Source organism: Lepidochelys kempii, chromosome 20, assembly GCF_965140265.1.
Source record: "Lepidochelys kempii isolate rLepKem1 chromosome 20, rLepKem1.hap2, whole genome shotgun sequence".
Lineage (NCBI taxonomy): Eukaryota > Metazoa > Chordata > Testudines > Cheloniidae > Lepidochelys > Lepidochelys kempii.
In genome coordinates, this window is record NC_133275.1 from 17300501 (window position 1) to 17371518 (window position 71018).

General features: G+C 49.6%; 1 protein-coding gene across 11 annotated transcripts; it reads left to right on the forward strand.

The window, feature by feature from the left end:
• Positions 1–25691: 25691 nt before the first annotated feature.
• On the forward strand, positions 25692–54706 carry LOC140900828 (gametocyte-specific factor 1-like). Of its 11 annotated transcripts, none has more exons than XM_073318700.1 (9): positions 25692–25862; positions 26236–26270; positions 27085–27193; positions 33225–33325; positions 36468–36594; positions 38197–38283; positions 38744–38804; positions 44100–44194; positions 50326–54706. In XM_073318700.1, exons 3-9 carry the CDS (start codon positions 27172–27174, stop codon positions 50337–50339), a joined length of 507 nt encoding a protein of 168 aa, XP_073174801.1. In that variant the 5' UTR covers positions 25692–25862; positions 26236–26270; positions 27085–27171; the 3' UTR covers positions 50340–54706. The 11 variants fall into 11 exon arrangements, 10 of the variants coding, with proteins under 10 accessions (XP_073174801.1, XP_073174797.1, XP_073174795.1 ...); XM_073318699.1 differs by having other exon boundaries at positions 25797–25845; XM_073318696.1 differs by lacking the exon at positions 27085–27193.
• The last annotated feature ends 16312 nt before the right edge of the window (positions 54707–71018 follow it).

Here is a 71018-nt window from a genome sequence, read left to right on the forward strand (position 1 = left end):
ATCCTGCAGAGACCTGCATGCAGACCCTGCTTGTTTGGGGAGATTGTTTGGGACAGAGCGGGGTGACTTGGGGGGCTTACAGCAGGGCGGGGGGAAGGCAGGGGGGTAGCAGGGAGGGGGAGAGGTTTACAGTAACTGCAAGCTGTATACACTGCATGGGTGGGGGGGTCAGGAGTGATTTGGGGTGGGACAGTGGGAGGCAGGAGGTGCGGGTGGGTGATACCCCCATGCAGTGGCAGTGCCCCCTGTAGGCAGTACGGGTGCATCCAATGGGCCCTAGAGGAAATATTGTCCAAAGATCGGAGTTCACCAAACCCAGGCTGAGCTAGCCCTGTCCCAAACTGCCCATCCCTTGTGGGTGTGGACTGCAGCCTGGTGCCCCCTGCCCTGGGCCTGGCCATGCTGGGGGCTGAGTGATCCCAGAATGATGCCCAGTGCACACCCCTTCTCCCGGGCAGGGACCCAGCATCTCGTCCCCCAGCCCTCCCCAGAGTCGTCCCCCAACCTCCAGGGCTGGGCGGGGGGTGGGAAAGGCGACCGGCCTGAGCCAAGTTCACAATTATGCAACCAGCCCGTGTGATGCTGCTTATCATCTTACCGCGCAGCCCAAACCCGGCTCACCCGCCACTTTCGTGGCATTTTGTTGCCTGAAATTAAATCTCATTTCCTAATTACTGGGTGGACTCAGGCTGCTGGGCAGGGCTGGGCTGGGCTGGGCTTTAAGAAGAGGGCAGCGTAGTGTGATCAGCATCAGTCGCAGAGACAGCCTGTTGGAGAAACCCCCCCCCCCCCCAAAGCCCGAGACCCCCCTCACCACAGCCAGCCCCCCAGGCTGCATCTAACGAGACCCACTCACCTCCCTCTGCCCTGCAGGAAACTCAGCCTGGCTGGTTCCTACAGGGCCCATCCAGCCCAGTATCCCCTCTCCCTGCTGTGAGGAAACGTCAGGCCCTGCCCACTTGCACGTTCCCAGAATCTGGCCAGCCCAGCGCTGATCGTGCAGAAACGCGCAGTCCTGGACAGTGGTCGCCACAAAGGACTCACACAAACACATTCCAGAAGCGTGGTACAAAAACCACAACATCAAGAATGGCACAAAAACATTCCCCAAGGATAACAAGAACACACTGAGCCCTCCTAAAAGATAAGGTCAAATAGCAACGTAATAAATACAAATGTTTTAATCAAACCAACATGTACAAAAACGTGGGCAATAACTAGCCAGGTCAGAGGGCAGTATCTAAGTCAGAGGGGCAGCTTGTTTGTATCAGGGTATCTCTGAGAGAATGTGTTGGTCCAGCCAAGGGGGAAATGGAAAGTCCTGCCATTCACTGAGCTGTGTCCATTGTCACAGGCATACATGTCTTAGTATCCTCGTAGAGTCTGCCAGGTGCTATTAGCATGCCTTGTCAACAATAAACCTGGCCAGGTGCCTTCGTCCCTTAATGGATCTTGTGGTCATTGGGCGGTTCACTCAAGGTCTGCTGTGCTGGCTGTCTGCACAGAGCTGGGGCAGCACACAGGGAGAACACACACATGCAGTGAAATATCTAACAACAGAGGCAATCAGTAAGGACGTTTTGCAATGGCTCATTTGGTTTCAATGGGCAGGCCCAGCACTTTACACTAATTCATGCTTCTCCCCTGTTGGGGGAGTTACACAGGCCATGGCTACACTACAAAATCAAATCGCCCTGCGTGCAGCCGCCACAGTAGTTACAGCACTTGTGTGTGTGTACACCTGGCTCCTTGTGTCTGTGGTGTGTGGTATCGATTGTACTGTCAGTGTGGGGCATTGTGGGACAGTCGATGTAAGCAATGCAGTATGTACACTGACACTGCATTGACCTAACTACGCTGACTGGGGGAAGTGGCATGATTAAGTCGGCAAAGCAGGTGAGTTACATCAGCGGGAGCCAAATTTTAGTGTAGACGCAGTGTTAGGTGGACGTAAGCTGCCTTGCAAACTCAGTGGTGTAGAGCAGTTACAGAGGTTTACGATGCAAACGTTCATTTTAACTTTATACCACAGGCTACAGAGGTTATGGGAGAGATCAATCCGGCAAGCAATTCCACAAGTCGAAACACTCCACACACGCTGATCAGCAGCTGTTGTCACACGGCTAACACACAGGCTGGGTCAAGCTCTGCATTTGTCAGTGTTCAGTGAGGCCTAAGGGCCTGGGCATGAGCTGGCACCTGGTCTGCTAGCGTCACAGGACCCATCTAGCCCAGTACCCTGCCCTCTCCCTGCTGCCTCCTTCCCCAAATCAGATCAATGGGGCCAGCCACCCCAGCACCAGCTACTTCAGAGGAAGGTGAAAGAACCCCCTCCTAGTGGCTAATGAGGACATAACCATTCTGGGGAAGGGAGGAAGGGGGGCATATCCCCCTCATCCTGACAGTCAGCAGTGGCCTTGTGCCTTGTTTTCTAAATTCTGTCCTGACACCCTTGCTCCCCCCGCCGCCTGCCATCCTTGTCTGAATCCTGCCAGGCTTGCAATGTCAGTGACATCTAGTGGCAGTGAGTTCCCCTGGCTAATTATGTAACTTCCCTTGACATTTGCTTTCACAGAGTGTCCCATTGCTCTTGCAACACTGGGGCAGGTGAAGGGGGGGGGCAAATAGGAGCACCCCCCTCCTTTCATTATATTCTGTACCTATTTCAGCCCTGCTTCTTTCGCTCCTCTTTTAACTAAAGCCTGAGCTTTTTTGTTGGTAAATTGGCCTTTTTCTTGACAGTGTTGAAGAAAAAATTTGCTTCTTTCTAAACATTTCAGGTTTTTGATGAGCAATTTAAAAAAAGCCTTTGAAAAATTACCCCTCCCTCCCCCATTTCTCTGCCCTTTGTCCTTTTCTCATTTGCCACTGGAAAGTGGATGGGAGGGGATGAAAAAAACCACACACACACACACACACACACATATACATTTTTGGCTTTTGAAAATTTTTTGCAAGGGGTGAAAACATAAGGGTTCCACACACCCCCCCAAATTTCCAAGGCAGCTCAATTGTGGGGCTGCTGCTCTTCCTGCTGCCCTTCTAGTGCCAGGGTAGACCAACACCCTGTCACACTTTAACCCTTAAATGGCCAGCATTGCCAACGCCCATCATTGCATGGTGAGCCCAGCAGTGGGTGGGTGGGTGAGTTGGAATGGGGTCAGTAATGAAGAATCTTCGCTTTCGTGAGATAAAGTGCCCACCCTCGGCATGGAGGAGAAGCCCCAGACCTCGCACCTCCCAAACACAGCCATGCCAGAATGCAAACAAATATTAAAATCTTGTGATTTTTAAAGCAAATCTCATGATTTTGAGGCCTGACTAGTGACTTCTGAATGTTGGGGCTCAAGAGGGGCACCAAAGCTGATGGGACTGCTCAGCCTTTGTGCCGTCTGGTCAGAGGCACCTGTGTGGGACCCGGGGTGGCTTGTGCCTCCCCACACTTGGGACAGACAATACTAAACATCTCCTGGCTCCCCCTGGCAGTGCGTGGAGGGAAAGCCGCTCCCGAGCTATGGCCACAGAGTCAAGAGAGGCAGTGTGGCCTAGTGGGTAAAGCACTGAACTGGGATGCAGCAGACTGGAAGTCTATGTCTGGCTCTGCCACTGGGTGACCTTGAGCAAATCCCTTCCCTGCCCTCTGCCTCAGTTTCCCCATGTGTACAGTGGGGATGATGACACTGACCTCCTTTGGGAAGTGTTTTGCTGGACAGTGCTGTGTAAGATGAATAATAATATTCTGGGCTGGCAGGGGTCAGGGGCGTCTCTCCTCTCTGGGGCACGGGTTCGAATCTGTCGCAGGGGAGCAGTGCCTGACAGTGGGGCGGGGGGGCTGTGGAGAGGGGCTCAGTCCAGTTCCTGTTGGGACAGCACCCGCGTTGCCTGCCGGCTGTGGGACCGGCATGCTGGGGCTACAGAGCCTGAGCTCTGCTCTGCCCCTAGATGGGTCCGTTCAGGGCAGGGCCGTTGGCGTGGGGGATGGGGGTGTGACGCAAGCCTTGGGCTCTGGGGCAGTGGAGCTGGCCCTTTCCCCAATGCTGGAGTCCCTTCCACAAGGCCTAAAGCTCTCCAGGCCTGAATCCCGGCCCCACGGAGCCTGACTCAGGGGGAGGGGGGGTTTCCTGCAGCTGCCCTGTCTCTCCGGTACAGCCAGTGGCCTTGGCACTCTGGGGCAAGGCAAGTCGCTTTCCAGCCCCCACCCCTGGGGCCAGGGGGCACAGGCCAGCCCAGGGCTCTGAGGAAGATGGTGCGCGCCCTCCGCCCCTCTGGTTTAAACGTCGCTCTGTCCCATCCCCCCGCTCCACGGCCCCGGGCACAGCTCTCCTCTTTCTGCATCTTTCCCTCCTGCTCTTTGGGATCTCGCCCCCTGGGGTACCCAGGTGCCAAGGAAACCCGCTCCCGGCTGGGGAGCCATGGTTGGCCTTTGGGCCCCAGGCTTCTGCATGGCCCTGGCTAACGAGCCCCCTGGGAGGGCAGCGCTGCCTGGCCTGGGCCCTGGGGCCTCGGCAGGAGCTGCCACAGAGCGCCAGCGGCAAAGCTGCCAGTGGAGGCTTCTCCAGAGCCCTGCAGAGTGGGGGAACGGGGCTGAACTGGGGCCAGCGTCAAGGCCATGGGAGGGACCAGCCAGGTAAGGGGCTGGGTTCCCCACTGTTGGGCCCTATGGGGGGGCTGGCTGAGGGTCCCTGTGCCCATGGCGGTAGAGGGATCGCAGGGACGAGGCCCTGGGGGCTGCTGGGAGTTTGGAGTGGGGTCCATGTTCAGCTCCCATCTCCCCACACACGCTTCTGATCCAGAATGGCCTGGGTGCGAGACCTTCCTCTGGCTGGTTTCAAATGGCCAGTGTTTGCTGGGATGCTTTGGACCCGGCAGCTGCTCCCTGCCCCTGGGGGAGGTTCATCGCTGGGGCAGTGCTGCCAGCCCCAGAGACTGAGGGCCTGGGCCCCACAGCAGATCACTCTGTACTCCACCCCTTGCCCTGCCCGAGAAGGCCGGGAGGGCACTCTTGGCCAGTCCTTGGCTGTCAGCTAATGCCCATCAGAGCATGGACCCATCCCCCTAGGGTCGGGGTTGAGACCCCCAAACTCATGTCACACATAGGCCTGCTGGGCACTGGCAGTGGGGCAATCCGTTCTCTGCCAGGGACTGCGGGGGGAGGCTCTTGGGGCAGAGATGGGACCAGCGGGGCATCCCTGGCACAGCCGGGGAGCAGGTCTGTAGTCCTGGCCTGGAGAATCAGTTATCCACCGCTCATTACCCGCTGCCCAGTCGAGGCAGCGAAAAGAAACCGTGTGATTGTAGGTGACCTATCGAGTGGCACCTAGTGCAACTCAGAGCGACATGGCTGGCACGAAGGGCTTTGTGAATGGGGAGGGCTGGCTGGGAGCAGGGCACTGACTGAGTCACTGGGCTCCCACTGCCAGAAGAATCTCGGCCCCGGCCTTGCACCACCTCAGGGCCCCAATCTCTGCTGAGGCCTTGCCCACCTCCCTGGCAAGAGGCCCAGCAGCCCTGGTCACTCCCAGGACTAGAGTCACTTGTATTCCAGTCACTCAGTTCATCCCTGGGGTTGAGATGTAGCCACCTCTGGGGTGGGGTGCAGGGACTATTTATACAGGGATCCTTTGCCCAGGACTGAGATGCAGCCACCTCTGGGGTGGGACAGAGCAGCTGTTTAACAGCCACACAGCACAGTAGATTAGGACAAGTGAAGAATCCACATCTAGTTGCACTGCGCTGCACAGAGCGTGGGGAGCTGGGCCAGGGAGCCGAGGGGAGGGATAGCTCAGTGGTTTGAGCATTGGCCTGCTAAATCCAGGGTTGTGAGTTCAATCCTTGAGGGGGCCATTTAGGAATCTGGGGCAAAAATTGGGGATTGGCCCTGCTTTGAGCAGTGGGTTGGACTAGATGACTGTGATGATGTGACGCAGCAGGGAGGGGGGAGTGTTGACCTGGGAATGTGCCCTGGGGATGGGAGACCTGACAGCCTGTAACCTGAGCCAGGAGGGGGAGGTAACACCTCTGCCCAGGAATGTGGAGGGAGGCTGCAGCAGGGAACCTGTTGGGTGGGTTTAGTTTCAGTTTGGGGCTGGGTGGAGGAAGGCAGGGAACCCCAGGGCTGGGGTCTAAGCTCCTTGCTCCCCCAGGGGGACTTGACTGAGGGGCCCTGGATGCACCCACAAGCTCTGTTTTGGACTGTGTTCCTGTTGTCGAATAAACCTTCTGTTTTACTGGCTGGCTGAGAGTCTCAGTGAATCCCAGGAAGAGGGGTGCAGGGCCTGGACTCCCCCACACTCCGTGACAATGACCTCCTGAGCTCCCTTCCAACCCTGATATTCTATGATTCTATGACCAGGCTGCACTGCACATGGGCTCCTTAGTGACAAGCGCTCAGGAGCTTAGATTTACAACCCCCAAAATAGCACAAATTGAGCACTATGCTGGGGCCAGCACAGACTAGAAGGGGCAAGTGCCCCCTACTGGGTCCTCCCACCCCACTCACTGCAGCCCCTAGCACCCCATAAGCTCCATCCATGCAGAGTAAGGGGACTGGCACATGGAATTGCAAGCCCAATAGCAAGGATTTCTGATGACTCTGTAAACTCGGGGCGGGGGAATGGAGAATTGCTAATATAGTTCCTATTTTTAAGAAATGGAAAAAAATGTGGTCCAGGTATCTACAGGCCTTTTAATTTGACCTCAACTGTCTGCCAGGTCTTGGGACAAATTTTGAGAGAGAAAGTAATGAAGGACATAGAGGTGAACAGTAACTGGGATAAAATACCACCTGGTTTTACAATCGGTAGGTCCTGCCAGGCCAACCTGATCTGTTTCTCTGCGAAGATAACTGAGGTTTTAGACAAAGGAAATGCAGTAGATCTAATCCAGTGGTTCTCAAACTTTTTGTATTGGTGACCCCTTTCGAACACCAAGCCTCTGAGTGCGACCCCCCCTTAAAAATTAAAAACACATTTTTGATATTTAACACTATGTTAAATACTAAATTTAAACCCTATGGCTTAAAATGAATTTACCTTTACTCACTGCTTTTAAATTAAGACTAAAACACAGAGGGTGGCGGGGCTCGGGGCTGACAACCCTGTGTGTGCTCTCGGCTGATAACCCTCAGCATGGCCGGGCTCCGCCTGAAACCCCATTACAGTGGTCGGGGCTCACAGCATCCTGGATGCCCCAGCTCAGGGCTCACAGCCCCACTCCTGGTTGGGGTCAGGACTTGCAACCCCATGTGGCAGTCGGACTCAGGGATCACAGTCCCGCTCCTGGCCAGGGTTGGGGTCTGGGCTTGCAGCCCTGTGTGGGGGTTGGAGTCGGGGCTCGCAACCATGATTCCCTGTCGGGGTCGGGATTCACAGCTGCACACCGGGGTCATGGCTCACAGCCCGGCGCAGGGGTCGGGGTCGGGACTCACAGTCGCACACCAGGGTCAGGGCTCACAGCCTAGCACAGGGGTCAGGACCCACAGCCGTGTGCCTGGGATGGGGCTCGTAGCCCCGCAGCTCCACACAGGGGTCGGGGCTCGCAACTTACAGCCGTGCGCTGGGGTCGGGGCTTGTGACCCCCCCACTTAACCGGGTTGTGACCCCCAGTTTGAGAACCAATGATCTAATCTACCTGGATGTCAGTGATGCATTTGATACAATTGGGAAAATATTAGTTCAGTTGGAGAAGATGGGGTTTAATATGAGATTTGAAAGGTGGATAAAGAACTGGTGAAAAGGACCTGCAGAAAAGGACCTGGGGTTACAGCAGATGAGAAGCTGGATATGAGTCAGCAGTGTGCCCGTGTTGCCAAGAAGGCTAACAGCATATTGGGCTGCATTAGTAGGAGCATTGCCCACAGATCGAGTGAAGTGATTATTCCCCTCTATTCAGCACTGGTGAGGGCCTCATCTGGAGTATTGCGTCCAGTTTTGGGCCCCCACTACAGAAAGGATGTGGACAAATTGGAGAGAGTCCAGCGGAGGGCAATGAAAATGAGTAGGGAGCTGAGGCACGTGACTTATGGGGAGAGGCTGAGGGAACTGTGGTTATTTTGTCTGCAGAAGAGAAGAGTGAGGGGGGATTTGATAGCTGTCATGGAGTCCCTGGGCAATGCTCTGGAACTGCTCCCCATGAAGCCAGTCAGGACTCTGGGGAAGTCTCCTGTCTGTGAGCAGACTGTCTGCAGGCTGACACAGCTTCCTGGGTCTGACCTCAGAGCATTCAGCATCCTCTGCCCCTCCGTGCGCTTCCCACAGCGAGTCCGCTCAGGCGGGGCTCCTGGGGAAGCCAGAGGGTCCTGCACCCCAACTTCGCAGTCAGATGTGACTCTCAGCCAGGCAGTAAAACAGAGGTTTATGAAACGACAGGAACATGGTCTAAAACAGAGCTTGCAGGTGCAGAGAACAGGACCCCTCAGCTGGGTCCATTTTGGGGGGCCGTGAGCCAGACAACCATGTCTGCCCTTCACTCCATGTCCCAGCCAGCCCAAAACTGAAACTCCCTCCAGCCTCTCCTCCTCTGGGTTTTGTTCCTTTCCCCGTGCCAAGAGGTCACCTGATTCCCTTGTTCTCCAATCCTTTAGCTCTCACCTTGCGGGGGGAAGGGCCCAGGCCATCAGTGGCCAGGAAACAGGGTGTTGGCGATTCTCTGTGTCCAGATTCCTGCACACACCTGCCCTCTAGGGCTCTGCAGTGATCATACAGCCTTATCCCACCACCTAGATCCTTAAGAACTGCATAGGGAAACTGAGGCACACCCACACTATTCAGAGGAAACATTAAGAACAGTCCCACATTGTCACATCAGCGCCCGCCCCCCCCAACTTGTCTAGAGATTTTATCGGTGGTAGGCATCGGACATGGTGATGGCACTGAACTTCCGATATCCACACAGAACCGGATCGACCCGTCCTTCTTGGGGACCAGCACCATGGGAGAGGCCCAGGGGCTGGAGGATGGCTGGATCACCCCTAAAGCCAGCATGTCTCCAACCTCTCTCTCCAGATCCTGGGCTGTTTTCCTAGTGACCCTGAATGGGGATACCTGATGGGAAGATTGGCTCCTGTTTCCACCCAGTGAACAGCCAGGTTAGTGAGCCCAGGCCGGCTGGAGAACAGCTGCCGGTGTGAAGGCAGCACCTCTCTGATCTCTGCCTGCTGGGCAGGGGTTAGCTGGTCTGAGAGGAGAATTGATTCCAGCGAGGGGTCAGCCCCCACCTCAGGGAGGAGTCCCACCAGGGGATCTTCTCCCTTCTCCTCCCACTGCCCACACCCAGCCAGCCCCAACTTCTCCCTGTCCCAGTATGGCTTCATCATGTTGACATGGTGCACCCGGTGGCGGTGTGCCCGGATGGACAGTTCCACTACATATTTCACTTCATTTACATGTCTGATGACCTTGAAGGGGCCGTTCCAGGCAGCTTGCAGCTTGTGCTTCCTCATGGGGATGAGAAGCATCCCCTGGTCCCCGGTAGCCTAGAAGCAGGCACGTGCTGAGCGGTTGTACCAGACCTGCTTCCTGTGCCCTGGCTAGGTTTCCCCTGGCCAAGCCCATGAGCTCCGCGAACTTTTCCAGAAAGGTCAGTACATACTCCATCGGGGGAGGCCTTCCCCCCGCACTCGTCCCTCATCAAGTCGAAGGGTCTCCTCACCCTCCTCCTATACAACAACTCGAAAGGGGAAAACCCTGTGGATTCCTGGGGCACTTCCCTGTATGTGAGCAGCAGGTGGGTTAAATACTTCTCCCAGTCCTGTGGGTGCTGGTCCATAAAGGTTTTCAGCATCATCTTTAGGGTCCCGTTGAACCTCTCCCCCAGCCTGTTGGACTGAGGGTGACACGCCGAGGCCCAGGTGTGTCGGACCCCACACTTCTCCCACAAGCACTGGAGCAGGGTTGACTGACATGAAGTTGGACCTCTGGTCTGTAAGGACCTCCTGGGGGAACCCCACTCTGCTGAAAATGGTGAGCAGCGCGTCTGCCACGGTGTCTGCCTCCATAGACGACATGGCCACTGCCTCGGGGTAGCGCATAGCGAAATCTACCACCACCAGAATGTATTTCTTCCCCGACCGGGTTGCCCTGCTGAGGGGCCCCACTATGTCCATGGCCACCCTCTGGAAAGGCTCCTCTATGATGGGCAGAGGTCTCAGAGCTGCTTTACACTTATCCTGGCCCTTCCCCACCCTCTGGCAGGAGTCCCAGGCCCTGCAATACTGTTGGACGGCATCAAAGGCCCCGGGCCACTAAAATCTCTGCAGCAGCCTCTGCCTGGTGCGCCAGATGCCCTGAAAGGGGAATATTGTGGGCCAAGTACAACAGTCTGTGGTGGTACCTCTGGGGGAAGACCACCAATTGCCTCTTGGCTTTCCAAGGTTCAGTTGGCCCTGAATCATAGAATCATAGAATATCAGGGTTGGAAGGGACCTCAGGAGGTCATCTAGTCCAACCCCCTGCTCAAAAGCAGGACCCATACCCAATTAAATCATCCCAGCCAGGGCTTTGTCAAGCCTGACCTTAAAAACTTCTAAGGAAGGAGATTCCACCACCAGCCCATTCCCGGTACAGGAATCCCTTCTCCCACAGGAATCTCTCCCGGCAGTCCTCCCCCTGGGATCCTGCACCATTGTGGCCAGCAAGGGCCCTCAGCTTCTCTAAGGAGGGATCCTCCTGCAGCTCCATCTGGAATTCGGCTGCTGGGTTGAGGGGACAGCCCTGGTTGGCTGTGCCTCAGTTTCCCCACCTTGGGACAGAGGCTCTGGCCCAGCAGTGTCAAGCCCTACCCTTGTGCTTCGGTGTGTCCCCCGACCCCAGCATAGCCCTATCGACTGCGGCCCCCTGGACCCGCGGTGCCCCCTCTCGGTGGGCTTCCACCCAGTTGACACCCCGCGGGTTCTGCTCGGCTGCCATTTCCTCCATCTTCAGGCATTGAGCCACCTTGTGTCCTTTTTGGCCACAGTAATTACATTTCAGGTCCCTCAAGTCCCACGGGGGGTCAGCCTGCCCCGGCCTTCAGGGGCACCTGTGAGTTGGGCTTCCTGGAGTCCCACCCTGGAGAGGTTTCTGTGTGACTCCCCTTCTGAGTCCCTGATGTGGGTCTCCCTCCTGCGCCCTATCTGCTGTTCACAAACTCATCCACTAGTGCCCCTGCACTGCGCAGATCTTTAGCCTTCCGGTCCACTAACCACATCTTCAGGTCTGGAGGGCAGATGTCATACAGCTGCCCCAACCTCACCAGGTTACACACCTCTTCTGCGGTAGTGGCCCCTGTGCCCTTCCCCCATCTACGGAGATATTCCCCCAGCAGATTGGTGACCTCCTTGTAACTGACACCTGGGGTCTTGCGTACACCCCGGAATCGTTTCCTGTATGCCTCAGGGGTCAGTTCAAACTTCAGCAGCAAAGCCTGTTTGAACAGGTCATAGTCCCCCATCTCAATACCATCCATTTGGCTGAATGGCTCTGTGGCCTTGGGATCCAGCAGGGGGGTCAGATAGTGTCATAACCATACAGCTCAGGGTAGCCTAGAATTCTTCCTTAACTAGTGTTGGCCCATTCCCAGCTTCTGGCAAACAGAGCCTAGGTACACTTCAGAGCTTGGTTTTGCATCCCTGCTCATCCTGACTAATTCATGAACTTATCTAGTTCTTTTTTAAACCCTGTTATAGTCTTGGCTTTCACAACTTCCTCTGGCAAGGAGTTCCACAGGTTGACTGTGCATTGTGTGAAGAAATACTTCCTTTTGTTTGTTTTAAACCTGTTGCCTATTAATTTCATTTGATGACCTCTAGTTCTTGTGTTAGGAGAAGCAGAAATAACACTTCCTTAGTTACTTTCACCCCCTTAGTCATCTCTTTTCCAAGCTGAAAAGTCCCAGTCTTCTCTCTTCTTATAAGGAAGCTGTTCCATACCCCTAATCATTTTTGATGCCCCTTTCTGTATCTTTTCCATTTCCAAGATATCTTTTTGAGATGGGGCGACCACATCTGCACACAGTATTCAAGATATGGATGTAGTGTGGATTTATATAGAGGCAATATGATATTAATTCTGCTTATGCTCAAATAAATTGGTTAGTCTCTAAGGTGCCACAAGTACTCCTTTTCTTTCTGTTAATGTTGCATTTGTTTAATCACTGTACAGTGCCTAGCACAACAGATCTTTGTCCATGACTAGGGCTCCTGGGCACTATGCTAATACAAACAAATAATAACAATGATGATGCAGAATAGACCTGAGCTCTCCCTCCTGTAGCTGGGCTGGCTCTGCAGAGTTAAGATGAGCAAAATGCAACAAATCCTCCCCCTTCTCATTTTTGTCACGACCGTCACAGCTCTGATTCCAATACACACACACAGAGCAGGCCAACTAAGGAGATGCCATTTTTAGCCAGTCACGTTTCAGAGCAAAAGGACATCATGGTACTGAAGTGACAACTTGCCGGCGGGGTAGCAAACATATTTTCTGATGGGCAGCCAAATCTGAGATCTGAACGGTGGAATTGAACGCGGCCATAGTGAAGTGGCTAAAATATATGAAATCTGGCATTTTAATGAAAAATCTGATTAACTCTTTTCAGAGTATATCAAATGATACCTCCGCCAGAAACAAGAGGCTTCCGGGTATCCCAGCTGGTGCACAGACGAAGAAAAACAAAATAAGTACATGAACGATTTCTACCAGAAAGAAGGCATGTGTTTGTGCCAACACGAAATCAGGTTTAACCCTGCTAAACGCCAAATCGCTAAACTGTTTTTAAATTCCCTCACAAGCGAGATCCTGCCAGATCAACACATCACCAAGTTTGTGTCGGCAGACCCGAAAACATACAGGTATAAGCTGTCAGGAGGAAAGGCCTGTATGAAAGTCAAAGGTATTACCCTGAACTTGGCAAACTGTCAAAAGATCAACTTTGACAGTTTGAAAGATCTAGTCCTGGACTATTACACGGGCCTGCGAGAAAACACCTCAAAAAAGAGAGAGGTGCAGCAGCCCTCTATCGTAAGGAACAAAAATCAGTGGTAAATGGAGACAAAAACCCTTAAGAAAAGACAGAAAGTCATTTACAACAAGAGGGTCCTAGGAGAAGGGTTTAAAACCCTGCCCTACGGCTTGTAAAATGGATACGAGGTGGAAACACCCCTTTTCTGCAATTCTCGCGGGGCCTAGCAACAGTGGGAAAAGTTACTTTATAAAAAATGTGTTGGATAATGCCAAACAAAACATTGGTTTCAGAGTAACAGCCGTGTTAGTCTGTATTCGCAAAAAGAAAAGGAGTACTTGTGGCACCTTAGAGACTAACCAATTTATTTGAGCATGAGCTTGCGTGAGCTAGAGCAGGAGAGTGAGTTTGTGTGTGTGTGTGTGTCCCCGGGGAAAAAAAAGAAAAAGGGGGGGTGGGGTGAGAAAGCCTGGATTTGTGCTGGACATGGCCCACTTTGATTACCATGCACATTGTAGGGAGAGTGGTCACTTTGGATGAGCTATTACCAGCAGGAGAGTGAGTTTGTGTGTGTATGGGGGTGGGGGGGTGAGAAAACCTGGATTTGTGCTGGAAATGGCCCACCTTGATTATCATGCACATTGTAGGGAGAGTGGTCACTTTGGATGAGCTATTACCAGCAGGATAGTGAGTTTGTGTGTGTGTTTTTTGGAGTGGGGTGAGGGGGTGAGAGAACCTGGATTTGTGCAGGAAATGGCCCACCTTGATTATCATGCACATTGTGTAGAGAGTTGTCACTTTGGATGGGCTATTACCAGCAGGCGAGTGAGTTTGTGTGTGGGGGGGTGGAGGGTGAGAAAACCTGGATTTGTGCTGGAAATGGCCCAACTTGATGATCACTTTAGATAAGCTATTACCAGCAGGACACTGGGGTGGGAGGAGGTATTGTTTTATGATCTCTGTGTGTATACAAAGTCTGCTGCAGTTTCCACGGTATGCATCCGATGAAGTGAGCTGTAGCTCACGAAAGCTCATGCTCAAATAAATTGGTTAGTCTCTAAGGTGAAACAAAACATTGTCTGTTATGCCTGAGAATATTGGATAACATGGCTATAAAAAGCATTGCAAGATACACATGTGTGGGCTTGCTGAAACACATTTTGAGCAAAGCTAGGCATGCCCAAGAATTTAAAATTTATTTTTTACAAAATTCATCACCATCCGGTCGTTTTGCACTAAGTCGTTAGAATACAATTTTAAAATCCGGTCAAAGGATAAACCCTTACTCCAATGATGTAAGAAAAACACTCAGTGACAGCTGCAGGTAACAGAGCGGGGGTCTTGTAATTGTCTATTGGGAAACACAATGCCTGTGGCATTTTTGTTTAAAAATTTCATAATGCTTTTAGGAAACAACATGCTCTTCGGGGGGTGCCCGTATGAGTCTAAAAGCTCTCTACCGTTACGCTCCGCCAGACACAAGGCAAGCCAGTGTTCACCAGGTTCGTTGTGTGGATGCGTGTTGACCACCAAACCTAGGGGTCTCTGAGACAGCTTGTAGCCAGGGAGCCAATGGCAAGGGAACGCATCTAAGAAATTCTTTTTCGTATAAGGCACATTGATAAGACACGAGAGCTGCACGGTGTCCATGTTTACATATAGTCAAACAGAATGTCTCTCCTCTGATTTCTCTCTATGATGTTGTCAAAAACCCCATGCACGATCAGATTGACGGTGATGGTTAAAGCCTTCTCAAAACGTGTTTCTGCTCTCTGGTTCCCGGTTTTAATCAGGGAATAGTCATTGGCGCATTCCTGGTCAGGAGACAGGTCAAAGGCAAACAAGGTGTAACCCTGTGGAAACTCCTCACGGTCGATTAACAGAGAACGATCTGTCATGTGTTTACTGTTAGGATATAGATATTCAGGCCTGTCTGCAAAGGCCTATACTCTAAGAATTTAGGTGTATTCTTATCACTTGGCTAGTGATAGAGGTATAAAAGAAAGAATCAAAACCACTGTCTGCCAGTGTAAGGGCCTTCTCTTACTGTGACAGTTTGTGGCCCTGTTCTTAGGCTAAGGCCTTTGGCTAAGCAGCAGAGGCAGCCATAAGCTGGGAAGCGAACGGTCACATCCTCACATTCCAAACTAGTCACATTGAAATTAGGTGCTATTGGGCTGTTAGGCACTATCAGGACAGGATTGTACTCCTATCACCTCCAGAGAAAGGGAAGTGCCTAGAAAATGTAAAAGGAAACTTAGTTTGATAGCACCCTGTCTGGCAAGAACTCACTTATCAATAGCTGGGATGTGAAATCCTCACTTCTGTATTGTTTTGCCATTATAGTTCCCACTTTGCTGTTGTTTGTCTGTATAATCTCTGTCTGGTTCTGTGATTGTTCCTGTCTGCTGTATAATTAATTTTGCTGGGTGTAAACTAATTGAGGTGGTGGGATATAATTGGTTACATAATCATGTTACAATATGTTAGGATTGGTTAGTTAAATTTCAGGAAAATGATTGGTTAAGGTATAGCTAAGCAGAACTCAAGTTTTACTATATAATCTGTAGTCAATGAGGAAGTGACTGGGTGTGGGTGGGGGTGGGCATATGGGTGTGTGAGATGGGAATGGGGGTAAGAAAATTGGAATCATGTTTTGCTAAAGGGGGAGATGGGAACAGGGAATGGGAGTAAGGAAGTTGGAATCATGTTTGGCTAAGGGCAGGAATGGGAACAGGGACACAGGTGTAAGGCTTTGTGGTGTCAGAGCTGGGAAGGAGGATACTAAGGAAGGAAACTGGAATCATGCTTGCTGGAAGTTCACCCCAATAAACATCGAATTGTTTGCACCTTTGGACTTTGGGTATTGTTGCTCTCTGTTCATGCGAGAAGGACCAGGGAAGTGAGTGGGTGAAGGAATAAGCCCCCTAACAGTCTGCACTTTGAGCTAGGAGGGTCACTCCCAGTTCAATGGGACAGGCCCACACTAGCTCGGACAGCTCTCGCATGCTAAAATTAGAATGTAGCTAAAGCAGCACGAGCAGTGGGAGGAGCTAGCCACCTTGAGAATTGACTTTGGGGTTTAGACGGTTCCATACTTGGGGTGGTTAAACCTCCTGTTGCTCCTGCCATCGCAGCTACTCTCTATTTTTAGCACTCAGGGCTAGTGCGGGTATGTGTCATCAAGCTGGGAATTTTACCCCCAGCTCCAAGTGTAAACATGCCCTACGAGACAGTGTCCCAGCCTCTACGACTAAATGACTGCACCATGCTTTCCCCGCAACAATCCCGAAGCACTTTATAGCAACTCATGATTTCCTCCAACCACCACACTGGAGAGGTAGGGATATTAACATCCCCATTTATGTATGGGAAGCTGAGGCACAGAGAGATTAATGGCAGCTCAGTGCTGCACAGTGGGATTTTTTTCTCTCCCCCTCAATGGGAATACCAAAAGGGACACTGGGCATCATCTCTCACCAGCTAACTTGGCTGCAACTGCCCGGATCTCTTCCCAGCTGCTACAGAAGTACGTGATGGTGATTTTGTACAAGTTCTCCAGCAGCTCGGCATTCTCTTTGGCCTAGAGGAAATCAGTGACACATGAGCTCTCTCTGGCTAGAAGTGCCCTTTGACTGCCAGCACATGTTTTTACAAGCCATAGGTAAATCAGAGAAAGAACAGGTGACTGGGTGGACGTGGGAAAAATGGGGATCTGTGGCAGATTTACATTTCCCGTCACCCTCAGTCATATATCCCACTCTGACCGCTATTTCCATTACCCATCACACATCCCCCCACACCTCTACACCACCACATGCCACACCAGTCAAGAATCTCAGACACTTCAACAGCTCACTCACAAGGTGTCTGCAAATGTCCACCTGGAGCTCTTCAGGCTTCAGCTCGGCTGTGCCATCAAAGGTGTTCATTAATTGCAGTTTGGAGCCTCTTCAGTCCCAAAAACGGGACCCTGAGGTGAAACGTAGCTCTGCATTCCTGAAAAACAGAAAGAGTGTCACACCATTTAATGGTTCCCTACTGAGTGCTTTGGTCATTCAAAGGGAACTCATCTGCTTGACTGCTCATCTATTTCAGGACAAAAAGGGATTCATCTGGATGTAACTGGCAGAAAACATGCAGGAATGACTAATAGAGGGGAGAGCTTCCTCTGAAACCTGGAGGTAGCATCAATGTCTTTTTGGAACCGATCTACCTATGAAAGCTGCTTCACCAGGTCTCTCTTCTGTTCTGGGGAGGCAGGGGCCTGGGGTGCAGAGACAGACAGGAATAGAGAGCTGTTGGGCTCAGACCCATGACCTATCCTGGATTCTGGTGAGGCAGCCATGGACCAACCTGGCGGAAACTCACTCAGCAGAAAGGCAATGAACTGAGGGGAGAATTTGGGCCTCCACAGCAGGCAGGAATAGCAGAGCTCCCCTGGCATTGGGAGGAAGATTCCTTTGGCTTAGTCAATAAGTCACTCTCGGTCTTACCACTGAAACCCTGGGGTTCGGGTCTTGCAGGTGCAGCAGAAGTGTGACCCAGCTCTGTCTAACCTGGTCGGCGAAATAGGCCTTCCATTTTCTTTTTGTCAGGCAGGCCAGGATGCCAAATAGGACAAAGGCCAATAAACGAAGAGCATCATCCTCCTACAGCCAGGAAAGCCCCACAAGTTAGTAACTAAGGGGCAATCACATCACGTACCTCGCACAGCCATCTCTTCTACGCTAAAGTCGAGGGATTCCAACTCCAGCTAGTCGGAAACACTTTCATGAACCAATTTTTGATTTGAATTTGCTGATTCATCAAGCTATTTTAGCGACAGTTCCATTTTGATGAAATTCCTCCAGAAGTCAGGCAGGGGTCCTTAGTATCCTGCCTGCTGTCTTGCCAGTGCACTCATCCAGCTCCTTGGAAGCCGATCTAGCAGGCTGACTGGGATCGTGGGCTTCCAGGCCCCCAGCTTCTGGGACTCTGGCTCTCAAATTTGCAACTCCCTGGCACCTCTAGCTCCCACAGTTTCCTGGGTTCCCAGCCCCGGGATAGTCTGAGAGCAGACTGCCCGGACCCAAGGCTTTCAATAGAGCTCGGTTGAGAATAGTAATTCTGTTTCACAAAGAGTTTTGAAGTTTGGGGAGAGGGAGTCCCACAACTAGGAACAAAACCAAAATTTGAAATCTCAAAATTCTCTGCAAAACGGAATCATCATTCCAACCCTCTCACATAAAAATGGTATAGAGCAGGCCCAACACTCTCTATTGTACCTTGGAAGCCCCTTTTCATGGTTATCTAGCTACCCAATCTAGTATTCAGACTTTCTTTGAGGTTCTCAGTGGCAAGAAAGAAGAACAGAAGGGGGAGACTGTGGGAGCAGGGATGTCATCCCCATCCTCCTAATGTTCTTCTCCTCCGTAAAACACCTCTCTTTCTTGGGGCCGAAACATCTCTTCACTCTGACATGAGCAATGCCCAGGGAGTAAACGGAGTCTAATCAAGATCGGTTGAAGTGGGGCTGGAGAGTTCTGGTCACATATGTTGTCAAAGTAGGTCCGGATCTGTTGGGTGAGGTCTCTGAAGGAAGAACCTATGTCCTTCTCTTTCAGCTCCTTCAGGACTTTGGCCACTGCTTTCATGCTCTCGCCAATGACTTCAGAACTGAAAGGGTCATTTAAGGCCCTGATCAGTATGACCATAAGAAACTTCTTGTGCTTTTTCACCTGTACAAACATACAACATTAAAGAACACTCATCACTGATCACACTTCTAATAAGTTTTCTTTAGCAGTTATGAAGCTGTGGGAATTTCATCTCCCCCTCCCACCCCCTGGAGACCTATAGCTATATTTCAGACCAGGTTCGAGCTACAATGAGCCAAACCTGGTGCCATAATACACCTGTGTCATCCTATTATTAGATTCCTAGTTACTTAGATTCCAAGGCCAAAAGGAACCATTGTGATTATCCGATCTGACCTCCTGCATAACATAGAACTTCCCTAAAATAGTCTCTGTTGGGACTAGAGTGTATCTTTTAGAAAGACATCCAATCTTGATTTTAAAATTGCTAGTGACAGAAAATCCACTACAACCCTTGGTAAATTGTTCCAATGGTTAATTAAAATTATCATTAAAAATCAATGCCTTATTACCAGTCTGAATTAGTCTAGCTTCATTTTCCCCCATTGAATCTTCTTATACCTTTGTTTGCTAATGGGAAGAACCCATTCTCAAAATGTGTTCCCCATGTGAGTAGTTATAGACTGTCCTCAAGTCACTCCTTAACCTTCTCTTTGTAAGGCTAAATAGATTGAGCTCCTTGAGTCTATCACTAGAGGTATCTTTTCCAATCCTTTGAGAATTCTTGTGACTCTTCTCTGAATCCTCTCTAATTTATCAGCATCCTTCTTGAATTGTGGACATCTTATCTGGACACAGCGTTCCAGCAGTGCTCACATGAGCGTCATATTCAGAGGGAAAAGAACTTCTTTACTCTTATTCAAGATTCCTCTCTTTATGCCTCCAAGGATCATTTCAGCCCTTTTGGCCACAACTTTGCATTGGGAGCTTATGTTCAATTATCTGCCATGACTCAAGTGGTTTTCAGCATCATTGCTTCTTGGGATAAAGTCTCTCATCCTGTAAGTATGGCCTGCATTTTTTGTTCCTAGATATAGACATTTACACATGGTCATATTAAAGTGCACAGATTGTTTGCTTATGCCCAGCTTAGCAAAGGATCCAGCTTGCTCTGTATTGACTGCAAAGAGGTTACTCGGGTATGTGAGAGAGCAGAATTTGGCCTAGTGCATTGTGTGCAGCCTCTGTAAACTCCGAAGAACTATTTCCCTTGGTTTCTCTAGTTATGCTGCATTCTAGTCAGTATTCTCTCTTACCTTCTCAGGTGCCCCATAGACTAAATTTCCCAGGCCTCTTTCAGCCATCTGACGGACAATGCTGTTCTTATCATGTGACCTTTCTTCCAAGATGTGTAAGACTGGCTTAAGGAACTTCTTCTCCCTGAGCATGGGATCACTCATTAGCTGAAAGAAAATCAACCTGTCCATTAGCCCCAATAGGATCAGTAAGATTGGGAATAGAATTTGAGCAGACATGTCATACACTAAAAACAACAAGGAGTCCTCCTACAGCCCCAGTCTTGAGGATACAGACAAATATGGCTACCCCTCTGATACTTGGCACATAATACACTGTAACTTTAGTATTCCACACAAATGAGAAAGGTCTACAAAACATGGAGCTTTCCTTTTGGGCACTAGAATAGGGATCCACTCACCTCTTGAGAGCCTCTTAGTGGCTGGGTATGGTATCACAGTCCTTTTCTCACCCCTGGTGCACACTGCCAGCCGTCCTCAGTGAGTCTTCTGTGGCTCAGGCCTCTGGCTAAGTCCCAAAGTCCAAATGAACCCCTTCTTGGATAGTCCAGAACAGTCCCATTGCCCTCACTAGGGTCTCCAGCCCCAACTCTGGGTCCTTTACATTCTGCCCTTTGTTTAAGTTCTCCCTTAGCATTGGAGCTAAACAGGAGCTAGGCACTGCTTGATTTCAGTTCATTGTCGCTTCTTCCTACCGGCCACTTTTAGCTTCACTCTCACCTCAGGGTTAAAGTTCTTCGGGACTCTCTTCCTGTAAACCCATCTTAAGTAAAGGCTGCCAGAATCAAACTCTGGCTGTCCCCTGAATTTCTGTGGCCAGAGAGCAGCACCCTTTCTTGCCCCTCCAGTTCCTGCCAGGAACTGACCTGTTAAGGCAGTTCAGCTCCTTTTAGCCGAGCCTGATGGGCTCGGATTGGCTGCTTTCATGAGGCCTCTCTAGACAGACCCAGATTGGGGGCTCTTTTCCTGGGGCAGGGTGTAGTAGGACCATGGGGCCTCTTGTAAGGAGCCTCAAAGCCCAGGTACAGCCCATCACAGGCACAGAGAGGTTGTTTTTCTTAGAATCGGATGAGCCCCAAAGATAGTTGCTTACCGTAAGTGGGAAATATGATGCAGATGTTGGAGGAAGGCTGTGGAAAGGGAAGATGCTCCAGCAGGTATCACACTAGCCTAGGACTTAGGAGACCCAGGTTCCATTTCCTGCTCCCTCAAAGCCTTCCTGTGTGACCTTGGGCAAGTCACTTAGCCCTTCTGTGCATCAGTTCCCTGCCTGTAAAATAGGAAGAATAGTGCTTCCCTACCTCGCAGGGGTGTTGTGGGGATACAGACATTAAAGAGTTTGGAGGTACTCAGATACTAGAGTAATGGGAACCTAAGATAGACGTGAATGTAGTTGTGGGTTGCTTGGTTGGTAGTATTAGGACACTAGGTTCATTCAGAAGATCTGCTGAGCGAAACCAAAATCAGGAGCTGTTGGTTAGGATCAGCACTAGGACTTGGCAGAAGAGATCCAGTCATCCAAACTCTGTCTGTATCTCTCTCAGCCAGCACCTGGTTGTGTAGCTAGTATAGGCAATTATGGCAATAAAAACAACAGAGAGAGAAGGACTCAGAAAGGTGTCGTGAAGTTCCTGGTGAGGTTTCCATATAAAGGAGGACCTATTCTACTGTCTAAAATGACAATTACTCCTATGCACTGAACTGTACAACTCCCAAAAGAAAGGCAGACAACAATCTAATGGTGAAACTGCTCTTCAGAGCCCTGTGTCTTACCTGGGCAAGGAAAGCTGTGCTGGTGACTCGGTGGTTTTCTGTGGGGGAATTCACCCAGGGGAGGAGGCGCTGTATGATCTTAGGTGTTATGAGTCCAGATCTAAGCAGAAGACTGGAAGACAAAAGAAACCTCTCATGGGCTAGATTGCACACTTCAAAAAAGCTCAGCTGCTCTGAGCATACAGCTCTGATATCTAGGAGTGGGAGCTGTGTGTTTCCACCCAGGACACCCCCGCCCACAAAGCTATAAACGGGAGGTTCCCTCTCAGCCACTCCATTGGCTACTGATTCCCAAGGATAAAATGATGCCTCCTAGATCTCTTACCTCACCAGCAGACACACTTCCTCCTGGTGAGTCTTGGGGTTTTCCAGAAGAATCCATGTTCTCTGCTTCCTGAGCGCTCTCACCAGTCTCTCATTCCCACCCTTGAAAAGCACAGACTCGACTGCTTTGATAAAAAGCCTGGGGAAAGAGAGGCACAGACCTGCAGCAATCAGGAGGAAGGTACAGCTTGAACAGAAAGTCAGGAAGCCGCGGTTACTTCTCAGGTCTGCTGTTCAATTGACAGTTCATCCATTGGCAATATCCTGGACACCAGTGTCCCTGGAAGGACTTGATGCTGGGAGGTAAGTTTCAGTCTCATACATCTCCTAGGACTAGATTTGCTAGGGACAAAAATTTGCAGTCCTTTTTCTCTTTCTGCAAGCAGTATGGGCACTAAGAGAGTACAGTGATATGGAAAAGATACATGATCAGGACCCAAAAACAGGGGTCATTGAGTGTGGTGATCACTAATGGACATTTTGGGGTCATATCTCCAGATATGAGGTGACAGAGTGCTGAGGGTTTGCACCTGAGTCAGCACTCTGGTCACTATTCCTACTAATTCGGTTCCTCACAGAAGGACTAATTGGATAGAGGTGTACCTGATTACGAGGTCAGATTGGGGCTAGTGAGTCAAGGAACCAATCATTCCATTAACAGGGAATCTGTATAAAAGGACATGGGCAGGAGCCCTTTGAGGGGAACAGACAGAGAAAGAAACTTGGGTGACCAGATGTCCTGATATTTGGGGCTTTATCTTATACAGGTGCCTATTCCCTCACCCCCACCCCCGTCCTGATTTTTCACGCTTGCTGTCTGGTCACCCTAAGAGAAACAGAAAGACAAAAAGCTAGGAGAGCCTGACAAAGTGAGGTCTCTGAGTGGAAACACCTTACCCCCCCCACACCCGACTTTTGGAGAAGAGTTTAGAAAGTTGAGATACAATATAAAGGTGCTATGTATTGGTAGTGGGATTAAATAGACTATATGTTGGTGCTTAGACACAAAAAAGTCTCAACGCGGTCTGTGTTTGTGGAGGATGTGGGGGTGCAACAGCCCTCTCTGTCACAGCTGGGGGCTCATCAGGGATTTCCTTGATATCTATGCAAATGGAGAGCCTTTTGGAAAAGCTGGTGTAGAGGTTTGCTAGTCCGGGCGATGGAGGGAACACTGAAACAGGTGATGAAGCAGCAAAGAGAAGTGTAGAACAGGGGTTCTCAACCTTTCTGTTTCTGAGCCTCCCCCCACCCTCAACATGCTAGAAATACTCCATGGCCCAGTTCCAGGCCCGTTCCAGACCTCTGCCCTGCCAGGCATCAGAGTCTGGGCCTGGTATGTACATTCTAGTTCACTAAAAGGTTGCCCCATGAGTCTCAAATAAAAGCCCGTGTTATCAATATCATTGTGAAACGCATGTACAGATGCTGCGTCAAGAGTCATGTATATGCATTGAAAATTACATTCTTAGGATCTGTGTCTTGGGACTAGTCACCAGGAAAGGTGACAAAATGGTTTTCTTTCAGGCAAGAAATGTTTATCCATCTGTTTGTTTACATGTGCATTAAGCATGTAGGGTTCACATTCAGTTGAGAAGGACTGTGAGAACTTCAAAGAAAGAAAAGTAGCAAGAAGTAGACAGGGGGTGGGGACCCAATTTTGGGGTACACATCAAAGGTTTGCTCTAGTATAATTGGGGGACATCTTTCGCTTAGGAAGTAGATGGACCGCGAGTTTGCTTGATGAAAGAGGGGTCGCGCTCAGGCTTGGTTGAGAACTTTGGGTGAGAAACATCTTTAGACAGGAGGTTAACCTGTTGGTTAAGTTTAGTTTCTAGGAGCAGGTTATGATTTCATTTTACATGTAACCATTTTTGGCTTGCATTCTTACTGACGATCACTGGACTCTCTGCTCTTTGATAATCTCGCTTCTTGTTTTCACTAGAAATATATCTAAGTGCTGTGTGTTTTGCAGTATAGAGTATAAGGAATAAAGTATCAAGTATAGAGTCTAAAGTAGAAGTAATAAACTGGTGTGTACTGTTCCACTGGGAACAGCAGGCCTGACAGTTCTGTGGGAGTTCAGTGGATAAAGGGCTGGACACTATACGGAATGGTCAGAAGACTCGGTGGTGGGTTTGTGCCTGTCATTAACCTGTACGAAGAGACTGAGGTCTGAGGAGGCCTGGGTGGCAGGGTTTGTTTTGCCAGAGCCTGGTAGTTTCAGGGAACTGACCCACAGCAGGCACAGACAAGACTTCCTCACTCGAAGGGCACGTGACAGTAAGGTGCCTCGTAACCCTGGGAACTCCTGGGGAGCGTCACACAACTCTCCTGGAATTCTCTTGGTTTCTCTCCCTTCCTTCTAATTACCGGCAAGGGTTGCCCTCAGGAAGTTGTAGCCCTTTTCGGATTCTGTACCACAAACCCCTCCTGCACCACAAACCCCTCATCCCCGGCCACACCCCAGAGACTTCAGCCCCAGCCCTCACTCTCTCCCACACCCCAACCCCTTGCCTGAACCCACAGCCTCCTCCCACACTCTGAATACCTCGGCCCCCACCCCCTAGCCTGGAGCCCCCTCCTACACCCCAAACCCCTCATCCCTAGCTCCACCCCAGAGCCCGCATTCCAGCTGGAACCCTCACCTCCTCCCGCACTCCAACTCCCTACCCCAGCCCAGAGCCCCCTCCTGCCTGAACCCCTCATTTCTGGCCCCACCCCAGAGTCTGCACCCCCAGTAAGAGCCCTCACCCCCTCTCATACCCGAATCCCCTGCCCCAGCCCAGCCAAAGTGATGGAGGCTGAGGGAGAGCGAGCCACCGAGGGAGGGGAAATGTAGTGGGGGGGGGGGAAGGGGAAGGGCCAGGGCCAGGGTTATTGGTTTTGTGCAATCAGAAAGCAGGTAACCCTAAGCATACACAGCTCCCAGACCCTCAAGTTGCACTCCCAGAATACACTGCTCCTGCCCCTCAGCTGCTGTCCCAGCCTGCACCGCTCCATCTCTGACCCACGTTCCCAGCGTGCACTGCTCCTGCCCCTCAGCTGCTGTCCCAGCCTGCACCGCTCCACCTCTGACCCACGGTCCCAGCATGCACTGCTCCTGCCCCTCAGCTGCTGTCCCAGCCTGCACCGCTCCACCTCTGACCCACGGTCCCAGCATGCACTGCTCCTGCCCCTCAGCTGCTGTCCCAGCCTGCACCGCTCCACCTCTGACCCACGGTCCCAGCATGCACTGCTCCTGCCCCTCAGCTGCTGTCCCAGCCTGCACCGCTCCACCTCTGACCCACGGTCCCAGCATGCACTGCTCCTGCCCCTCAGCTGCTGTCCCAGCCTGCACCGCTCCACCTCTGACCCACGGTCCCAGCATGCACTGCTCTACCATCCAGGCTGCGCTCCATCCCCTGCCACCACTGCTGTCCCAGCCTGCACCATGGCCCCTTAGCCGCACTCCCCCTATTCGCCCCGCCCTCCCAACACGGCCTGCTCCAATCCAAGCCCGACCCTGGGGGGCGCCAGCTAACCCCTGCGCCGAGTGCCGAGTGCTCAGGCCCCTCCCACTCCGCCCCTTCCGCGGGCGGGCTGACTTGAGCAGCCTCGCTGGGGTGCCGGAGGGGAGGGGGGTTGGAGCCTCGCTGTGGTGCCGGAGGGGAGGGGGGTCGGAGCCTCGCTGGGGTGCCGGAGGGGAGGGGGGTTGGAGCCTCGCTGGGGTGCCCGAGGGGAGGGGGTTGGAGCCTCGCTGTGGTGCTTGAAGGGGGGCGGGGGGTTGGAGCCTCGTTGTGGTGCCCAAGGCGGGGGTGGTGAGCGCCTCGCTGTGGTCTCACGGCGCGGGACGCGGGAGCTTCGCGGTGCCTGCTCCGGAGCTCCAGGAGCCGCCTTCACACTGAGACCATGCGCCGGTTCGGCGCAAAGTCTGCTGGGTAATGCCTCCCGCCAGGTTCGCCTCCCCTCCCCGGGGGCCGGTAACCTCTTCCCTCCCCCCGGCCAGGTAGCCCTTCCCCCTCCCCTCCTTCTCCCTCCCCCTCCCCCCCGGCCGGGTAGCCCTTCCCCATCCCTCCCCCTCTCCCTTTCCCCGGCTGGGCCGGCGGGGTAGCAAACATATTTTCTGATGGGCAACCAAATCTGAGATTCAGGTTGTCTCTAGACTGTGCAGTCCTTTAAATTCTGTCTTATTTAGACTTATAATCTTGGGGGGAAGGATTTTTTTTAGATGACCGATGCATTCAAATTGTATGAATTGCAGTGAAGACAGGAGAGAATCTAACTCTTTGCGTTTTTTGTTTGTTTGTTTGTTTTAACGAAAACATCAGGAACAAAGTTCTTCATACAGATCATGAGCCACAAGGTAGGTGTAAAAGTGTTGACCTCTCAGGCAGGTGTAGGGGCTCAGGATGGAGTATTACTTTAAGTGTGTATAAGAAAAGATAGCTGAGCTCCCCAAATACATGGCTTAATTTTTCTTGGGAACTGGTTCTTTGAATCCTCTTAAATGTATTGGGAAAAGAGGATGTTTCAGACAAAAATCTGTGGATTTTAGCATCTTGGAGGAAACCTTTTCTCTGTGGAGCACAAGAATACGTGGTTCCCGGTACCCTACATTATACGTGGGCCCCCAAGAATAAGCTTGTATCCTATGCATGTACAGCGTAGATATAAAGTCTACCACTTGCTGTAGTGCAGTTGATCTTTGACACTTAATAGCTGTGATGAATAAATTGAAATGACTTTAAAGTTATTTCCAGTGCCTGGAAGTTGAAGCTAGAAAAACGCAGAATGGAAATAAGGTTTATTTTTAACAGTGAGGATAATTAACCATTGGAAAAATTACTAACTGTTGTAGATTCTCCATCAAATTTTAGAAAGACATCCAATTTTGATTTCAAAAAGATCTGCTCTAGGTCAAATGGGAATTAATTCATGGCAGTCCTATGCCTTGTGTTCTACAGAAGGTCAGCCTAGATCAGTAGTTTTCAACTTTTTTTCATTTGAGGACTCCTAAAAAATTTTGAATGGAGGTGCAGGACCCCTTTGGAAATCCTTGACATAATCTGTGGACCCCCAGGGGTCTGCAGGTGACAGGTTAAAAACCACTCCTAGATTATCATAATTGTCTCTTCTGGCCTTAGAAATCTGTGAAGCTCCTCATTTTTCGTCTGTAGGGTTGATATTTTTAGGAGGAGAGTGACACTCAGAGACTGGCTCAAAGAGTCCTCCAACAAAGCTTCAGTTCTTTCAGCAGCAGTAAAATGGATTTAGAAGGCAACTCTGGTAAGTGTTTCTTTGCTGGCTTCTAATATTCATGCAGGGAACTGGACTAGATGACCTCTCGAGGTCCCTTCCAGTCCTACAATTCTATATTTCTATTCATGTATCCTGCAAAGATACAGTGAGAGACAGCTTAGATCTTTGCAAGTATGAAAATATCTTAAACTTGGTTAAAGGAGGAAGTAGAGTAACTTTCCGCTATAGGCATTAAGTTTGGTGAATATATGCTTCTGTGTATTAGAGCAGCAGTTCACAACTTCTTTCATTCTGGGACCCAAAACCAGGTGCAGTGGTGGTCTTGCAATTCAAAACCACACAAACTTTAGAGGCAATAAAGGATAATGTGGGTCAATATCACAGCAAGAAACAATACCTAGGTTTTTCAAGGTGGGTGTGAGACTGGCTGGGTAATATGTAGTTGTTGGGTCCGGGACTGGGTGTTCTGAGACAAATGCTTCTAGGCAGTGTATTGGGTGCAGATACTCTACATCATGACCCAACCTTTGTGAACCAGGAAGGCTGGAGTGGGGGCATAAATGCAGCTATGTGTGATTTGTTTTATTTATTTAGTGTATGCAATCCGGCCAAGTCGCAGCGTTCTTATCACTGATGTTCAAGGCATGAAGACCACCAGGAAGTTGCCATTTTGCAGTCCTCCACAGTGTGCATCATGGTTTGTGGGTTCCCACATTGACCTAGTGGACTATGTCCCCCAGCTGCAGCATGTCTGTGGTCTGGAGAAATGGATGATCCAACTAGCAGATCAAATTTGCTTTGTGGGGTACAAACTGGTTATAAAGCTACAGTCATGTCTTGTGCAGCCAGGGCCTAAATCAATTTCCTGGGGATCATCCCAGTGAAGTGACTGTTCTTATTAAGGCCCTGTCCTTGCCATAATTCATAATTGACTTTATTACCAGTGGCTGGCTCCAAAATGCGTTTTGCTACAGACGCAACATGATTAATATCCTGTTAGTACTAGGGCTGTCAAGCAATTAAAAAATGTAATCGCGCACTTAAAAATAATAAAATACCATTTAAACATTTGTGGATGTTTTCTACATTTTCAAATATATTTATTTCAATTACAACACAGAATACAAAGTGTACAGTGCTCACTTATATTTCTTTTTTATGACAAATATTTATGCTCTACAAAAAAACCAAAGAAATAGTGTTTTTCACTTGACCTAATACAAGTAATATAGTGCAATCTCTTTACCATGAAAGTTGAACTCGCAAATATAGAATTATGTACAAAAAAAATTGCATTCTCAAACAAAACAATGTAAAACTTTAGAGCCTACAAGTACACTCAGTCTTACTTCTTGTTCAGCCAATTGCTAAGACAAACAAGTTTGTTTACATTTGCAGGAGATAATGTGTCCATGCTGATGAGTTCTGCTCAATAACGATCCAAAGCAGTGTGGCCCAGCACATGTTCACTTTCATCATCTGAGTTAGATGCCACCAGCAGAAGTTTGCTTTTCTCTTTTGGTGGTTTAGATCTGTAGTTTCAACATTGGAGTATTGCTCTTTTAAGACTTCTGAAAGCATGCTCCACACCTCGTCCCTCTCAGATTTTGGAAGGTACTTCAGATTCTTAAACCTTGGGTCGAGTACTGGAGCTATCTTTAGAAATCTCAGATTGGTACCTTCTTTGTGTTTGGTCAGATCTGCAGTGAAAGTGTTCTTAAAATGAACAACCTGTGCTGGGTCATCATCCGCGACTGCTATAACAGGAAATCTGTGGCAGCGTGCGGTGAAACAGTGCAGGGGGCGCACCGCTCTCCCCCAAGGAGTTCAGTCACACATTATTTAACCCATTATTTTTTTTAACAAGTGTCATCCGCATGGAAGCACGTCCTCTGGAACAGTGGCCGAGGCAGGAAGGGGCATACGAATGTTCAGCATCTCTGGCATGTAAATACCTTGCAATGCCGGCTACAAAAGTGCCATACAAACGCCTGTTCTCACTTTCAAGTGACATTGTGAATAAGTAGTGGGCAGCATATCTCCCATAAATGTCAACAGACTTGTTTCTCTCCGTGATTGACTGAACAAGAAGTAGGAGTGAGTAGACTTGTAAGGTCTAAAGTTTTACATTGGTTTGTTTTTGGGTGCAGTTATGTAACAAAAAAATCTATATTTGTAAGTTGCACTTTCACGATAAAGAGATTGCACTTCAGTACTTGTATGAAGTGAATTGAAAAATGGGATTTCTTTTGTTTATCATTTTTACAGTGCAAATATTTGTAATAGAATAGAGTGAGCACTGTACATTTTGTATTCTGTGTTGTAATTGAAATCAATATATTTGAAAATGTAGAAAACATCTGAAAATGTTTAATACACACACACAATAGAATACCAATTGAAATGTAACTGTGTGATTCATTTTTTTAATAATTTTTTTTGAGTTAATCGCGTGAGTTAACTGTAATTAATCGACAGCCCTAATTAGTACCATGGTCAGGTAAGGGTGCTGCCCTCTCCATGGTGTTGGTTTGATGCATTGAGGACTTTTTTCCACCCTATAGTAGTTCATGGATGCACGGGCTTGGTGCTCTGGAACCATTGAATGAAGTTCAGGGCTTGTCTCCGCTTCCGCTTAAGTTGTTGTCACTTATGTCTGTCACGGATATGAAAAAGCCACCCCCCTGAGCTGTCCACACCAGCACTAAGTCAGTGGGAAACACTCTCATTCTGTCATAGCTTCCACCTTTCCCTGTGGTAGAGTAATTATGCTGACAGGAAAGCGCTCTCTGGTCTTCATAGTGCATTTACACTACTGCCCTACCTTAGCGCAGCTGCAGTGAGTCTGGTGAAGACTAGCCCCCAGACCAGGGGGGCCCCTCTTGCAGTGTGACTACCCCTTGGGGCACACTCGCACTAGGACAAGCCTCCTGGGCTTCAGCTCAGAGCATTCAGCATCCCTGTCGTACGCCATAAGCTCCCTGCAGTGAGCCACCTGAATAGGACACCTGGGGAAACCTTACATGCCCTCCAAAGGGGCCATGCACCCCCGACTTCAGCAGTCAGGAGTGACTCTCAGCCAGCGGTGTAAAACAGAAGGGTTTATTAGTCGTTTGGAACACAGCATAGAGCAGAATCTTGTTAGCACAGAAAGCAGGAAGTTACAGCAAAGTTCAACTTGAGGAGACCCAGAGCCATGGGTCTCTCCTCCTGAGTCCCAAACCAGGAGTCTGACCAGCCTCCAGCAGTCCACCTGCAGTCACACCCAGTTGCCCCTCCTCCATCTTGTATGCTGTTCCTCAGGCAAACCGGTCACCTGGCCTCCACCTCCCTTTGTTCTCCAATTCCTCCAACTGGCTCTTGCAGAGGATGGGGCCCGGCAATCAGCTGCCAGGATACAACTATTGTCTGGGCCCAGGGAGCTAGATGGCACTTGTACCTTCCCTCTCAGGGTATCTGCAAAGGTCACACACCCTTATCCCACCACCTAGATACTTGTGCAACACATAGGGCAAACTGAGGCGCGCACAGTATTCATGCAAACACTAGGACATTTTCCACTTCGTCACAAGTAGCCATTTGTCCTAAGTACCTGTGTCAGTCTTTCTCAATGGCCTGTCTCTCAGATCTCCCTGACACTGTTTAGAAAGGCTGCAAGCTTTGGATTCACCAAGGGCAAGTGATACCTGACCAACCTGATTGCCTTCCATGATGAGATAACTGGTTCTGTAGATATGGGGAAAGCAGTGCATGTGATATATCTTGACTTTAGCAAAACTTTTGATACGGTCTCCCACAGTATTGTTGCCAGCAAGTTAAAGTAGTGTGGATTGGATGAATGGACTATAAGGTGGATAGAAAGCTGGCTAGATTGTCGGGCTCAACGGGTAGTGATCAATGGCTCCATGTCTAGTTGGCAGCTGGTATCAAGCGGAGTGCCCCAGGGGTCAGTCCTGGGGCTGGTTTTGTTCAACATCTTTATTAATGGTCTGGATGATGGGATTAATTGCACCCTCAGCAAGTTTGCAGATGACACTAAACTGGGAGGAGAAGTAGATACGCTGGAAGGTAGGGAAGGGTCCAGAGTGACCTAGACAAATTGGAGGATTGGGCCAAAAGAAATCTGATAAGGTTCAACAAGGACAAGTGCAGAGTTCTGCACTTAGGAAGGAAGGAAGGAAGGAAATCCCATGCACTGCTACAGTGCATGGGAAGGACCTGAGGATTACAGTGGATGAGAAGCTGGATAGGAGTCAGCAGTGTGCCCTTGTTGCCAAGAAGGCCAATGGTATATTGGGCTGTATTAGTAGGAGCATTGCCAGCAGATCTAGAGAAGTGGTTATTCCCCTCCATTTGGCACTGGTGAGGCCACACCTGGAGTGTTGCGTCCAGTTTTGGTCCCCCACTACAGAAGGGATGTGGACAAATTGGAGGGAGTCCAGCGGAGGGCAACGAAAATTATTAAGGAGCTGGGGCACATGACTTACAAGGAGAGGCTGGGGGAACTGGGGTTATTTAGTCTGCAGAAGTGAAGAGTGAGGGGGAATTTGATAGCAGCCTTTAACTACCTGAAGGGGGGTTCCAAAGAGGATAGAGCAAGGCTGTTTCGGTGGTGGCAGATGACAGAACAAGAAGCAATGGTCTCAAGTTGCAGTTGGGGGAGGTCTAGGTTGGATATTAGGAAACACTATTTCACGAGGAAGGTGGTGAAGCACTGGAATGGGTTACCTAGGGAGATGGTGGAAACTCCATCCTTAGAGGTTTTTAAGACCCGGCTTGACAAAGCCTTGGCTTGGATGATTTAGTTGGTGTTGGTGTTGCTTTGAGCAGGGGGTTGGACTAGATGACCTCCTGAGGTCCCTTCCAACCCTGATATTCTATGATTCTCAGCTGGTCCCTGGTATCAAAAAGGTTGAAAAACACTGATTTATGTAATCAATCTGGCCCATCCTCCTTACTTCCAGCTATCTAGAAAACCTCCCACTGTCCGTTGGTCCATGTTCCTTTCTGTGCATGCCCTCTGTACACTGATACAAACGTGTATAAATAGCATGGAAGGTGTGAGGGGAGACACATTTGTGATGGCAAGAAAGCTGCTGCACGGACACAAACTGAATCCTGAAGAAGAGGTCTATGAATGCTTGAAAGCTTGTGTGTCTCACTATCAGAAGTTGGTCCTCCCCTACCTTGTCCCTTCTGTGTAACTGTTAAGTGATTAAGGTGATTCGTGCCTGTCTCTGGGTCATAGTATGGACTAGGAGGGAACGCTTTCAAAAAGTGCCTGTGACTTAGCCCCTCACTATGTTCAGTGAGTGTTGGGCTCTTAAGCACCTGCCAACCTCTGCACTTTACAGGGCCAAGTGCACTGTACTGCAAATTGCGTTCCTTAACTCCAGACATGTTTGTTTGAGTTTGATTTTTTTCTTAATCCAGCAGAGATGGCCTTGGAGTATGAAGGTAAATGCAAAAGGATTTACTTCAGAATGCCGTGCTTCTGCCAATCCTTAGCATGTCACTGCTGTACAACTAACTAATTTGGTAGCTTCAAGGGTTTTTATAGTAATGTTTATTTCCAGCTCACTGTTCTGCATAAGTATAGTCATTCATATGTACTGGCCACTCTGCACTACTGATTGCGCTTTCATAGAATATCAGGGTTGGAAGGGACCTCAGGAGGTCATCTAGTCCAACCCCCTGCTCAAAGCAGGACCAATCCCCAATTTTTGCCCCAGATCCCTAAATGGCCCCCTCAAGGATTGAACTCACAACCCTGGGTTTAGCAGGCCAGTGCTCAAACCACTGAGCTATCCCTCCTCAATTTTTAATTTAATATTCCACTCACCCAAAATCCGAAGTGAATTTGGTTGGGTACACACAGTGAGTGCCAACTTAGCAGTTTTGCATTTTTGTCTCGGCTATTAAAAATTGATGGCTTAACCCCGTTAGAGGGCAGCTCCAGTAGCTAGTATGTTTCCACTCTTGTTAATTGTGTTGATGATGAACTTAGATCTTGTTTTACAGAATGTTTTCTTTTGTCTTTTTATTCCTTCTCTTCCAGTTGATGCTTTGGATCCAGAGAGGTTAATACAATGTCCCTATGATAAATATCATCAAATCAGGGCCTGTCGGTTTCCCTATCATCTTATAAAGTGCAGGAAGGTAGGATGGGATGTTAAGGTCTCTAATGCACTTGGGAAATCATATTTTTGTAAATGCTAATGCATGGTGAGCTCAGTACGCTGTGCTGCCTTTTGCTAGAAGGATGCATTCACTTGCTATTAGGCTGGAAGAAGCCGTCTTTATTTCATATTTATATCGCTCATCCATTTACCACTTCGTAAAAGCATCCCGTTCATATTTAGTAATGCCCTTCAGATCAGTGCATTTACCCTGAAGAAAGGCGAAACAGGTTCTTCAGAATACCTAGCTCAGTGATGGGATCCTATTCTCTTCCAACAGTTCACTCATGGGACCAGGGTATTTACTTCCCAATACAGGCCATGGAGCAAATGCAGCCAGTGTTATACGGATGCCTTCTGGCTGGCCAAAGCAGAAGCGGTCTGATGTTGCAGTTAAATCTTTACTTTGCAATCAGAGCAGGAGAGCTGCTAAGCCATCTTTTTTTTATATTGCTAATAACTCTATTCAGTGTACATCTGTCTGCAAGTCCCTCTTCTCAGTCTTCTATCCTGGGCGAGAATGCTGTATATTTAAGAGGAGAATCTGCTCCTTTCTTTTGTCCTCTCAGTCTAGTATCTTATTTTAAGCTCTCCAGTGCTAGTGTATATTAGTTGTACTGGTATAAGCACATCCACGTGTTAAGATGATGTCCTGGTATGATTGTATTGGTTAGGAATCACACCAACATCGCTATAGTGATAGAAAAGCCATGCAGAGCAAGCCTGAGCAGTGGGTTCGTCCTCTTTGTATTCTTGCTCTTTTCTAAGGGTAAAGGCTCTTCATTAAGTGGGGGACAGTAGTGCTCTTCTATGTCCACACTAGTTTACCTGTACTGGCAAAATGCTCCCAATATAGACGTGGCCTCAGCTGGAACATTGAGTAACTTCCCTCCTGTTTCAGAAGGGTTAAATTAACTGCAAAGACTTAAGCTCTAGCGCAGGCAGAGACTTATCATAGAATATCGGGGTTGGAAGGGACCTCAGGAGGTCATTTAGTCCAACCCCCTGCTCAAAGCAGGACCAATCCCCAACTAAATCATCCCAGCCAGGGCTTTGTCAAGCCTGACCTTAAAAACCTCTAAGGAAGGAGATTCCACCACCTCCCTAGGTAACCCATTCCAGGGCTTCACCACCCTCCTAGTGACAAAGTTTTTCCTAATATCCAACCTAAACCTCCCCCACTGCAACTTGAGACCATTACTCCTCGTTCTGTCATCTGGTACCACTGAGAACAGTCTAGATCCATCCTCTTTGGAACCCCCTTTCAGGTAGTTGAAAGCAGCTATCAAATCCCCCCCCTCTTCCTTCTCTTCCACAGACTAAACAATCCCTGTTCCCTCAGTTTCTCCTCATAAGTCATGTGTTCCAGTCCCCTCATCATTCTTGTTGCCCTCGCTGGACGTTTTCCAATTTTTTCACATCCTTCTTGTAGAGTGGGGCCCAAAACTGGACACAGTACTCCAGATGAGGCCTCACCAATGTCGAGTAGAGGGGAACGAACACGTCCCTAGCTCTGCTGGCAATGCCCCTACTTACAAATCCCAAAATGCCATTGGCCTTCTTGGCAACAAGGGCACACTGTTGACTCATATCCAGCTTCTTGTCCACTGTCACCCCTAGGTCCTTTTCTGCAGAACTGCTGCCGAGCCATTCGGTCCCTAGTCTGGGGACTAGTTGCATGGGATTCTTCTGTCCTAAGTGCAGGACTCTGCACTTGTCCTTGTTGAACCTCATCAGATTTCTTTTGGCCCAATGCTCCAACTTGTCTAGGTCCCTCTGTATCCTATCCCTGCCCTCCAGCGTATCTACCACTCCTCCCAGTTTAGTGTCATCTGCAAACTTTCTGAGTGTGCAATCCACACCATCCTCCAGATCATTAATGAAGATACTGAACAAAACCAGCCCCAGGACCGACCCTTGGGGCACTCCACTTGATACTGGCTGCCAACTAGACATAGAGTCATTGATCGCTACCCGTTGAGCCCGACAATCTATCCAGCTTTCTATCCACCTTATAGTTCATTCATCCAGCCCATACTTCTTTAACTTGCTGGCAAGAATACTGTGGGAGACCATGTCAAAAGCTTTGCTAAAGACAAGGAATAACACGTCCACTGCTTTCCCTTCATCCACAGAACCAGTTATCTCGTCATAGAAGGCAATTAGATTAGTCAGGCATGACTTGCCCTTGGTGAATCCATGCTGACTGTTCCTGATCACTTTCCTCTCCTCTAAGTGCTTCAGAATTGATTCCTTGAGGACCTGCTCCATGATTTTTCCAGGGACTGAGGTGAGGCTGACTGGCCTGTAGTTCCCAGGATCCTCCTTCTTCCCTTTTTTAAAGATGGGCACTACATTAGCCTTTTTCCAGTCATCTGGGGCCTCCCCCGATCGCCATGAGTTTTCAAAGAGAATGGCCAATGGCTCTGCAGTCATATCCGCCAACTCCTTCAGCATTCTCGGATGCAGCATATCCAGCCCCATGAACTTGTGCTCGCCCAGCTTTTCTAAATAGTCCCGAACCACTTCTTTCTCCACAGAGGGCTGGTCACCTCCTCCACATGCTGTGCTGCCCAGTGCAGTAGTCTGGGAGCTGACCTTGTTCGTGAAGACAGAGGCAAAAAAAGTACATTAGCTTTTTCCACATCCTCTGTCACTAGGTTGCCTCCATCATTCACACTTTCCTGGATTTTCTTCTTGTTCTCTAGTTTGTCTCTTACTTAATTTAAAAATAAAGTGGCTGAATTATTTAGGGTTTCAAAGCACTTACTCCCCATGTAGGGTTTTTAGGGCAATTTCATCTGTGCACTGAACCATGCCAGTGATGACACTGCAACAGTTTCACTGTGCTTCTTCTGGGGCTGATCTTCAATCAGATAAATGCAGGGCGTAGTTTAAATGTGAAAATAAACAAACATAGGCTGTATCATAAAGGATGCATATGCTTTGCTGTTTTTCCACTGCTTTTGTGCTCAGGACCTGAACTAAGTTTGACTTTCCTTTTTTTAATTTTTTCAACCTATTTCAGGATGCAGATTGCACAAACCCTTCACTAGTGATTAGAAAACACAAGGGTTTGGATGAATTCAGTGAGATAGCACATGCTTTTTCTGTTTCTCTAGAACCACCCTGAAATTGCAAAGCAGCTAGCCACATGCCCCTTTAATGCCCGCCATCAGGTTCCCAGAGCTGAGATCAGCCGTCATATATCAAGCTGTGATGACAAAAGCTTCATTGAGGAGCACATTGGTGAGAAAATATTAGACTCCTTCGGCTCTGTAAACTCACTTTGGGAACTCTTGGGCTAACGGAGTTCTAACGTAACTTCTGCTGTTAATGTTAGATTGTTTTAATGCTCTATTATTCCATAAGCAACCCTTTACCTGTAAAAAGAAAAGGAGTACTTGTGGCACCTTAGAGACTAACCAATTTATTTGAGCATGAGCTTTCGCGAGCTACAGCTCACTTCATCGGATGCATCCGATGAAGTGAGCTGTAGCTCACGAAAGCTCATGCTCAAATAAATTGGTTAGTCTCTATGGTGCCACAAGTACTCCTTTTCTTTTTGCGAATACAGACTAACACGGCTGTTACTCTGAAACCTTTAGCTGTAGTGCTTCATGATCCTGAAGCAGCAGGAGTCCTTGAAGGCTTGAGTTTCATTCATTCTGTGTCCATGCAAATTCTCCTAAGCATCTGAGAGGCAACTGGCTTGTATTACATGTGTTATCTGCCAGAGATTTTAGCATTAAAATGGGAACTGTGCATTATGCCATAAACTGTGTGTGTTGAATGAGATCTAGTTGGGAATCTGGATGGCTTAGAGAGGAAAGATAGTGGCCATGAGAGGGGTGGGTCTCCAGTGCAGATCTGATCTGATAGTGACCAAAAATCTTTATAGCCTGTCTAGTGGCATATGTGAAATAAATTGGTCTCAGTCCAGTTCTTAATGGACAAGTGTCTAGATCATAACAATCCTCACTTCTGTTACATCCTTCTTGACTATCTTAGCAGAAAAGCCATGACTGAGCCAGGGAGGCTAAATAACTTTCCCAACAGGAGTTGGGTTCCTCCAGTTCAGAGTGGGGCAAGTTGGGGAGGGGACTATGGAGAAGCTTCCCTACCACTGCCCATGCTGTCTGCTCTGTGATGAGGAGTTCACTATCCAGGTCTGTCAGCCCAGCACCTAAATCACTTGGTTATGTGGGTCATGTTCCAGTTCTTCCCCCCACTGATATATCTATATGGCTATCACTACACTGGAAAACGTACCTATTCTCTGGCAAATGTAGAGTTGTACTGAAGATAGCAATGATGTGCGTGTTAATGTAGACAGGGCTTAGAGCATGACAGTAGTGAAAAAACCCTGAGAAGATTTTTTTGACATGACAGTAGAAACACACCTGAACCCTCTCCCAATTCGTATGTTGGAGCAGCTGCACCATTGCTGAAAAATGTGTGCAGAATTGTTTAGCTTTAGAAAAGGCCTAAAACAGGCATTGGCAAATGGGGGCCACATCCACCCTGCCAGATCATTTGATTTGGCTTGCCAAACATTCGGTGTTGTACAAACCTTTCTGAGTTAGACAATATATAGCCTCTTAAGGTATGGCCCACCAAAGGGTTCTCATGGATTTTGTATCCCTTTGCTACCTTCAAGATGCCCATCCCTGGCCTCAAGAGTTTTGCTCCTAAGACTAGGGGAGTACCTGATCAGCTTCCAGTGTATGCTGCTCCTCTCCAAGGCCTAGAGCTATTCTACAGCCAGGTCAAAAAATGATTAATGTACCTAAAATAGGATTTTATTTTATCCAAAAAGATTTTCTCACTAAGACTCTTCTTTGCTTTAAGTGAGTCAGTCAAATAACTGCCAGGGAGAGAAGATGAACATTGTCAGCATGTGGCAGCCGCCCCCATGTGACGAAGATTGGGATAGAGGTAAGGACGTAGGTTGATGACACGGGCTGTCAGCGCCTGCTATTCCCTTCTTCTTGTCCCCAGAGAAGTCACATGGACTAGGAGAGAGAGGTCCCATAGATTCTTCTGCACAGATCATGTGTTGGGACACCCAATTATACTGTCTCTGAACAAATTAAGTTCTCCTGCTTCACAGGCTCTTCCACATGCCTTCTATTCTCTACAAAACTTCTGTTGTTTTCCATATAGTCTGTTGCACCATCTGTGCTTTGATGAAAATGGAAATTGATGATAACCTTTACACTTTATATTTCTCAGTTAAATGTCTGCTTTGCTGTCACTTATGCCAAGCCTTAAAAAATTCTCATTCCGTTTTGTAAACCTAGCAGCGTCTCTGCCATATTTCTTATTTGATGTTGCTATGACGCTTGCAGAAGTTACTCGGTACTGAGCCACAATAATGTCTATTTCCTTTTGGCAGATCTACAGGAGCAATCAAATTCTGCTTTCGTTTGGGGCACGTTCAGTAGTGGCGTAAACAGGTAGCAAAAGGTGTATTTCTTGTGACAGTGCTTTCCATAAAAGATGTGCTTTCAAACTACTTTGAACTCATGCTGCTGTGTTGTTGGGAAGATGCAATTTACTTTATGAATTCTATTTTTGGGGTGATGGTGGGGGCGTTCCCACTGGCATGACTCAACATTCCTGTGCCCCTGGGTCAATGTTTCCTGTCTCCTTTTAGTGGCAGATCCATAGGAGAGTATAAGAACATACTGTTGCTACCAGATAATGGTTACTCCTCTAGTTCTACTGTAGTACTATTAGTGCGGATGGTCCTGGGTTCAATCCCCACTGGTTCTGTATTTGTTGGGGGGGTTATTAAACACTAAACTGTTCTGCTGGGCTTGATAGAAATGCAGACTGATGTCAGCTGTTAAGCAATTTAGGCTTAAACTTCTGACAGCTAATCTAATCTCTCATGACCTGAGTCAGAAATAATCATTTTGTTGTTTGTGTAATCACAATGCAGGATTGGAAAATGAAGCATAATGTGTCTGGTCATTTTCTCTGTCTCACCCCTGAACACCCAAATCATTGTACTGTGCCTTACCTCTCTAATCAGAGGTCATCAACATATGAACTTCTACAGCCTGTAACAGTGACATAGAATTGTAGGACTGAAGGGACCTCAAAGTCCTCTAGTCCAGTCCCATGCACTCATGGCAGGACTAAGTATTATCTAGACCAGTGGTTTTCAAACTGCGGGTCGTGACCCAGAACTGGGTTGCGGAATGAAAGGCACTGGGCCGCGGCGGCTCTCGTCAGCACTGCTGACCGGGCTGTTAAAAGTCCCGTCGGTGGTGCTGCCCAGCTAAGGCAGGCTAGTCCCTAGCTGTTCCGACACTGCACTGTGCCCTGGCAGCGGCCAGCAGCAGGTCCAGCTCCTAGGTGGGGGGTGAGCCCCAGGGCTCCATGCGCTGCCCCCGCCCCGAGCACCGGCTCTGCACTCCCATTGGCCAGTTCCCGGCCAGTGGGAGCTGGGTGGGGCAATGCCTGTGGGCGAGAGCCATGCGGAGCTGCTTGCACCCCTGCGCCTAGGAGCCGGACATGGTGCTGGCCGCTTCCGGGGTGCAGCGTTGTCCGCAGTGCCAGGAAAGGCAGGAAGCCTGCCTCTGCACCCCAGCTGCACCGCTGACCAGGAGCCTCCCTAAGTAACACCACACCCCTGTCCCAGCTCTGAACCCCCCAAACCCAGAGCCCGCTCCTGCAGCCCCAGCCCAGAGCCCTGACCCCCTCCCACACTCTGAGCCCCTCATTTCTGGCCGCAGCCCACACCCCAGACTCCTCATCCCCAGCTCCTTTGGATCGCGGGCATCAACAGTTTTTTTCAACTGGGTCACCAGAAAAAGAGTTTGAAAACCACTGATCTAGACCATCCCTCACAGATGTCTGTCTAACCTACTCTTAAAAATCTCCAGTGATGGAGATTCTGCAACCTCCCTAAGCAATTTATTCCAGTGCTCAACCACTTGGACAAAAGGAAAAACTTCCTGTCAAACCTAAACCGCCCTTGCTGAAATTTAAGCCCATTGTTTCTTGTCCTATTCTCAGTGGTTAAAGAGAACAGTTTTTCTCCCTTTTCCTTGTAGCAACCTTTTATCTACTTGAAAACCGTTATGTCCCTCCTCAGTCTTCTCTTCTCCAGGCTAAACAAACCCAATTTTTTTCAATCTTCCCCCATAGGTCATGTTTTTTAGACCTTTAATCAGTTTTGTTGCTCTTCTCTGAACTTCCTTCAATTTGTCCACATCTTTCCTGAAATGTGGCACCAATCATTGGACACAATACTCCAGATGACATTTAATCAGCATGGACTAGAGCAGTAGAATTACTTCTCGCGTCTTGCTTACAACACTCCTGCTAATGCATCTCAGAATGATGTTGACTCCTATTTAGCTTGTGATCCAGTATGACCCTCAGATCCTTTTCTTCAGTACTCCGTCCTAGGCAGTCATTTCCCATTTTGTATGTGTGCAACTGATAGTGGAGTACTCTGAATTTGTTCTTACTGAATTTCATCCTGTGACGGCTTCCCCAGGGGTGCCACCTGGGACTGGGGTTCCACTGAGCCCACTGACTCACCAGCCTGGGCTCCCTCTCAGCACTGTGCTGCTGTGACAGGCTATAGACTGCTCCTGGACCTACACTCCCAGCAGCATTCACACAGGCAGGGACACACCCAGCTGCAGTTTCATGCAGGCTTTGGACAGCCACTGCATGATCCAGCAATAGAGAGGCTACAGCCAAAATAACCCCCAGTCTGGGACCCCAGAGCTGTACCATCCCGCCCTGATCAAAACCCCAATCAGTATGAATTTATTACCCAGTTCGCCATTCCCTCAGTGTGGAGAGGACAATGCATACTTGTGTTAACCAGGCTGAGATTTCCCCCCAGACACTTTGGTCACAGGCATACCAGTTTAGATAAAGCAAAAAAGTTTAACTACAAAAGAGAGATTATAAGTGATAGAAAACAGACCAAAGCAGATTACCTAGTAAATAAACAGAACTGCAAACTGTAAGCCGAAAATACTAGAAAGATTGGATATGAATTAACAAATTCTCACCCTGGTTGATGATACAGTCAGGCTTGCAGATTCTTAAGGGACAAGCTGCATTTGTTTTGCAGCTTGGGATCTCCTACCCTAAGCTTCTAAGACTTTTTCTTTTAGAGCTTCTCTCTGTTGAGTTGTGGGGAAGTGAAGAACAACCAACAATGTCACTCCTTGCCTTATATAGCTTTTTCATATGGCAGGAGCTCTGTTTCAAACTTCAGAGTAACAGCCGTGTTAGTCTGTATTCGCAAAAAGAAAAGGAGTACTTGTGGCACCTTTAGAGACTAACCAATTTATTTGAGCATGAGCTTTCGTGAGCTACAGCTCACTTCATCGGATGCATACCGTGGAAACTGCAGCAGACTTTATATACACACAGAGAATATGAAACAATACCTCCTCCCACCCCACTGTCCTGCTGGTAATAGCTTATCTAAAGTGATCATCAGGTTGGGCCATTTCCTAGCATGAGCTTTCGTGAGCTACAGCTCACTTCATCGGATGTGTGGGGGGGTGGAGGGTGAGAAAACCTGGATTTGTGCTGGAAATGGCCCAACCTGATGATCACTTTAGATAAGCTATTACCAGCAGGACAGTGGGGTGGGAGGAGGTATTGTTTCATATTAGAATCATAGAATCATAGAATATCAGGGTTGGAAGGGACCCCAGAAGGTCATCTAGTCCAACCCCCTGCTCGAAGCAGGACCAATTCCCAGTTAAATCATCCCAGCCAGGGCTTTGTCAAGCCTGACCTTAAAAACCTCTAAGGAAGGAGATTCTACCACCTCCCTAGGTAACGCATTCCACTGTTTCACCACCCTCTTAGTGAAAAAGTTTTTCCTAATATCCAATCTAAACCTCCCCCACTGCAACTTGAGACCATTACTCCTCGTTCTGTCATCTGCTACCATTGAGAACAGTCTAGAGCCATTATATTCTCTGTGTGTATATAAAGTCTACTGCAGTTTCCACGGTATGCATCCGATGAAGTGAGCTGTAGCTCACGAAAGCTCATGCTCAAATAAATTGGTTAGTCTCTAAGGTGCCACAAGTACTCCTTTTCTGTTTCAAACTTGGTTCCCAGACCAGTTTGTGGAAAAATTCAGGTACCCCAAATGGAGTCCAGAAGCATGGTCTGGTCACATGCCCTTGCAGAGTCATAGCAGCCATAACTTACAGACTGGCCTTCCACAGGAAGGCTAAGCTATTCCACAGCCCATTGTCTTTGTTGATGAGCCATTAGCACTGTTTGGCTTCTTCATTGTTGAACCTGAAAGGCTGGCTGTGGGTGTTTTCCAGAGTAAGCCCCTTTGAAATACAGATACCTAGTCAATATTCATAACTTCAGATACAAAAATGATACATGCATACAAATAGGATAATCATATTCAGCAAATCATAATTTTTCCAATGACACCTTACATGACGAACTTGTACAAAACATCATAATTATGCCATAATCATCCTAATAATAATACTATGATGACTATGGAGTGTTGCACATCCTATTTACTTCAGACCATTTCTCCAGTTTGTCCAGATCATTTTGAATTTTAATCCGGTCCCCCAAAGTACTTGTAACCCTTGCAGCTTGGTATTGTCTGCAAACTTTATAAATGTGCTCTCTATGCCATTATCTAAATTGCTGATGAAGATACTGAACAGAACTGGACCCAGAACTGATCCCTGTGGGACCCCACTCAGTATGCCCTTCCAGCTTGACTGTGAGCCACCTACTCTCTGGGAACGATTTTCCAAACAGTTATTCACCCACCTTGGAGGAGCTCCATCTAGGTTGTATTTCCCTAGTTTGTTTATGAGGAGGTCATGCGAGACCATATCAAAAGCCTTATTAAACTTAAGATACACCACATCTACCATTACCCTCCCCCATCCACAAGGCTTGTTACACTGTCAAAGAAAGCTATTAGGTTGGTTTTGCCACGATTTGTTCTTGACAAATCCATGCTGACTGTTCCTTATCGCCTTATTATTTTCTAGGATTCAGCAATTTGATTGCTTAATTATTTGCTCCATTATCTTCTCGGGTACTGATGTTAAGCTGACTGGTCTGTAATTCCTCAGGTTGTCCTTATTCCCCTTTTTATAGATTCGGCGCTATATTTGCCTCTTTTCTAGTCCTCTGGAATCTCCTGTCTTCCATGTCTTTTCAAAGATAATTGCTTATGGCTCAGATATCTCCTCAGTCAGCACCTTGAATATTTTAGGATGTATTTCATCAGGCCCTGCTGACTTGAAGACATCTAACTTGTCTAAGTAATTTTTAACTTTTTCTTTCCCTATTTTAGCCTCTGATCCTATCTCATTTTCACTGGCATTCACTGTTAGACGTCTGCATGAAGTCTGCATGTATAGAGATGACTAGGGCATGTGTGCTGAGATGCCATTTACAGTTGAGGGCAGTGCAATACTGATAATCAAGCTTTAACTCTGTTTTTTCTTGCTGTCTTTGGCTTATTTCTTTCTTGTCTGGATGACTGATTCTGGGGATTTTAGTCAAAGTAGATGGCATCAACATGTTGTACACTTTTCTCTAGCCTTTGTGAGGAGAAGTAACTGTTCTGATTGCATGAAGGTTTGTTTAAATTAACATACTCTGTTGTCTTCAGTTTTAGAAGAATACTTGAATATTTATAGTAAAAGGTACTTGGCTAAAAGAAGTACACATGTGTAGGATAATTCGTATTTGATCTCTTTCAGCCCTGGGTCCAGCGTAGTAATGGAACAAAAGAGTAACCTAATGTCAGGCATGAGAGCACCCAAGTCCTTGCCGTATAGCCTATCCTGGAAAAGCAGTAAGTACAACGGCTGGAGGTCTCCTCATGCTGTAAGATGGGACCTACATGTTAGCTCAAAGTGGAACGGGATAACTTTTCTCTGTATTTTTATTCCGTGTGTCAGCATTCTCCTCCATAAACTGAAATGCTTTTATTACCACCATCAGCAAGTGGAGATGGAGAGCTCTGTAACACAATCCTCCCTAGAAGCAGCTGCATTTCTGTAGTGGATGGAGTGTCTTCTGTATCCAGGTTTTATTTTGCTGTAGGTGGTATTGTGTCAAAGGTTGTCAGGCTCCATGTATTGCCCCCATTACTGTAGCATCTGACATTTAACTTATTCACCGCTATTGGTTGAACAAAAGTCGAGGCTTACAAACAGTTCTGAGTCTGGCACAGTGGAGCTCAGCACAGTTGTAGCTCTTCGGGTATAGCTGCTACTGAAGTCAGTGGAAGCTGTACACGTGTGTAGCAGCTGTAGCATTTGGTTTGGTTTTGCAAAACTTGATTGAAAACTCAGAGCTAGGGTGTGTCTATCCAGGAAAACCTACCAGTATTACTTCCAAGGGGATGTAATCTAAACTAAAAAGGCCATTGTTTGGAATAAGTGTTCATGTCGGAAGTCACCCACATAGTGGTGTAGTAATGTGTATTCCTGAGGGAATTCTGCACTAAAAATTAAACATTCTGCACACAATATTTTTAAAATTCTGTATATTTTATTTGTCAAAATAATAATATAATCACACCAGTTTCAATTATTTTGGGATCTTATTTCAAAATACCTGTCAGCCAGTATGTCTGTAACAATACAGACAGCAAAAAAGATTCCCCCAGGAGTAGAGAGTCAAAGAAACTCCTACAACAACCCAGTTCCTGTTTCTCTGTTATGCTTTTGTTGGGCACCTGTCTGAGTGTGTCACACACATCAGCTGGGCCCATCTTGGGAGAAATCTCTGTCCCTCCAGTCTTAGACATCCACACCCCCTACCCTCCCAGAGTCCAGCTGTGGGGCACCCCCTTAGTCCCCCAGACACCTGCACCCCCTACCACCCAGAACCCAGGGATCCAGAGGGAGAAACAGCCTGATGCTGGGTCCCAGGCTTGTACAGAGTTTCCTGCATGCCACTTCCTTCCTTCAGGACCTGCTGGGAACTGCACCTGCATGGAAAAGTCCAGCTCCCCCTCCCCCTGGCAGTGTCATGTATTTGCAAGCTGGAGAGCCAGGCTCTGCTAGGTCCCGCATCTGCTACTGACAGCCAGCAGCTTTGCAGCACTAATTCTGCTCTGGGGTGGGGGGGGGAATGAAATTATGTGCAAATTCTGCACTGTGTTGTGGCACAAAATTCCCCCTGGAATAAATGTTGGTAAATTTCCCCTATATACAAGCCTGGGTCTGTTCCCAATGGTGTCTATGGATGAGTCTATTGTAGTTGTTGGGGAGTGTGGGCTCAAGACTTGGCATTTTCTCAGTCATCTGAGTCCATCCCTGATGAGCTGAAATGGCTCTTATCCCTCCCAAAGTCAGATCCTGAGCTTCAGCTCCATGCCTTACTCTGAATGCCCTGTCTCAGCCCTTTGTTGCATGGCTGCCGTGATTTCCTGTCCACCACATGTCCTGCTAGTGGAGGGGACGAGGATCTCCAAACCGCAGATGTCAGGCTGTGGGGACTGGAAACGGCTCAGAAAAGGAAGCAAAAATTACCCAGGGTCTGGAATGGCTTCCATACAAGGAGAAAAGGAGTACTTGTGGCACCTTAGAGACTGACCAATTTATTTGAGCATGAGCTTTCGTGAGCTACAGCTCACTTCATCGGATGCATACCGTGGAAACTGCAGAAGACATTATATACACACAGAGACCATGAAACAATACCTCCTCCCACCCCACTGTCCTGCTGGTAATAGCTTATCTAAAGTGATCATCAAGTCGGGCCATTTCCAGCACAAATCCAGGTTTTCTCACCCTCTGCCCCCCCACATACAAACTCACTCTCCTGCTGGTAATAGCCCATCCAAAGTGACCACTCTCTTCACAATGTGTATGATAATCAAGGTGGGCCATTTCCTGCACAAATCCAGGTTCTCTCACCCCCTCACCCCCCTCCAAAAACCACACACACACAAACTCACTCTCCTGCTGGTAATAGCTTATCCAAATGACCACTCTCCCTACAATGTGCATGATAATCAAGGTGGGCCATTTCCAGCACAAATCCAGGCTTTCTCACCCCCCCCCTCCCCCGGAAACACACACACACACAAACTCACTCTCCTGCTGGCAATAGCTCATCCAAACTGACCACTCTCTAAGTTTAAATCCAAGTTTAACCAGAACGTCTGGGGGGCGGGGGGTAGGAAAAAACAGGGGGAAATAGGCTACCTTACAAGGAGAGACTAAAGAGATGACTAAGCGGGATGTGATAGAGGCCTATAAAATCATGATTGTTGTAGAAAAAGTGAATAGAGAAGCATTATTTACCATTTCACACAATACAAAAACCAGGGGGTCACCTGATCAAATGAATAGGCAGTAGGTTTAATACAAACAAAAGGAAGTACTTTTTCGCACCGTGCGCAACTAACCTGTGGAACTCATTGACATGGGATGTTGTGGTGACCAAAAGTGTAACTGGGCTTAAGCAAGAATTGGATAAGTTCATGGAGGATAGCTCCATCAACAGCTATTAGCCAAGATGATAAGGGATGTTACCCCATGCTTTAGGTGACTCTAAATCTGTAACTGCTAGAAGCTGGGAGTGGAAGAGAGGGGTGAATCACTCCATAATTGCTCTGTTGTGTTTACTCCCCTTGAAGCTCTGGTAGGGGCCACTGTTGGAGACAGGATACTGAGCAAGATGGAATATGATCTGACCTAGTATTGCAGCTCTTATGAGCTCTTGCCACATATGACTCTTCACAAGGTTTTGTTCTTTAAAAACTGATTCAGTTGCCCAGTGTCCCAAGAGCCCGATTCCCAAAGCATTGAGTTCAGGGTATCTATTATTAAACAGCCTGGTGGTATTCCATGCCATTTGGATCTTAGGGAGGGAGTTTCATGTATTTACACTATACTTAATTGAAAATCTTTTACCCCTTAAACAGCAACAAGCATTAACTGGAAGGAGGTGTGACCCATTGAGCGCTTTTCTTGGTCCCCTTGTCAAACTGTAGCTGTGACGGACTGGCCATAAAGCTGCCCTGTTCCGGGGATGCCTGTGGCTTGAAAGAAAGCAAGATTTTGCAAGAGAATTCCTTTGAAGTAGCCATTAGTTTAAACATTAGGGAGGATTATGGTCTTTTACTTCTGAGTATATGACAGAGTTTCTGTAATCTGAGCATCTGTTCCCAGTGTGAGCCCCACTTGCTACAGAGACTGTCTCCTTGATCTTGGGCAAGTTACTTAAGCTCCCCGTGCCTCAGTTTCCCCATCTACAGAATGGAGGGATAGTAATTTTAAGGTCAGGCTTGACAAAGCCCTGGCTGGGATGATTTAATTGGGGATGGGTCCTGCTTTTGAGCAGGGGGTTGGACTAGATGACCTCCTGAGGTCCCTTCCAACCCTGAGATTCTATGATAATACTTACCCTGCGAGTTAAGTATTACTAGTTATCTGAGAAGATAAACATGCAACTTATAAAGCATCCTCAGATGAAAGGTGATGGAGAAGCACAAAATAGCATTATTATGGTTTACACTTTGGGTAGGAATTTGCCAGTTTAAAAAAAAAAGGCCTCCACTTTTGCAGGAGATCCCCATTGAAATACACATGCTACTTGACGCCTGCTGTAAATTGCCAGGCGAAAGCGTGAATGAACTGAGAATGCAGCATCATGGACACAGTTATTTGCAGTGCAAAACACACTCCACATAAATGGGGGCTTGGTATGAAGCTTATTTCTGTAGTTTATTTTTATCACTGTATTTTGAGCTAGTAGGTCAGGATTCATGTAACTGTAACTCTGAGGTGCTGAGTGATGAATACGTTCCAAAAGCATAACGTCTAATAGTCTGGTTGTAATCTGATTTAAGAAAAATCTGAAAATTGTAACACACTATGCTAATCGACTCCTTCTTTGCACCAAGCAGGATATTTTTTTTTTTACCCTTTAAGTGCAGTTCTCCTGTCAAAAGCAGCCTTACATAAAACACATGGGCGGGGGAACAAGAGAGAGGTGATTAATTCCCAAGTTTTCCTCAGGTGTTAGGCCAGAAAATTCATGACGATATTATTTATATCGTTGTTACAACCAGGATCTCATGGTGCTAAGGGCTGTACAAACAGAGAACAAAAAGACAGTCCCTTCCCCAAAGAGCTTAGAATCCAAGTAAGAATCTGAAAGTCATGCTGGCTTGTGCATTGCCAAGAATTAGAGATGCTGCAGCTGGAACTCAGTTTGACTAATCTGGCTATACACAAGCCAGCTCTCCCTCTCAGCTTTGCTGGCTTTGCAGGGCTAGCAGAAGTAGTTTGGTCAGTAAAGTAAGCAGAAAGATAACAAACAAATGCACATAAGTGGCAGGTCAGAGTAAAGGGAACTGTCTAATATCCTCGCTTTTCAAGCCAGAACTAAACTTTAAAAATGTTCCAGTACTTAGAGCAGCAGTGAAGCTTGCATTTTGCCTTCAAAACACCTCTTTTGGACTCCTTTTTAAGCAGACCTGTTAGGTACAACCAGATGCTTAATCACCTCCCATGATTAAAAAGCCAGGCAGCCCAGGATATTGTACCAATTTCACAATAAAATCTGCTGGGTGCATGTGTCTAGGGAGTACAGGGTGCGTTGTCGGCAGCCCTCTGCTTTTTTTTATGCTGAGGTGCATGGATGGGAAATTGGTACTTTGAAAAATGATTGCTCATCAGCTTTTGCTACGGTCATCACTATGGGCTGGCTGGCTGTGGTATGGAATAGTCGACCATTTCCAGATGCTGGACAGTAGGTGTCCTGATTTCAGGTGGAGAGTCCACATGAATCATTGGAGAGGTACTGGAACATTTCACAGACAAAACCTGCAATCAGTCTTGTCACTGTATGGGCAGGCCACCTTGAAATTGTGTGAACCTGTATCTGATTAGATTTTCTAGTACATTAATCTTGTGAGATGAGGTTTTCTAAGGAGGATACTTGGGTGAAAGGGGGAATGGCTTAGCTCAGTGCCTGAAGGTCACAGCATTGATAAACACACACTGGAGATGAGTTCAGATGTGTCTGTGTACATTTGGATTGGTTGAGAGTGAGCTAAAGCAGAACGACTTACTCCAAGTGTGTGGTAAGGACCCTTAGCGTGCCCAAATAGAGCAGCTGGTGATATAAAGCTTTAGCCAGCTTTCTAGCCAAGGTGTGGTGAGGATCCAGTCTAGCAGGGCTTCCTGGAGACCTACAGAACATACCTGTGCTTCATATTTGATCTTTCTTAATGAACATTGCACTATGGGCTGATGCACGGGATCAGCCTTGTTCTGCTGGGTCAGCTCCCAAAGTCACAGCAGTAAGGACGGTTGCTTGGTTTTCATTCCACTGAAGGTGTTGGAGCTCCAGCCAGACAGGCTGGGTCTATTTTTGGGAAGGAACTAATGCTGAGCTCTGGGCTCAGGTTGGGCACTAGTCCTGATCTTGCATGAGCACAGCCAAAGGGGCAGGAATAACAGCATCCCACCATACATTGGGACTCTATATAGAGCAGTGAGACACCTGCTTCCCCCAGTTAAGGAGCTTTTCCTGCATGTTGCTTGTAAACAGAGAACGGTTTGTCTAATAAACTCCCCCCCTCTCTGTGTATATGAAAGGGCCCCATAGCCCGTATCCAGGCCTCCAGTCCCATTCCCCTACTCCCTGGTATGCTGACCAAGGAGCAAAACGCTAGCTCCCCTGTGCTCGTACAGGTGTTGCTTGTGCTCTGGGGGTGGTAGCATGAGGAGTGCTGCGTCGCTGCTTTGGGGAGACCGCAAACTGCCTGGCTGTGAGCACAAGTGTGGAAGAACAGTCCAAGTGTCTGCGTTTCAACACAGTGATTGACTTTGCTGAGGGGGTAGCTTGTGGACCTAGACTGAGTCCAAAGCAGCTTGTCTGATGCTTACAACTGGGGGATGATGTTAGAGCTGCTGTTGTTGATTATCTAAAATCTCTTGCTTTTTCATCTAATTGCAGGAGCCGGTAACTGAAGACCAGAGAAGAGGCTGCTATTGAGTGCTCATCCTGTTTCCTTTAGAAATGTGAGGTGCTGGTTAGGAGACTCAGACTTATAAATTCCCTCTGTGTTGGCTAAGCACTCGCAGCCCTAACCTTCCTGCAGAACTGTCCTTCATGTATCGACTGCTGTCCCGAAATTATCCCGACCAAGGTAATTAGACAGAATGCTGTTAACCCTTGATATCAGAGATCAGACCCTCAAAAACTAACTCCACACACGCTGATGCCAAGGAGCTAGCAGAGTTCAAACTGTCTGGATCAGCATGCTCTACAAGTTACCTCCTGTAGGGGGTTTGCGTAAATCATTGCTCAAGCCCTGCATGTCTTTGGATTTAAATGTGTTGCAGCTGTTTACCACTGCATGTTGCTGATGGTACGTCCCTCTCATAGGGATTGCTGTGCCAGGTCAGACCATTGGTCCATGTGAGCCCACACTGGGGGTAAGCTCTCGGTGGTACATCTCTCCCCGATGGGGAGTGAGGCACCTGAATGTTTGGTTCCCTCTGTTTCCCTCCAGAGACCTTGAATGTGTTTGTGTGTCCCAGGGTCAGATCAGCTGCAGCTCTAAGGCCTGCCTGTTATGCGCACCCACCTAGATGTGAAAAAGGAGCTGCCATTCAGACTGTAGATGGTGTATGGGGGAGTCAAAACAAAAAGTCTTTAAAACAAAATATTCTCATTGCTGTTTAGATTAGGCCTAAAAGTTCATCTGTAAGGGAGCTGGGATGGGGGATTCTGCTGAAAAGTGGCTGCCTTATCAATAAAACAGTTGCACTGTGCCCTCCCACTGTGGCAGCCCTAACACCACACTTCTCATATGTGATGCCCAGTGCATGCTGCTGCTTGAGCACCTCTGGCCTGGTGCCCCTCTCTAGTCTCGCTCAGACTCTCTTGGGCTGTGGGGACTTGCAAATGATTTTTGTACTCCGTCACAGGGAGTGCCATTTAGTTCTGAGCAGGGGCATGTGTGGGTGTCCTTGTGCTTCATGGAGAAGGTGAGGGAACGTTAATTGTTGTAAGGACAGGGCTGGGGTGGCAGGAACGTTACGCATCCTGGAACATCCCCCCAGTCTAACACCTGGTGTCACGTGATCTGGATAACATTAAAGCGTGAGACTATCCAGCCAGATCCTGGTCTGTAGCTCTGTCCCATCTGTGTCTGTCCAGCAGAGCAAAGGGAACAGAGGGCAGTCAGGAATTTCCCTGACATCAAGCTGGCATAACGAGTTTCATGCTACCTGCTCCCTTCTCCTGGGGCAGAGAAGTGCTGGAGTGGGCCTCCCTAAAGCATCAGACACTCCAGCCATTCTTGGCCCAAAGAGCAGTCTTGGGAGAACTGTGGTAGTCAGCATAGTTTCAAGTAGTCCTTAGCTTACATTAATTACACTAGAAGATATTTTTATCCCCGGCTGGCTCCAGCATCTGCATGTCAGCCAGACATAGGATCTGGCCATCACATTCTAGTCAAACCTGTCTTGTCCTGTTCCCCTCCACCACACAAAAGAGAAGATTTGATATTCTGAGTAAAGAGCAAAGGCCCCTCCTTGCTCTTAGCCTAGCATCACTGCTTGATCCTGTACAGGAAGAATAATCCTGCGCTTGACATCCGCTTGTCACCGTGGAAACAACTATAGGGCTGGCCCTTTGAGGGAGTGAAGTGTGTTTGGTCAGAAGGCAAGTGTAGCAAAATCCGTTTTTGCCACCTTGCCATTCTGACAAGAAATAAATATGTGCTCTGGTTAGTGAGCTCTTCATACACCCATTGTTGCATCCACGAGATACTCTCTTGGGAGGGATTTCAGTGTTCCACTCCTGGCATTGTGGTTTAGTAGGTCCCACTTGCAAACCCGATGAGAGAAATGTCTAAAAACTTGTGATAACGGGTAAGTAGCACCTTCCCCTCCATTAGCAGCAGCTCTGTTATAAAACTTGTTACGTAGTTTTTTTAAGTCTTTGCAACTTGAACATATTTCTCTTGAGGGCAGAGTTAAGTAGTCAACTTCTTAGCAGCAAAGCAAACTCTACATCTTTAGTTTGGCCATTAAAACTAGTCTGTGAAGATCCCAGTGTATGCAGAATAACTCTCCCTAACAATTGTACATAGTGGCAGCATGTCACTAACCTCCGCACTCCAGATTGGCGCAGTCTGCAGCGCCTCCAGAGAATACATTCTGCGTGTGCTGTTAGGTCAGCATGTTCACCTCCAGAGGACAGATGTCATGGGACTTCTTTTAGGCTAGCTATTCTGATGCATTGCCTCAAAGATTTGTGGAGGCAGGAAGGTGCACAGACCTCAGACACTGAGCGTGCCCATCAGCACCAGGGCAGGAATTGAAACAGCGTTGCGTGGAGCTACCTCTCGGATTTCCCAAAGGGCTTGGTGTTGGTCTTCAAGCTTGTCTACAGTGGGAAAGTTATTGAAATAGCTGTTCCGGATTAACTCCCTGTGTGGACATTTACTGCTGAATAAGAGTATCGTTTTCTAATTTAGTTTAAAACTCAATCCACCTCCAAAGTGGATTAAGCTAAATAAGAAAAAGGCACTCGTATTCTAGAAGAGTATGTCTGCATGGGGCCTGAGACAGATGTCGCTATTCTGGGAGACTTCCGTGTGTAGAGACCCTGACTGCTCCTGGTGACACTAGTGGAAAGCGCTGGCTTCAGTGGAGCAGTTAGGCCAAAGCTGCATGTGTCTCAAACTCCCACTCTCCAGTATTAAAGGGCAAGAAAATTCTCAGCTGGGTTTAGGGCAGAGTACCCCTTCCCCCACTATGGGATCATGGAAATAATCCCCTGTTGTCAGTCAATGCTGTGTCTTGTCCCAGCCTGTCACCTGCAGCACTCATACTGACAAGCTCTGACCTTACCCTGCCTGCCCCACCTTAGTAGGGCGTTAACAACATGTACATGTGACCTTACAGCTAACTTGTTATCAGAAGCTGGGTTGAGTTTTGATCTAAAAGACCCATGCAATAAATAACCAACATACACACACACACACCCCTTTCAAAGCATATCCAAAAGGGGTCTGGCAGTTTCGGGGAGCCTAAATGAAATAGAAGCAAGCTGTTTATAACCTTTTATCTAGTAGGTTGCAGATAAGGTACTGCAACTGCAAGGGGACATCTTAGAGAAAAGGAGACCTACTCTGATGTCCCCTCTGCTCTGGCAGAGTTAGGCAAAGCGCTCCTGAACTCTGCACTCAGCTGCTCTTGTCTCTTGAGGTTACAAGCTCTCTGCTGCTCTAACACCCGCAGGTTTTTCATTTGTGGGTTTGGATTGTGAGGAATCAATCCTATTGATTCTTTTCAACCCTCTCTCCATGTTAGTTATCCTGGGTTAGTTAGGATTAGTTAGGACCCACCAAAGGCACTTGTACCTGAGCTGGAAACCAGGGCTATGCTGTCAGAGACTGCCCAGCACCATCTGCCTTGTGTAGAAATACAGCCCTTTTCCAAAATCGGAGCCAGATCTGGTGTTTGGAGAGTGCCTCCTGCAGAGAGAGACGGGGCCCAGTTCCTTGGTGCCCTTGCACTTGTGGTAGCATGTCGCAGCAGCTTCACGGTGGTGGGAGTGACTGTCTCAAGGCACAGGACAGCAGTGAGCTGGGGCAGAATGTCTGTATGCAGGATAAATCAGTGGTGGTCTTCCTTACAAGAAAGCTTCACCTGACCGCCCAGCAACTTGATGCTCCTCCAGGGTTAGAAACAAGGGGAAGTTTGAGAAGCCCGTTGTCAAAAGTTACTCTCTGGTTTCCTTTATTGAAAAAAATAAAAAAACAAAAACAAGTGCATTGAGCTATAGTTTTATTTGTGGAAGTGTTCAGGATGGGCTGAAAACCTAGAGCTTGCTAGTCTGATTATGGGTACATAGGGTGATTAGCAACAGTGGTACGAGCTAATAGCCATTGGGCCACCATTCCTGCGCTGGTTATGCACTTCTGAAAATGGGGTCCCACAACTTGGTAGCAGATTTTCAAGATTACCCAGGAGCTCCCCTGAAGAAGAATGGAGGCTATCGGGAAACCTGGCCAAACGCGCTCAAACCAGCATTGTGGAGGGAGCTGCTTTGGTTGCACTTTAAGTGCTTTTGGGGACATCACTGTGCGTTTGTTTGCGCGTTGCACAGCGCAGTAATGTTACACTGCATAAAGCTAAAACAATGAGGCATGTAGAGAAAAGAGACACAGTTAAGAGTTTAGTTGATTTCTCAGGGGTGAAAATAACCTGAGTGTGAGCTTTTGTTTTGTTTCCCATGTTTTGGAAATACTGTTCCTAAAAGCTGTCCATGGCTGTACTTTTGTTCGTATTTCAATAAAACCTGCTTTTTGGATTGCTCACACTGCCTTGTCATCTTACACCACTTTAGCAGGCCATTTTATTTCCTTTTCCTTTGTCTTCCAACAAAAATGAAGAGAAAAATAACCTGTTTATAGCATCTCTCTAATCCTATAAGCAGCCCTGTCTGCTCTCAAGAATTCCATCGTCTCAGAATGGTAGATTATATTACCTCCAGCACCGACTGGTGAATTCTAGATTGTAGTGAGATTGGTGTGATTGAGCTGTGTATGCCTTTAACAAGGCGGTGCATTGAAGAATAAATCTGATTTAAGGAGGTAATTGATCCAGTCTAGCAAGAGGAAAATGAGCCCCCAGTAGTGGCAACCTAGAACAGCACAAATAGATTTTAGGCTGTAGGTAACATTTCCAGTGCTTAAATTACTTAAGAGCCTTTGGCCTTGTTGGTGTGGGCAAATATTTTTTGGTTTAAGTGAATGGTTAAAATTCAGACTTTCTAGCTGCATGGGTCTGATGCTCGTGGACATTGAGTTCAGTATCCAAAGGGCCTTGGTTTGGTTTATATCAATTGAGGAAGGGGTTTAAGCTAAACCACCCCCAGTAACCCACTCTTCTACTGGAATAAGAGTGCCCCTGCAGGGACGTTCACCACTGGCATCACTATTCCCAAACAGCTGCAGTGACCTGAGTTCCAGTCATGCCCATCACTCATTTCTCAGTTTCCAATGCAAACAATATTAGGAAATACAAAATTAAGATTTAAACATAAATTCCATTGTCTCATAAAACAGCAAGACTCCTAATTTATTCTGTCACAAAACCAACCCCACCCCCTGAGCCTTAGCTTGAACCAAATTACCAATTCTAATGAACGTGATGTTGAGTCGGAAGTGCACTAGCTACTGCATCTGTCAGTATCTTCCTCAGTTTGTATAACTTATGGTAAAGTAATAACACAGACACTGACCTTACATGTAAACAAAATACCAATCACAATGACTAACCTAATCTTCAGCCTTGGCAGTCTGCAAAGCACATCAGTCAGTTTCATGGTATTCCCTTGATAGCCAAGACCTAAATCCCATTTTCAAAAGTGAATGAGAAACTTGAGTCTAAGCTCAGTGAAAATCAAAGGAGTTCACCATCCTAAGTCAGTTATTGAAAATATGAACCTGTTACCAGTTTAGTTTAAACAGAGATTGTTCCTTGAACACTTGTCTGTAATTCTTCACACTTTTCTTTTGGAAGCTATTTCTAAAATCTTTTATGAATGAAAGAAAAAATCCCCATCATTTTGAAGCCTGTGACACACAATTTAAAACAGAAGGACATCATCAGCTAGGGAAAACTGTCAGAACTCTACATTGGAGCGATGGCAATCTATGTCAGCAGCCAGCTGTGGCCGAGAGCTAACAAAGAAGGTAACTTAAACCTGGCTGTGCAAAGGCTTATCTAAATGTGCTTCGCTGTAGTCACGTGTGGTCCCATTGAATGGGACTCTGCACATAGCATTAAATACATGTTTGCAGGACGCAGGCTTACAAGTCAGCCGTGCATGTCACACGAGTTTGGCTTTCAGAAGCAGAGAACTTTTACGTTGGGATAGGTTTGTTCTGTTGCTGTTTGGTGCTGTGCCCTTAGCACTTGAGCTGAAGCGAGTTTGAATAGTCCCTAGGACAATTCCGCTTTGGGAAGGTTCTTTAAGAAAGTGTTACGTTCCCTGGTGCTGCGGTGCATTAGCTCTGCTGTCTTTGCTTTGATCACAGTTTTTAGCTATCAGTTTAAAATAGTCTCAACATTGTGTTTTGGGTATTGCAAAGGGAAACAAACACTTCAAGCACCTGCCAGAATTAATCCAGGTAAAAATGTCTGATTTGGGGAGGTGGGGGAATAAACTTTTAAATAACCCCTCCCAGGTCCCTGCAGAGCTGGGGTTCTCATAACGTGTGTGACTCCTTGTTTATCTTTGCTGCCTGTGACTACATTTTTTAAAGCACAAACGGCTCCAAGACCTGCAGCTGTGCTTGTCAGACAGGAGTTTGAAATCCCCTTTATTTATGTGCGGAGCATTTAGAGCAGCCTGGAAGCTGAGCATCCATCCCACCAAGCTGGAGAAGCATCTCAAACACTGTGGACCCCTTTATGGCACCTTAAGAAGAGGCATATTTCTGTCAATAGCTTCAGCAAATTGTCTATTTCATGTTTGGCTGTGAAATACAGACCGCCTGATGGAAACCTTATTTCAGAATGTCAACGCTGGGAGCTTTGAAGGGCAGGCAGCGTTTGCAGCCCTTGCATTTGCTCCTCTCACATGCGGCGGGCACCCCATGGGGCCGAGAGTTGCTTTTCTTTCTTTCCACGCTTTCCGAGGCGCTGTGTGGCTGGAAGGCTGCAATTGAGGCTTTGGCTGTGCAATCTCCTTCTGGGCTTTGCTTCCAGACTTGTTTAAATTGGGTTCTTTGCAGACCTGCTTTTCTCAGCCTCATGTCTGTGTTTCAGCCTGAGAGGATAAAAGCATTTAGCCACTACCCACTCCACTGTGGAGCGAATAATCCCCCCGAAGCCCTGCAGGTACGGGGAGGGTGGCAGGTATACTTCTTAATTGCAAAAATAAAGTACCGACCCAACTGTTAATTTGGCATTTTATCTGTAATCAGCGAGCGCTAGGGCAGGCCTGTTCCTGAGGTAAGCTGCAGCTGATGGCAGAAGGGCAAGCTAGGGGCCTTATCCTGTTACTGCGGATACAACGAGCCGGGGGGAACAGTTTAAGCTCTGGGGTGGATGTTGCCCAGTGAGCTGAGCCAAGGTCAGATTCCAAGGCTGGGTGGCTGGCTGGAGTCACTAGGTTTGGGGATGGCAGGATGAGTTTTAGAGTGCCTGGTTTGTTTCTGGGTCCCTGGGGGACTCCCCATTCACTTTGGCTTGGGAGGGCAGCGAGGTGGCAATTACCCCTCAAGATGCTGTCCTGGTAGGCATGGCCCTGTGGCATTGTGGGAGACAGGACAGGAGTGACCTCTGGAGGGAGGGTTTGAGCCCACCCCTTGCACTAGTGACCCCTCCCCAGCCACGGCAGAGTGCAGCCCACCCTGTGGGCGTAAGGGGGAGCTGGGATCTGCGTGCCCCTGCGCAGCAGCCTCCCTCAGGGCAAAGCACCCCTGGCTCCTGACGTGGGTAGAAAGCTGGCTAGATTGTCGGGCTCAACGGGTAGTGATCAATGGCTCCATGTCTAGTTGGCAGCCGGTGTCAAGTGGAGTGCCCCAAGGGTCGGTTCTGGGGCCGGTTTTGTTCAATATCTTCATAAATGATCTGGAGGATGGTGTGGATTGCACTCTCAGCAAATTTGCGGATGATACTAAACTGGGAGGAGTGGTAGATACGCTGGAGGGGAGGGATAGGATACAGAAGGACCTAGACAAATTGGAGGATTGGGCCAAAAGAAATCTGATGAGGTTCAATAAGGATAAGTGCAGCGTCCTGCACTTAGGACGGAAGAACCCAATGCACAGCTACAGACTAGGGACCGAATGGCTAGGCAGCAGTTCTGTGGAAAAGGACCTAGGGGTGACAGTGGACGAGAAGCTGGATATGAGTCAGCAGTGTGCCCTTGTTGCCAAGAAGGCCAATGGCATTTTGGGAAGTATAAGTAGGGGCATAGCGAACAGATCGAGGGACGTGATCGTTCCCCTCTATTCGACATTGGTGAGGCCTCATCTGGAGTACTGTGTCCAGTTTTGGGCCCCACACTTCAAGAAGGATGTGGATAAATTGGAGAGAGTCCAGCGAAGGGCAACAAAAATGATTAGGGGTCTGGAACACATGACTTATGAGGAGAGGCTGAGGGAGCTGGGATTGTTTAGCCTGCAGAAGAGAAGAATGAGGGGGGATTTGATAGCTGCTTTCAACTACCTGAAAGGGGGTTCCAAAGAGGATGGCTCTAGACTGTTCTCAATGGTAGCAGATGACAGAACGAGGAGTAATGGTCTCAAGTTGCAGTGGGGGAGGTTTAGATTGGATATTAGGAAAAACTTTTTCACTAAGAGGGTGGTGAAACACTGGAATGCGTTACCTAGGGAGGTGGTAGAATCTCCTTCCTTAGAGGTTTTTAAGGTCAGGCTTGACAAAGCCCTGGCTGGGATGATTTAACTGGGAATTGGTCCTCCTTGGAGCAGGGGGTTGGACTAGATGACCTTCTGGGGTCCCTTCCAACCCTGATATTCTATGATTCTATGATTCTATGAAATGGCCTGGCTCCTCAGCCTCAGGCACTGTGCAGCCTGTCCCACCCCAGCCCTTTAACACCAGCCATGGTCCTTGCCCCAAGGACAGCACAGTCTGGCATGGCCAAGAGAGGGGGAAGGGGAGAAGACAAAGAGCCCCCTGCTCTTCCTCCCCCCCCAGTCTCAGGGCTAGTCTACACTGGCACTGCTGTGGCAGCGCTTTAACGTGGCTTGTGTGGTCACGCCACAGCGGTGGGGCTCCCAGCGCTCTAAAAAACCCACCTCCACGAGGGGAATAGCTCCCAGCGCTGGGGCCTTGTCTACACGGGCACTTTGCAGCGCTGAAACTTGCTGTGCTCAGGGGGGTGTTTTTTTACACCCCGGAGTGAGCAAGTTGCCGTGCTGTAAAGTGCCCGTGTAGACCAGCCCTCACCCTCTTCTGCCGAGTAGCAGGGCCCCGCGCCAGCTGAGCCTTTCTGGAAACCAGGAGGATGGTGGCGTAGTTCATCTTAACCTCGGAGGATGGGACAAGAAGCCATGGGCTTAAATTGCAGCAAGGGAGGTTTAGGTTGGACGTTAGGAAAAACTTCCTACCTGTTAGGGTGGTGAAGCACTGGAATAAATTGCCTAGGGAGGTGGTGGAATCTCCATCATTGGGGATTTTTAAGAGCAGGTTGGACAAACCCCTGTCAGGGATGGTCTAGATAATATTTAGTCCTGCCATGAGTGCAGGGGACTGGACTAGACGACCTCTCAAGGTCCCTTCCAGTCCTACGCTTCTATGATGTTCATCAAAATAAGAGACTCAAACATTTTGCCTCCAAAAAAGGCTACAATAAGTTATAATGCCATTTGTTTTGCCGAATGACTCTGTTTTAATATGACAGGTTTCAGAGTAACAGCCGTGTTAGTCTGTATTCGCAAAAAGAAAAGGAGTACTTGTGGCACCTTAGAGACTAACCAATTTATTTGAGCATGAGCTTTCGTGAGCTACAGCTCACTTCATCAGATGCATACCGTGGAAACTGCAGCAGACTTTATATACACACAGAGAATATGAAACAATACCTCCTCCCACCCCACTGTCCTGCTGGTAATAGCTTATCTAAAGTGATCATCAGGTTGGGCCATTTCCAGCACAAATCTAGGTTTTCTCACCCTCCACCCCCCACACAAATTCACTCTCCTGCTGGTGATAGCCCATCTAAAGTGACAATTGTTAGTCTGTATTCGCAAAAAAGATGGATTTGTGCTGGAAATGGCCCAACCTGATGATCACTTTAGATAAGCTATTACCAGCAGGACAGTGGGGTGGGAGGAGGTATTGTTTCATATTCTCTGTGTGTATATAAAGTCTGAGGCAGTTTCCACAGTATGCATCTGATGAAGTGAGCTGTAGCTCACGAAAGCTCATGCTCAAATAAATTGGTTAGTCTCTAAGGTGCCACAAGTACTCCTTTTCTTTCTGTTTTAATATAAATACTTGTTTTGATTTTGTTCTTGTGTTTCATCAAAAAATTTTCATCTTGAAAATAAATGCTTAAGCCAGGGCCTCTGCAAAGCAAACCGGGCTGCTGGGGCAGCAGATGGCGCTGGAGAGCTGGTATAGGGAATCCCTTTGTCAAGTCTCCCTTGCCTTCTTCAGGGGTGGGAGGGCAGGTGGTCAAGTGATTAGAGCAGAGGGACAGCGAATCAGATCTTCAGGACTCTGTTCCCAACTCTGGGGTGGAAGTGGGGTCTAGTGATTACAGCAGGAAGGGGGAGGGGCTGAGAGCCAGGACTCCTGGGTTCTATTTCCTGGCTCTGTTGCCTGGGGAGGTGAACACGGCTTCCCACATCAATAACAACATGGCTCTACAGAGTGCACTGAGCACCCCATCACCGCCACCCTGGAACGGGTGCCCGAGGGATTGTCTGCCAGGCTCAGGGGGGCTCCATTCCCCAGTGCCCCCACCACCACCACCAGAACCTGCATTTCCAGGTGCCAGGCATGCCTGGAAACCTAACTCTCCCTGGGCCAGGAGCCTCGGAACATGCCAGCAAGTGATGGCACCCAGGCCAGCTGGGAGAGGCTGGAAAAACTGGCTGACTCAGAGAGGAGATGGATGAAATGGGACCTGCACTGACCCAGCCCCTGCCTTGTTCTGCCCCCACCGCCATCCTGCTTTGGCAGGGCAGCACAGGGAATGGGGCTGGCAGTGCAAGGGGGCAGCAGTGGGTTGGGGGTAGCAGTAGCAGGGTGGAGGGGCTGCAGTGCAGCAGTGACTCCGGGACGAGCCCACGTCCTGGGCTGGCTCCCGATGGGGCTGGCTCTAAGGAGTTTTCTCCAGGCTGCAGGCCATGGGGCTGGGCATCCTGCTGGAGAGGGAGAGGGGGGTTCCCTTGGCATCGCTCAGGGTCTCTCCCAGCCCTGCAGGTCTGGGCCATTGTGAGGCAGGCAGCCCAGGGGACCCCCTCCCAGTGGCTGGGCTTTGGTGAAGCATGTGGGAGGGCAGGGCTGGGGGCTTTCTCTGGGGTAGAGCAGTCACATAAACACCTGCCCCAGGGGATGCTTGGAGGCTGCTATCTCCTGGGGGGAGTGGGAAGGGGGCTGTCCCTGTCCAGTGCCCTGGAGCTGCCAGTCACTACAGCTATACTGATCCCCTAAAGATGAGGTGGGAGCCCATCCCCCACAAGCTGCAGACGTAACTAAAAACCGCTTAAGAAGTGCTCCTGTCTCCAGCACTCAGACACCCAGCTCCCAATGGGGTCCAAACCCCAAATAAATCTGTTTTACCCTGTATAAAGCTTATACAGGGTAAACTCATAAATTGTTCGCCCTCTATAACACTGATCGAGAGATACGCTCAGCTGTTTGCCCCCCAGGTATGAATACTTACTCTGGGTTAATAAGTAAAAAGTGATTCTATTAAATAAAAAAAGTAGGATTTAAGTGGTTCCAAGTAGTAACAGACAGAACAAAGTAAATTCCCAAGCAAAATAAAATAAAACGTAAGTCTAAGCCTAATACAGTAGAAAACTGAATATAGATAAAATCTCACCCTCAGAGATGTTTCAATAAGCTTCTTTCACAGACTGGACACCTTCCTAGTCTGGGCACAATCCTTTCCCCTGGTACAGTCCTTGTTTCAGCTCAGGTGGCAGCTAGGGGATTTCTCATGACTGCAGCCTCCTTTGTTCTGTTCCACCCCCTTATACATCTTTTGCACAAGGCGGGAATCCTTTGTCCCTCTCTGGGTTCCCACCCGTCCTAAATGGAAAAGCACCAGGTTAAAGATGGATTCCAGTTCAGGTGACATGATCACATGTCACTGTAAGATTTCATTACCCACTTGCTAGCACACGTACACAGGAAGACTTACAAGTAAACAGAGCCATTTACAACCAATTGTCCTGGTTAATGGGAGCCATCAAGATTCCAAGCCACCGTTAATGGCCCACACTTTGCGTAATTACAAATAGGACCTCAGAGTTATATTTCATATTTCTAGTTTCAGATACAAGAATGATACATTTATACACATTGGATGAACACACACAGTAGATTATAAGCTTTGTAATGATACCTTACAAGAGACCTTTTGAATGAAGCATATTCCAGTTACATCATAGTCACGCTTATTAGCATATTTTCATAACATCATATGAGTGCACCGTCACAGTTAGCAAATGGTGGAATGGGCCAGGAGAGGTAAAGTGGCCTGTTAACATAGGACAAAGAGGGGGGGCTAGTGGTTAAGGCTCAATTCCTAACGGCTAGACACTGAAAATCATGGGCTGATCAGACACTGGTTCTCCGACTTATTACAACCACCTGTAACCCACCAGCCCCCTTGTTCTCCTGCCCCTGCAGCGGTGTTAACGCACCACCACACCTCACATGGTCACTTACAACATGTGCTAACTCCTTACGCTGAACAATCTGTGCACTTGCCCATTGCTGTGAGCTGGGAGAACTTCACACCTGAAGAAGGGCTTGGTGTGGCTCTGAAGCTCTCTCTCTCCAGCAGAAGTTGGTCCAATGAAAGAGATCCCCCCCTGCCTCCCCTCTGTATGCTGGGACCCACTTGGCTACAGCTACACTGCAAACACTAAGACCCCTGGGCATAGACAGCTGCCCCTTGCCCATTGGCTGTCTGTGAGGGTGCCATGGGGGGAGAGGTAGTCTCCTCCCACCCATTGGGTTCCACTGCACCATGCACCTACCTGGCCTGGACTGGGGACATCAGCTGTAAGTTCAGCCCTGTGCTTCCCTAGCCAAGCTGGTTGCAGCACCATGGAGGCAGGTAGCTTGGTACTGCCAACCCAGTCACCTCTACTGCCCACCTCATTCTTCCACACAAGCCCACAACACCAACTGGCTACAAGACAATCCTTGAGCAACACGGTGAAGACAACCTCTCTCCTCTACTACAACCCCCAGCTTTGTAGCTCTACTACAACCGAGCATCCCTCCCAGCTCAGCCCAGCCCAACCCTCTGTTGCCCCCCACCATCCCCCGCAGCACGACCCTCCATCACCCTCCCAGCTCAGCCCAACCGTCCGTCACCCCCCGACTATCCCTCCCAGCTCAGCCCAGCCCGACCCTCCATCACCCTCCCAGCATCCCTCCCAGCTCAGCCCAGCCCGACCCTCCATCACCCCCCACCATCCCTCCCAGCCCGACCCTCCATCACCCTTGCAGCATCCTCCCAGCTCAGCCCAGACCTACCCTCCATCACCCACCCAGCGTCCCTCCCAGCTCAGCCCAGCCCAGCCCAACCCTCCATCACCCCCCAGCATCCCTCCCAGCTCAGCCCAGACCTACCCTCCATCACCCCCCAACCATCCCTCCCACTTCAGCCCAGCCCAATCCTCCGTCACCTCCCATCCCTCCCAGCTCAGCCCAGTCTGACCCTCCGTCGTCCCTCCACCATCCCTCCCAGCTCAGCCCAGTCTGACCCTCCATCACCCCCCCACCATCCGTCCCAGCCTGACACTCCACCACCCTCCCAGCATCCCTCCCAGCTCAGCCCAGCCAGACCCTCCGTCACCCCCCAGCATCCTCCCAGCTCAGCCCAGGCTGACCCTCTGTAGCCCCCCAGCATCCCTCCCAGGCTGACCCCTCCATGGCCTGCCTACAAGCCCTACTCACAGGGCATCTGAGTGCAGGAGGTGGCTTAAGAGCAGAGAGGTGCCTCCCCACTGGCACAGGCGCTGATCCCCCCAGGGGCTGCCCCCCCCCAGCCCAGTGCCCTGGGGCCGAGGTGTCACTCAAAGCTGAGCAGAGCGCCAGGCCCAGATTCAGATTGTGACCCAAACAGCTTCCCAGGGGGAAGGGCAGCGGCGACCCTGCCCCAGCGGAGAGTGACCCCGTTCCCCACACTCTGCTATCATGGCCACAGGCCGCGGCTCCTTCTCCCCATGGCTGTGGCTCTGCCCTTCTCGCCATGACCCCGGGGCTCCCTGCTAGCGCAGGGTCCTGGGGTGTCTGTCGTAGGAAAGGGGCACACAGGCCTTTCTGCGCTGGCAGTTTCAGGCCTCAGTAGCCCAGTGGCGCTGCTGCCCCAGCACAGACAGGCGGAGCTGCCCCAAGTTGCAGTTGGCACTGGGCCACGCCCCGCCGGCTGCAAAGGGCAGGTCCCCGCAGCACACCTAGCGCAGCTGTGCACCAGGGAGTGGGCGGGTTGTTTCGCTGCACGGTGATGCCAGGATGGTGCATTGAACTGGATAAAACCCACAGCGACAACAGTCAGCTTGTGGGCTCTGGGGAGGAAGGCAGAGGTGGCTCTTTGAGCCCTGCTGTAGGGCGCACCCAAACCCAGCACCACTCCCATCCTGCCAGCTTTGGGTAAGGTGGCCCCCATACCTCCAGTGCCTGGGCCCCTCAGGGGCTTCAGTGCCTTTATCCTCACAATCCTCCCCCAACTGCAGGGCCACTACCCTCATCATGTGAGGGAAACTGAGGCACGGGAAACTAAGGGCTGGATTTAGGCACCAAAGTCCCACTGAACCCCAGGAGTTCAGCACCTACATACCTGTGGAAGCCTGGCCTGAAGGGCAGTGCCAGGGCACGGCTCCCCAGGGACTGCACAGAGCTCAGCAGGGACAAGTTTTTCCCTGCCCCGTGGACTCACCAGCGAAGCTTTGGGGCAGGTTCTTGTATCTGCACTGGCCAGGTGAGTCCCATGGCTCCCTGAACGGGCAGGACCCCTGTGCAGCCAGCAGGAGGCAGCGCAGCACCTGGGAGCTGCACGTGGCTCTGTGGGCAGGGCCTGTGCACTGCACGGGGGAACAATCCCCTCTGCAGCCAGCCAGAGCAGCCAGTGGCCTGGGCAGGGGGGATTCTGCACCCCTGGGGGCGGAGGGGCAGCTCATGGAGGGGGGGTAATCCGGGGGAAGGGGGGGGGGGGGGCTCTGGAGCCATGTTTGACCCAAACAATGCCTCAGTAAGGAGATGAACTTGAGGGTTCCCCAAGCTAAACCAAGCCCCGCCACAGCTGTACCCTGTGCCCCACCCGCCTGCAGATGGGGCTGGCTGGTGCAGAGGGACCTCTCTCTCCTGGAGGGTGACACAGCGTCAGTGATCTCCAGCGGCTGCCTCTCAGGGCCCCAGCACGGTGCCTGCTGCTCCCATCCCGGCCAGCTCCTGACGGCTGTCACAGGGTGAATCATGCCCTGAGCCTGCAGCCAGTGGAAGTGACTCTGAGGAAACAGACCAGCGGCCTCCAGCTTCCAGCCCATCAGCTCCCCACTCCCCCAGGCCACGTGCCCCACGTCCAGGCTGCCACATGCCCCATGGCCACGCTGCCCATGCTGGCACCAAGGGGTCAACCTGCCCCACCTGCCGACAGGCAGGGTGCAGGGGCATGGCGCTCTTTGGCCTGAGACCCGAGCTAATTCTGTGGAGGGCCAGAGCTCAGGCCTGGTGCCATTCAGCCTCCTGGGCTGGCTCTAAGCACTTTCACTAGCCCGTGCCTCAGTTTGCCCTGTTGCTAAATGGGGGTGACAATCCTGACTCCAGTCCTGTGTGAGAAGGACTGTTACGCACACAATTCTCCGTTACTCACACACTCTAGGGGCACCAACCTGTACCCAGTTCCTAGGGCTCAGGCATAACCTCGCGCTCTAGGGCACCCACCGTTACCTTTCCGTGGGCTCAGGGCATAACCTCACACTCTGCAGGTTTGTGGGGTCTTTTACCAGTGAAAGAACCTTTCCCAGGAATACCCTTAACCTCTATTTATTGACAGTCACCAAAACAGAATGCACCTGCTCCGCATACAATGCTCACCACTCACCACTCCCAATAAGGCAGCTGACCTTTTCTTGATTGCCAGCCAGGATCAGGTCATCTGGGGGACTCCAGCTTCCGCATGATGTGATTCCAGGGACCTCAGTCCCTGGAAGAATCATGGAGCAGGTCCTCAAAGAATCAATCCTGAAGCACTTGCATGAGAGGAAAGTGATCAGGAACAGCCAGCATGGATTCACCAAGGAAAGGTCATGTCTGACTAATCTAATCGCCTTTTATGATGAGATTACTGGTTCTGTGGATGAAGGGAAAGCAGTGGATGTATTGTTTCTTGACTTTAGCAAAGCTTTTGACACGGTCTCCCATAGTATTCTTGTCAGCAAGTTAAGGAAGTATGGGCTGGATGAATGCACTATAAGGTGGGTAGAAAGCTGGCTAGATTGTCGGGCTCAACGGGTAGTGATCAATGGCTCCATGTCTAGTTGGCAGCCGGTATCAAGTGGAGTACCCCAAGGGTCGGTCCTGGGGCCGGTTTTGTTCAATATCTTCATAAATGATCTGGAGGATGGTGTGGATTGCACTCTCAGCAAATTTGCGGATGATACTAAACTGGGAGGAGTGGTAGATACGCTGGAGGGGAGGGATAGGATACAGAAGGACCTAGACAAATTGGAGGATTGAGCCAAAAGAAATCTGATGAGGTTCAATAAGGATAAGTGCAGGGTCCTGCACTTAGGACGGAAGAACCCAATGCACAGCTACAGACTAGGGACCGAATGGCTAGGCAGCAGTTCTGCGGAAAAGGACCAAGGGGTGACAGTGGACGAGAAGCTGGATATGAGTCAGCAGTGTGCCCTTGTTGCCAAGAAGGCCAATGGCATTTTGGGATGTATTAGTAGGGGCATAGCGATCAGATCGAGGGACGTGATCGTTCCCCTCTATTCGACATTGGTGAGGCCTCATCTGGAGTACTGTGTCCAGTTTTGGGCCCCACACTTCAAGAAGGATGTGGATAAATTGGAGAGAGTCCAGCGAAGGGCAACAAAAATGATTAGGGGACTGGAACACATGAGTTATGAGGAGAGGCTGAGGGAGCTGGGATTGTTTAGCCTGCAGAAGAGAAGAATGAGGGGGGATTTGATAGCTGCTTTCAACTACCTGAAAGGGGGTTCCAAAGAGGATGGCTCTAGACTGTTCTCAATGGTAGCAGATGACAGAACGAGGAGTAATGGTCTCAAGTTGCAGTGGGGGAGGTTTAGATTGGATATTAGGAAAAACTTTTTCACTAAGAGGGTGGTGAAACAGTGGAACGCGTTACCTAGGGAGGTGGTAGAATCTCCTTCCTTAGAGGTTTTTAAGGTCAGGCTTGACAAAGCCCTGGCTGGGATGATTTAACTGGGAATTGGTCCTGCTTGGAGCAGGGGGTTGGACTAGATGACCTTCTGGGGTCCCTTCCAACCCTGATATTCTATGATTCTATGATTCTATGATTCGCAGGTGTTGAGGTCTGGCAGCTCTGACCTTGGGGCTGTGTCCTGGAGTTGGTTCCAAAGAACTTCCTTTTGGACCCACCTTTACATAGTGAAACTTGAGTCTTGCTTAGCTCTACCTTAACCATCATTTTACTAAAATATTAGAAAACAATTTTCTAACTAATCCTAGCACATTGCAAAACAATTCTTTAACCAGTCATACCCCAGCACCTTAATTGATTGACACCATCGCTCGCTCTCCCCCACCCTCACTCACTTTCACCAGGCCGGGGCAGGGGGTTGGGGGAGTGGGGATGAGGGCTCCGGTTGGGGGTGCAGCCTTTGGGGTGGGACTGGGGATGAGGGGTTCAGGGGCTCTGGGCTGGGGCCAAGGGGTTCGGAGGACGGGACGGGGCTCAGAGCTAGGGCAGGGGGTTGGGGTGCGGGGTGTGTGTGCGCGGGCAGTGCTTACCTCAGGCAGCTCCTGGAAGTGGCCGGCATGTTCCTGCGGCTCCTAGATGGAAGTGTGGCCAGGCAGCTCTACAGACTGTCTCCGGCTTCAGGCTCTGCCCCCACCGCTCCCATTGGCCACCGTTCCCGGCCAATGGGAGCTATGGAGCTGATGCTCAGGGTGAGGGCAGTGCACAGAGACCCCTTGGCTGCCCCTGTGCCTAGGAGCTGGACATGCCGGCCGCTTCCCAGGATCCACGCAGAGCCAGGGCAGGTAGGGAGCCTGCCTTAGCCCTGCTGTGCTGCTGACCGGACTTTTAGTGTCCCAGTCAGCAGTGCTGACCGGTGCCGCCAGGGTCCCTTTTCGACCGGGAGTTCAGGTTGCAAACCGGACACCTGGCAACCCTAGTTCTGTCCCGGCTCTGGGAGGGAAGCAGGGTCTGGGGGTTAGAGCAGGGGGGCTGGGCATCAGGACTCCTGGGTTCTCTCACCAGCTCTGTCCTCCCCCAGCTGACTCACTCAGCTTCCGGGGGTGAGGGCCTCTGAGGTGTGGCCCAAAAGACGCAGAGGCGAGCTGGTCTCAGCCCAGTTCCCCGCAGCACAGGGCTGACAGCACAGACATCCCCCACCCCCAGCAGAGCCAGAGGGCACAGAAATGCAGCCAGAGCAGAGCTCCGAGCTTCTCCCTCGCCCTGGCACCTGGCGCCAGCTGGGGCACTCACTGGCTCCTCTTGCAGCTTGTTCAATGGCCTGGTCACCTGGCGGATGGGGGGTCCTCGATAGGGATGCAGTACACAGGGGCGGGGGGGAATGATTCACTGACTGACATGGAACAACTGACCCACACGCTTCCTCCCTGCACCCACCCAACTGATCCACTGCACTGACCCACACGCTTCCTCCTCCTTGACCCACATGCTTCCTCCCTGCGCCCATCCCACTGACCAACGCACCTCCTCCTCCCTGCCCCACCCTACTGACCCACATGCCTCCTTGCCCCAACCACAGCCCCACTCCCCCCTTACTCTTCATGCCCCCCACCCACGACCGCAGTTCCACCCCCTTCTCACCCCTCATTTCCCCCACCCCACCTCCTTACCCCCTGCCCCCATCCCACTGCCTCACCCTGCCCCCTCACTTCTTCCAGTTTCTCAAGTCAGACTAAAATTAAAAGCACATGGTGGAAAAAGGGAGGTCGCTGACGGGTCTGACTCCCTGGAGCTGGGGGGACGGGCCTGGGGTAGGGGGCTGATGCAGGGGGCAGACAGAGAAGGCAAACAGGAGACTCTTTACTGAGCTGTTCCCAGGACCTTCTGGGGGGCGCTCCAGGCTGGACACTCCAGGAGGGAGCTGCTGGTGCTGGGAGGGGCCTTTGTTTTGGGGGTTGGGGCTGGTGAAAGGTGCTGGGGTTGCAGCCTGTTCAAACTAGGGGCTGCAGCTGTCCTGCTGCATCCCCTTTGCTAGCCCGCCCAGCGAGTGCCAAGGGGGTGGGTGTTTGTCTCAGCACAGGTCTGGGAGCCAGGAGCACCGAACACTGGCTCAGGCACCCACTGGGCCAGGCCCTCACCTGCTCTGTGCCTCAGTTTCCCCCTCTGTGAAATGGGGATGATGACATCCATCACATGGGGGAGCCATGTGCTAAGCATCATCTGGGTGGCCCAGCTACATCGGCCTAGCAGGCAGAAGCCTGGGAGTCAGGACACCTGGGTTCTATGCCTGGCTCTGACCTGCTGCTGGGGAAGAGGGCCGAGGGGTTCGTAGTGTGGGAGGGGGTCTCCAGGCTGGGGAAGGGGGTGAGGGCTCCGGCTGCGGGGGGTGTGGGCTCTGGGGTGGGGCTGGGGATGAGGGGTTTGTGGTGCAGGCAGGGGCTATGTGCTGGAGCCAAAGGGTTTGAAGTGCTGGACTGGGCTCAGGGCTGAGGCAGGGAGTGGGGTGCGGAAGGAGGGGGTGTGGTCACTCCCCTTCCCTATGCTTGTTTCCCTCCCCCTTGGTCTAGGAGCTCGCCTCTGCAGCGGCACCCGAAGAAGGATGATGAGACCCACCCAGCTTATGGCACCTATCAGCCAGTGCAGTGTCGCTGATCGCTCCTAGCCAGGGCTGGCTTTGATGCAGCAGCCTGGGGACGGTGCCCCATCCTAGCTGGGCAGGGCTCATGCCCTCCTTGCCTGGCCAATCCCATTGGGCTCCCCTTGAATATGTCCAGGACGCGATGGCTGCAGCCCTGCAGCCGCTGTACAGCCATGGGCACAGTAGGCCTGTGTGTGGGTGTTTGTCTGGCTCCAGGGCTGGGGAGGGAGGAGGAGACCCGGGAAAGAGCAGCAGCAAGCCGTTCGCTGAGTAGACAGGACTGGGCTGGAAGCTCCAGGCACGTTCCCAGCTCCGCGGAGAGGGACGTCAAGGCTGGCCGGACTGGGTCTGCGCTTTCCTCCGAGCCAGGCTCCGGGCAAAGCGTTGGTGACTGGGAGACCCAGCGTGTGCGTGATTACCCCAAACCTTCCTGCAGGCGCCGGGGAACTGGATGGCACCTGGAAAGACCGTGGAGGTGTTTCCTTTGGGCCAGCCATGGGGCTGGGGCTGCTTTGCAGCCGAGGGCGGTGGGGGGCTGTGTGGGGGCTCCTGCATGGGCCCTGCTGCCCGCCAGGGGACGGACGGCTGGGCCTGCACACGGGGCCTGGGTTTATACCTGGCACAGACACAAGGGCTAGCGCCTCACAGCAGCTCATGAGGATCTGACGGGCTCCATCCCCAGCCGCGCCCTGATGTGGCCCAGCTCTGTGCCTCAGTTTCCCCCTCTGTAGAACAGGAGGATAGCGACACCAACCCTCCAGCTATCCCGCTGCAGGACTGGGCCCTTGGTGGCATGGTTCTGGAGGATAGCTTCATGCAGCCAGGGAAGGCTGGCATCAAGCTGTCTGTGTTTTCAAAGGCCCTCCAGCTCCCTCCCCTCCCCCTGCACTCTGGTGCGGATTACAGGGATCCC

Excerpts from the sequence above, each read along its gene's own strand:
- LOC140900828 (XM_073318693.1), top strand. The coding sequence starts at position 25,849 with ATGCCTCCCGCCAGGTTCGCCTCCCCTCCCCGGGGGCCGGTAACCTCT. Across the intron at positions 33,326-36,467 it reads ATCTTATAAAGTGCAGGAAG|AACCACCCTGAAATTGCAAA; the intron begins GTAGGATGGGAT and ends CTGTTTCTCTAG. Across the intron at positions 38,805-44,099 it reads TTCAGTAGTGGCGTAAACAG|CCCTGGGTCCAGCGTAGTAA; the intron begins GTAGCAAAAGGT and ends GATCTCTTTCAG.